Source organism: Euprymna scolopes, chromosome 18 (assembly GCF_053919585.1).
Source record: "Euprymna scolopes isolate OS-2025 chromosome 18, ASM5391958v1, whole genome shotgun sequence".
Lineage (NCBI taxonomy): Eukaryota > Metazoa > Mollusca > Cephalopoda > Sepiida > Sepiolidae > Euprymna > Euprymna scolopes.
Window position 1 is genome coordinate 109,237,767 of NC_136499.1, and position 72,089 is coordinate 109,309,855.

The 72,089-nt window shown below is 32.7% G+C and overlaps 1 protein-coding gene across 3 annotated transcripts; it reads left to right on the forward strand.

Moving 5' to 3' along the window:
• The first annotated feature begins 14,125 nt into the window (after positions 1 to 14,125).
• On the forward strand, positions 14,126 to 46,658 carry LOC145297755 (von Willebrand factor A domain-containing protein 5A-like). 3 transcript variants are annotated; one of them, XM_080143997.1, is made up of 3 exons: positions 14,354 to 14,430; positions 20,401 to 20,436; positions 44,241 to 46,658. In XM_080143997.1, exon 3 carries the CDS (start codon positions 44,268 to 44,270, stop codon positions 46,557 to 46,559), a length of 2,292 nt encoding a protein of 763 aa, XP_080000123.1. In that variant the 5' UTR covers positions 14,354 to 14,430; positions 20,401 to 20,436; positions 44,241 to 44,267; the 3' UTR covers positions 46,560 to 46,658. The 3 variants fall into 3 exon arrangements, with proteins under 3 accessions (XP_080000122.1, XP_080000123.1, XP_080000121.1); XM_080143995.1 differs by lacking the exon at positions 20,401 to 20,436 and adding an exon at positions 41,728 to 41,921 and having other exon boundaries at positions 14,384 to 14,430; XM_080143996.1 differs by lacking the exon at positions 20,401 to 20,436 and having other exon boundaries at positions 14,126 to 14,430.
• Positions 46,659 to 72,089: the final 25,431 nt, after the last annotated feature.

Genomic DNA, 72,089 nt, shown 5'->3' on the forward strand with positions numbered 1-72,089 from the left:
CTTGTTTATTGTTATATAAACATGCTCACATCCCGCTGCTACAAACAGCCACTTGTTTCAATCAAACAACAGATATCATCAGGCAGCGACTTGACTATTCAAATGTTCAATGAATGATCTTAATAAGGTTATTCATTGAACATTTGAATATATAACAATAAACAAGTATTATCAGCTCTTTTTATTGAGCACTATCTAACAACCTCGTTGAATTCACTAGTCCATTACTTTTGAATATAAAAAACCCCTGAGTATATATATATATATATATATATATATATATATATATATATATATATATATATATATATATATATATCCAGGCTTTAGATATTCAAAAGTAGAAACTAATAAACTTAACGAGGTTGTTAGTGCTCGATTAGAAGAGCAAAATATTTTTTTTATCTAGTAGAAGGTAAACAGTTACATTTGGTCGCTACAAACAGCCATCTGTTTCAGACAATGAGACTTCATCTGGCGACTGTAACGCCTCCCTTGAGGAGGTGGTTAGGACTCTTATTTCTCTGGATTCTCGGCACGTGTCGTCTAGACTCCTCTGAGGCTGTTACATAAAATCTGGCATGCTGAAAGTGAATATCGAAACGGCAGGCAGAAAGAAAGACAAACGATTGTAGTCTATCTAAAAAAGCATAATTCTAAAAAAAATCATGTACAAAATGTTTTTACAATTTTCATTCAGATTTTGTAAGTTCTTTTCAAAGTCTCAACTCTCTTCACAGACAGCCACCGACGGATGGATGAGGTGGAGAGGTGTCATGTCTCTGCTCTACTCTGATCTGAAAACTCTCTGCACTCTTCTGATCTGAAACTCTCTCTGCACTCTTCTCTTTACTCGCTCTGGCTAATTTTCACACGGCAGTCGTATATATAGTAAGGTGTGGATGGGGGTGGAAATTCTCCCCAGCCAATAAGATTTCGCCACAAAATCTCCACGAAATCCTAAGTCCCAGATCCCTGGGTAGGCACCGTTCCCACACTGAAATTCTCTCACCATTTTCAAGGACAGATGTCAATTCTGACATCCGACCCTGGGTTCATTTAATGCCAGACAAGGTTCTAAGTGAAATATCCTGTCGTCAACTTTTAGCCGTGCAAATATATTTCTCTGGTTTTCAAACAATATCTATTTTGACATGAAATAAAATATGTATATTTATCTTCTCTATCTTAAATCCTTGGGTTATCTGGCGTCACGCGGGAATACAAAGCTACCTCAGCGTAGTTCTAACGCTCCTCAACGGGGGATTACGTTACATGACCCCGAACCATCTGACACTAAAGGAAAAAGAAAAAGAAAAAGGAAAGAAGAAAAAGCTCACTTTTTTTTATTCATTTTAGTTCAGGTGCGCATTTACCAGAAAAGATATATTCCTCCTGTTATTTGATTAAAAACGAATTACTATTCGTTATTTTTTTTTACTAAAATGTTTCATTAGCTTCCTCACTAAATGAAATAAAATTGTTAATTCTTTTATTTGAATAAAATTCACTGAAAATGAAACCAAATAAAAAACGAAATAAAAAAATGAACACAACACTAAAACAGTAAATAAAATAATAACATATTAAATTGAAATTGATGTGAAATATTTATATGTAGGAATAAACGTTAATATTTATATGCAATGTAAATAATAAAAAATAAATTTCGTGTCATTTCGTTTTCGAGTTCCGATTCGGTGTTGAATTTTGACATAGTCGGACGATATTTTTAGCGATTATTTGGTCAGAGTATTCCGATATAGTCACATTTATCTGAATGAATTATTAAAAAAAAAATTTTTTTATTCTTAAAAAAAAAAAAAAATTTTTTATTCTTAAAAAAAAAAAAAAACACCCCCAAATCATGCGGGCCTCTAAAAATAGAGCTCTACCTCATAGACAGCTTTTAAGCTAGGATCGAATTGCAAAATCCGTTTTGACCCTATTAGTCCAACACCGAGAGCTTTGCTTTAAAACCGTTCAGTGATTTGTTAAGCCTTCACACGCAATTTTCATTTTTCATTACGAATCCCTCGGGGGGGGGGAGCGTACTATAAATTTCACAGTCTATTGTGGCATTTAAATAAGCATTTTTTTACGTCCATTTGATGGATGTTTAAGTCATATTGCGATGCGATTTGCAATAAAATTCTGATTGTCGTTAGGTTTGTGGTCGGTGAAAACGTAGAAAAATATTCTATACCGTAAATCTGAGAATAACCTTTAGCAACAAATCTAGCTGTGTACTGTTCTACGCCCGATGCTGATGCTGTAGTCCTTTTTTTTTGTTTTTTTTTTTGTAGAAATGACATGTTTATCTTTCGGTAGAGGTACTACCGAATAGGTGTTATTTTCTGTTGAAGCATCCATTTCGTTTTTCATTGCTATTTTCCATTGATCACAATCAGTGGCGTAGCATCAGTTTTTGCCGCCCGGGGCGGTCGTAAAATTTGCCCCCTTCCCCGCTGGCATATAATTACCTGTTTTGCTCCCCTCCCTAGCATATAATTACCTGTTTGTCCCCCCCGCTGGCATATATATTGTAAAGCAAACCCTCAAAATAATTAAGATAATAATTAAACACTTTTCAAAGTATTTCCTTATTTAAGAAAATGTTATAGAAAAATGCAAGGAATGGGCAATCTTGACTAAAGTCGTACGCAAGATGACGGCCACGAACGGATGTAAAATATGGAACGAAACCCAAATTTTAATGAAACGAAATTAGCGAGTGGACTGTACAGTATACAGTCTAGCAATATATATATATATATATATATATATATATATATATATATATATATATATATATATATATATAAATATATAACATTAAAAACTCGACTGCGGATAACAAAAACTAATAAGCGTGTTTTAATTTTTAAATACTTGTTTTAACTTGTTATGAATATGCTAATAATGAAATGAATTAACGAAAAATGTTTTTGTTTCAACTAGACTGTAGTTTCACATAATATTTTAATAAACAAAATATACTGCAAAAATTGAATTTCATGGTTTGTTCTCTACATAATTGCCAAAACAAAACAATAAAATGACAAATAAAACAAAAACAATGAAATGAAATCATTAAAAAATAATGTAATTTTCCAGAATATCAAACAAAGCAATTTTAATGTATTTTTTTTTTGTTAAGAATAAAAGTATTCTTAGAAAATGTAAATAAATAAATTTTGTTGTTGTTGTTGGAATTCTTTTAAAAATAGTATTACTGTTTTTTTTTAAAAATAAATGTATTTATGAATTGAAAATAAGGCTATAAATTTATTTTTGCAAGAGAACCATAGCAAGGCATCAAGTCGGTTGAAAATTTACAAACATACTTTTCGCGCTTTTCTTCAGCAAAGTTATCAATGACTCTATCAAAATTCACTCTGTCGACAAGTTCCCTCTGAATGGAGAGGATTGCAATGGCTGTAAGCCTTGTCTGGCTCATTTTTGATCGAAGGTTGTTTTTTATGAGCTTCGATTTCAAGAAAGAACGCGCACAGCTGGCACCGCTAATAGCTCGGATAAGGAAAATGCGCAGCAAGATCACAATATTTAGGACGGAATCCCCTAGTTGGTATCTCTGTATAAAGTTCAAAAGTTCAAGAGGTCTATTGATTTTGTCTTTTCCTGAAGCTTCCACAAAATACGGTAATCTCTTCCTTTCGGCAAAGAATTTATCCTTTTCTATATCTTCGTCAACTTCACCAAGCTGACAATCATAATTATCACTAAGCAGATTTGATGGTGTAAGAAAAGCGTATTTACTTGCAAGATTGTGAACTTGTTGAAATCTGCAAGATATTTATTCAGTCAACATGTCTATGACAGACAGCATTTCCCGTCTCAACTCAGTATCAAACCCTAGTGCTGCATCAGTCAATAGTTCACCATTCGTTTCTTTTTGCTTCGATGCTCCATGCTAATCCCCATTTCAGAGCAGAGTTTTGTTTTTACTCGTCTATTGCAATGTCCACCATCTTTTCTCTATTCTGAAGAAGGCAATCTCTCAACGCCGTCAACCTGACAGAACTTTGTTGCAGATTCATCCTCTTTTCTTGAAGATACTTCTGTGCGTCATTGATTTCTGGAGGAATAGCTTTCCAAAGGCTCAAAAATAAAAGAAACGGAAACGACAATACGGAGTTGAGAATTAAAGATGCATCTGATCTTTTGGTTGCATTTTCTCCTTTTTTCTGTGAGTTGTTCCAGGGCAATGACGACTTCCACTAAGTTTTTTTTACCACATCATCTACAGCACCTGCTCGACTACTGCATCTAGTTTTCACAGCCTGATACTTAGATCGGTCAACTGAATTAAGACGTCCCAGCGGTGTGTAGACGCAGAAAAGAACGAGAATAACCGGCCCAGTATGCAAAAAATGTAACTAAGTGAACCGCTACAGAAGTGGCATGTACACAAGCCAGATTTAATGAATGGTTAGTGCATGGAAAAAACAGAGCTTTTGGTTTGGTTTCGGATATTCGTTTCTGCACAGCCGATTGCTGGCCTGCCATAATAGTAGCATTGTCAAATGCCTGGCCAATACAGTCACCAATCTGAATCCCATCGTTCTCCAATTCTCTCAAAATCAGTTTAGAAATGTCCTCCGCGCTTTTACCATTTGTCTCGATGAAGCGGAGAAACGACTCCCCCACTGTCAATTTATTTTCGTCAATTTTTACGTAGCGCAACACCTCACTCATCTGGTTCTTGTGAGATACATCAGTGTACGGTCTAGCAAGAAAAAAAAATAACATAAAAAACTCGACTGCGGATAACAAAAACTAATAATAAGAGTGTTTCAATTTTTAAATACTTGTTTTTAACTTGTTATGATTATGTTAATACTGAAATGAATTAACAAAGAAATGTTTTTGTTTCAACTAGACTGTAGTTTCACATAACATTTTAATAAACAAAATATACCGCAAAAATTGAATTTCATGGTCGGTTCTCTACACAAATACCAAAACAAAACAATGAAATGAAAAATAAAACAAAATCAATGAAATGAAATAACTAAAAAATAATGTAATCTTCCAGAATACCAAACAAAGCAATTTTGATGCCTTTTTTTTAGTTAAGAATAAAAGTATTCTTAGAAAATGTAAATGAATTAAGGAAAATACAAAAAAAAACTTATCTTGTTAGGTAAAAAAAAAAAAGTATCTTAGTTTGGCTTTAGTAACATTTGTTTTTGTTTATTTCTTGTTTCAGTCATTCTACAAAAATGTTTTAGTTTTTTTCATTTCATTGTTTTGTTTTGGTTCTTATGCAGAAAAAGGACGATGAAATTCAATTTTTACAAATAAAATAAATTTGCATCGTATTTTGATGTTATTATTATTATTATTATTATTATTATTATTATTATTATTATTATTATTATTATTTTAGTTTTAGTGATAATTTAAAAACAATAAATATCTATCATTAGTACCAATAATGAAAAATTAAATTAAAAATTTAAAACAATCGGTTTTGGGATCGTAAATTAGGGACACATTTTTCCGATTCCGATACCTCCAAAAGTTCCGATATTTTAAAACCTTTTCGGTATAAAATTTCAAATTTTTGTTAACTTTTATTTATTTTTTTTATTTTTACGCTCTCAAAATGCCGCCCTCTGAGACGAGCCGCTCATAAAATAGGGACAAATTTTTCCGATTCCGATACCTCCAAAAATTCCGATTTTTAAAAACCTTTTCGGTATAAAATTTCAAATTTTTGTTAACTTTTATTTATTTTTTTTATTTCTACGCTCTCAAAATGCCGCCCCCTGAGACGAGCCGCTCGTAAAATAGGGACACATTTTTCCGATTCCGATACCTCCAAAAGTTCCAATTTTTTAAAAACTTTTCGGCAAAAAATTCCGATTTTTTGTTAGCTTTTATTTAATTTTTTTCTATTTTCTTTTTTATCTCTCTCAAAATGCCGCCCATGACACGAGCCACTCATAAAATAAGGTCACATTTTTCTGATTCCGATATCTTTAAAAGTTCCGATGTTTTACAACCTTTTCGGCATAAAATTTCAGATTTTTTGTTAGCTTTCATTTATTTATATTTATTTTTTTATCCTCTTAAAATGCCTCCCCCTAGCAAGTGTGCCCGGGGCGGACTGCCTCCCCTCCTGCTACGCCACTGATCACAATGTTCTGAATTAATTGCTTCGTTAAAACTTTTTGGCATATTATCCATGGAATAGCAATAGGAGATTTGATAATTTTTCAAATTGTCAACCGTAAAAAATCGGACTGTCTTCTACTTCCGCTGAGGTAACGTTCTTCTTCTTCTTCTTCTTCTTCTTCTTCTTCTTCTTCTTCTTCTTCGTTGTCGTCATCATCATCATCATCATCATCATCATCATCATCATTGATACTCTTGTCCCGTCAACGGCGACTTCGTTGTCATGATTTGTTTTAATAATTTGAGGAAATATAATTTCATCCTCTTCATATGATGGAGTTTCGTCTTCGAAATTAAACGTGTCTTTGAATTTTACACATCGGATTCTTTTTATTTTATTTTTCTCTGAAAAAAAAAAAACTAAATAGGGTGGAGGTTTTTATCGTACTCAAGGAGTATAGCACCGCTACCGGTTTTAATATTTAATTTACTCTTTTTTTTTAATCTATAAACTCAAGGAGTATACCGCTACCGGTTTTAATATTTAATTTGCTCTTTTTTTTTAATCTATAAACTCAAGGAGTATAGCACCGCTACCGGTTTTAATATTTAATTTGCTCTTTTTTTATCTATAAATGCGAAGCAAGTTGAATCAAATACATGCATCCTGCTCCAATTTGTTTTTCTAACGCAGAAAGCTTTATATGGCGTTTTAGATAGTCTTTATTAAAGCACCGGTTGCCAATATATACAGCCGCCATAAGTGAATACGTCCAGAGGTTTTTGGGGAGTTTTGATTCAATGAATAGACATCTTGCCATTTCAAGAAGTGTCGGCCTTGATCTTTCCGCAGTTCCGTTTTGGTGTGGTGATTAGGGGCTGATTTTTCGTGCTTAATACGATGGTTAATTAATAAAAGTTCAATGTCTTTATTAGTGAATTCTGTACCGTTGTCAGAGCGAATACACTTTACTTCACCGTAGGGAGACATGTCGGTTAAATACGTTTTAGTTGCTCGCAGAGTATCAGAGTTGTTCTTTAAGAAATACACCATTATTAAACCAGAATAATCGACTACAAAGTTCAATGCATACCTGAAACTTTTTCTGGCCATCGATTCCACGGAACCGTTCAAGTCACAATGTACCAGTGATAGGATTTTCTTGGCCTTCTTGTCTGGTATCTTGTTTTGATATTTTGTCATTTTTCCCTGTATACAAACTTTGCAGTTTAAGTTTTTTTTATGTTTTTATTTTCATTCCATCAACCACATTCGGCAACTTTTTGATATCTGGAATATTGAAGTCCTCCAGAATTTTATGTCATGTCTGTAAATCACACCACGCGGTTTTTGATAGGACTACGCGTTTTAAATAATGCAGTCTTCCATTTTCTTTAATGTCGAATGCAGTTCCATTCGGGTGCACCAGTTTTGATTTATTGGGGCTAAAGTTTATATTTGCACCTTGTTTAATGGTGGCTTGTTCAGAAAATATATTTTGTTTAAATTTCGGGATTAAAAGAGCGTTTTCTAGAATACAGAAACAAAGCTCATGTTTATTGTTCCTTAGCGAGATTTTAGCATCACCTCTCTTCAAAACGATATCGTTTACTCGACTGCCTTTGACCAATTCTACAAAATTACTCTGAAGCTTAAAGTTGGGATCACAAGTGATAAAATCAGATTCCTTCGTAATTACACGTGCTGTTGCACCACACTCGACAAGAAAATTGTTAGTGTTTGTTGAAGCATCAACCGTACATGAAAATAAAAATGTATGTTCGCTAACGGAGCTCTCCACATTTTTATTGGAGTTTCCTTTGAAATTCTTGTATCGTAATTGGAAAGTCTTCCCACAATTATAGCAAATAATTTTCGTACTTTTCTTATGAGGAAAAATGTTTTTTGAAAAAGTTGCGGTTTTTATTCCAGGCATGGTATAATTAAATTTTGGTGATTCTACGTAGGCATTTTTGAATTTCATTATATTTGTAGATTCCTTTTTTTTCTGTGATCAGTTTCCTCGTAACTCCTGAGCGCCACCTTGAATTGCTTAAAAGTCATGGGTTTTTCTTTCTGAGTTATCACGGTGGTAAATGGCTTGAAATCACTCGTTAACCCTTTAAGGACCATGGAGATTAACAGACTGTTTCTAATAATTTCGCCAGACATTTTTAAAGAATTTGCGGTGATTTCGACCCTCATAATACAATCTGTAATCGTCTCGGCTTCGATACGTTTTAGAGATGTCAGCTCAGTATATAAAGAGATAATTTTGGATTTTCCTTTCGATAAATAATCCTCTCTTAATATGTTCAATGCTTTGCAGCCATCGTCCAGGGCTTTTCCCATTCCCAGTGATAGACTTCGGTCATCTAAACACTGTATTAATTCCGAAAAGACAGTTTCATTCTTTTCAATAAAGTCGGGTTCGTTTTTGTTGTCAGGTTGTGCCTGAATTACTTTGTGTATCTTTTGGATTCGTTACTTGCCACAATTAGAATTTTGATTCTGATCCATCGAAATAAAGTCCCACACTGGGCCCATAACCTCTTGAGTTGGAAGCCATATTTAGTTTCAGAAGAGTTTCCGATGGTTAGTGTTTCTATACAAGTCCTGAAGATGACAAGTTCTCAGTAGACAACAGTTCTGCACAGGTTCCGGACTTTATAATTTTGTAGCGAAAGAGCAAAAGATTCTTCCCGTGTTGACACGAAGAAAAAATATGCATAATTCAGGTTTAATAATGGTTTAATTTTAAAGAACAAATCTGATACCCTGCTAGTAAGTAAAAAAATATTTAGCTGACATGGCTCCCTATGGTGAAGTCAAGTGTATTCGCTCTGAAAACGGTACGGAATTCACCAATAAAGACTTTGAACTTTTACTAATTAACCATCATATCAAGCATGAAAAATCAGCTCCTAGATCGCCACACCAAAACGCGAATGCTGAAAGAGCGTGATGGACATTTTTTGAAATGGCAAGATGCCTACTCATTGAATCAAGACTCCCCAAAAAACTCTGGACATACGCACTTAGGGCGGCAGCCTATATATGCAACAGGTGTTTTAACAAAGCACTATCTAAAACCCCATATGAATCTTTCTGTGGTAAAAAAACAAATTTAAGCAGAATGCATATATTTGGTTCAACTTGCTTCGCATATATAGATAAAAAGAGTAAATTGAATATTAAAGCCGACAGACGTATATTTCTTGGATACGATAAAAACAGCCCAGCCAATTTAATATTTTTTCCCGAAAAAAATAAAATAAAAAGAATCCGGTGTATAAAATTCACAGACACGTTTAATTTTAAAGACGAAAACCCGTCATATGAAGATGAAATTATATTTCCTCAAATTATTAAAACAAACGAAGGCAATAAAAATGACGGAGACAAGAGTATCCATGATGATGATGATAAAGTCGAAAGATATCCCCCCAAAAATTGAAGGCAACCCGATTTTTTTTTTGTGGTCGACAATATAAAAGATTATCAAATCGACTATTGCTATTCAATGGAAAATGCGCCAAAAAGCTTTAATGAAGCAATTAATTCAGAACATTGTGATGAATGGAAAATTGCCATGAAAAAAGAAATAGATGCCTTAATTGAAAATGATACCTATACGGTAGTACCTCTCCCAAAAAACAAACATGTTATTTCTACCAGATGGGTCTTTACAAAAAAAGACTACTGCCTCAGGCGTAGGACAGTACAAAGCTAGATTTGTTGCTAAAGGGTATTCTCAGATTTACGGTATAGAATATTTTTCTACATTTTCACTGACCACAAACCTAACGGCAATCAGAATTATGCGCTGTAGACCCCTGTTTATATACCCAACACAAAGACGATAAACTACTGATTTTGGTTTTGTGGGTCGATGATATTTTAATCGCATCAAATTGTGACATAATGTTAACCGATGTGAAGAACAAATTAAGTAAAAGATTCAAAATGACCGATCTTGGCAAAATATCCTAGTTTCTGGGGATAGAATTTACTCAAAGTAAAGGACTTGTTACGATGAATCAATCTAGATACATCAACAAAATACTATTAAAATTTGGAATGGGAGAGTGCAAGAAATGCTCTACACCGGTCGAAAATAATATTAATAAAAATATACACACAGAATCTGAAATAATAAATGATAAACTATACCGCGAAATTATAGGTAGTCTTATATATTTAATGACTGCGACCAGACTCGACATATGCTATACAGTAACAAAACTGTCACAAAAATTATCTCGACCGACAATGAAGGATTTAAACAGAGCTAAACAAGTCCTGCGTTATTTAAACTAAAGAGCAGAAGTTAGTATTTAGAAAATCAAAAATCCCCTAAAATTAGAAGGATTTTCGGATTCAGATTGGGGAAACGACGAAGATCGAAAAAGTATATCTGGATATTGTTTCAGACTCTCAGAAAATGGACCTATTATTTCATGGAAATCTAAAAAAAACAAAAAAAAACAACAGATTGTATTTCTCTCTACGTGTGAAGCAGAATTTATCGCGATCACACACACGATCCAGGAAGCACTTTACCTTAAAAATATCTTAAAGACTATTTTAGAGCCAGAATTAACTAAAAGCCCCGTAGTAATTAATTGTGATAATCAAGCCAGTATAGTCTTAGCACAGAACACGATAATCAACCAAAGATCTAAGCATATAGATATAAAATACCATTTCATAAAAAACGAGGTGAAAAAGGAATCCATTATTTTGAATTACATATCATCAGAACAAAATGATGTATTCACGAAACCCGCAACAAGAATAAAGCTAAAGCGTTTTACTTCAAAACTTGTTGGAGAATTCGACTGAATAATTTTTTTTCACGGGCCTGTATGTATATAAATTTCTATATATTTAAAAAAAATGGGCCTGGGCAAGACGTTAAACTGCATCCATTTTGTTTGTATTAACACGTTAACCTACTAATGCGTAACTAATACTTTTAAAATAAAAAAGACGTGAAAAAAGTCACTTTTTTTAAAACCTTTTCTTTGTAAATTTCCTTTTTGACAAATAATTTTTTTTACATCATTTTTTGGCAAACATTTTCTGTGGGAATTTTTTTTCAACAAATACTTTTCTTTTTGCATGCTTATTTTAAGGCCCGCATAAATTACAACTGACTTTTATTTTTGTGCACATTAGTTTTCTTTCTTATTTATAAAAAAGATGTCCTTTTCTTTCTTTGCATTGTTTTAATTAACAAAAAAAAAAAGAAATCTTTTTTTTAAACGGGTACATATTGCATGTAAGTTTATATATATATATATATATATATATATATATATATATATATATATATTTATTTATTTATTTATTTATATGTATATATGTATGCATTTTTTTAACAAAACAGCATAATCAAATTTTAAAATGGCTTTTTCATATACCCACCCCTTTTTTAAGGTAAAAATACCTTCCATTTCTTTTATTTCTCTTCTCTGTACACATATCTGTTTTGACATTTGAACACAATTAAAAATGGCGTCTTTTTTACATGCTAAAATTTTAAGATCCAAATGATTTCTAATTTTGTTATGTATAATTGAATATGAAAATATATATTTATTTTTGAGCAGAATGAACACAAAGGACTTCCCCCATTATAAAAAATAGGGAGGATGTTACAATATTTTTGGTGTATGACGAGGTATGATCCCGCATAGTCGGGAGATTCTATTTATAAACGACGAATCGCGTGGAGATTCATCAACACACACTTTGTCTGTACTGCCTTGATCGAATGTGTATGCAAGTTGATGGAAATGGTGGCCTCTGGAAGGAAGACGCCCAGAGAGCCTTGCCGACGTTGAGAAGTGTGCACTCGAGTGAGGAGGAGGCATACAGATTACCGCGATGTGAATGTTCCTTCTATCGAGAGTGTCGCCATGCTTTGAAGCTCCTTCTAAGAGTAAAAGAACACCTTTTTGACACCCTGCTGTTGTCTTGAAAGGCATTATATCAAGTATTAATAAGAGAATTCGTTGGGGAGGATACAATTGAGGGGCTCAGTTTGATGAGGGGACAGCGTAGCTCGATCTGGCCTTGGGCGCCTGGGTTAGGGTGTCTTATTAACGACGAGGCATCTTTGGCTTGGCTGGTAATTCGAAATGCTTTCTGGGTCAGTAAGAGACTTCACTCAGCTGGCTTGGCAAGTTCGCCTATTTGTAAACGGTGATGAGGATGATACTTTAAATGATGCCTTCTGCTATTGTTGCATCATTGTGCTGCTGAGTGAGTTTGTGGCTGGGCTCATGGTTTGCATCCTGGACGTACCGTCTTTCAACCTGGAACCTATTAATGTTTGTAGCAACTGGGTTCCGACAACTGATTGGCTTAGAAGACAAGTATGTCTGACCTTGCTAGTAGTAATGAGAGGTGTGATATGGAGGACTCGCATGAAAGTGGTTTATGGAGCTGAGGTCTTCGCTCCTCTCGACCGTGTTCGAATTTTTCGTTTTATTTGAAGGTTCGTTTAAGGGCCGAAAGGGTTAGACTCTCTTCATCAGACTTTGCTGAAAGGTGGATGTTTGTTGCGCATGTCTGTCACATAAGGGATGCAAGACTTGAGTGGTATTTGGACGTGCCTTAGGCTTGAGGATTTTGGGTCCCAAAAACAAACGTCGATCTTGACTCCGTTCTCAAAGTCAAACATAGTTTAGCTTAAGTTCTATTTTTAGACACTACAAGTTCATAATTTAGCTAGTGTGTGAGAGGTTATCTTTATGCCCTCCCTCTTTTCTTTTCTTTTTTTTTTTTCAGACCCCAAGTAGGTGACAGATCATGCGATTTGCCAGAGATGCGGGTTCCCTTGCGATATTTTTTGTAAGAGGTGTTAGTAATAAAGCGATCGGACCCGCATCACCTTTTTTGACTGGCAAATCCATGCATCTGCCACAGTTTCATAGGGGGGGGGGTCTTAATACTAACACCGTTTCCGTTCTTTTCATTGTAAATATAACTTTTAATTTCTTTATTCACCTCCAGCTCCCCTTTTTATATATTGTATTACATTGGGGTTAAGTAGGTTAGTCATAGTATGAGTTTTTGGTGATTAAAGAAGGATGTATACGTTGATGGATGTATAGTATAAATGAGGTATTGTGGTGAGAGTAGCGTGAAAGTAGGATATAGCTAAGTCAGCTTAGGCAACATTAGTTAGTCATGACCGATCTTTCCCCCATTCCCCAATTTTTCGGCCTTGTGCCAATTTTTTCTTGAAAAATCTTGCATTTTTATTGGAAATAAATAACCATATGTTTTTTCCGTCTCAACACGGGAAGAATCTTTTGCTCTGTGTGGCTTCCAACTCGAAAACTGTCTACTGCAAATCAGTCAACTCCCAGGACTTGTGTAGAACAACGAACCATCGGAAACTGTTCTGAAACTAAACATGGCTTACACTTCTAAAAACAGTTTTTCTCCCAGTAATATAATCACATTAATTTCAAGCCACGTGTGACATTCTGTTCATAAAAGTCAGTAATCTCAAACTTCATGCTGTTCTCACGAAATCCTCATTTAGCTAATCCTGCTAATGAACAATCATTACAAGAAAACACTTACGTTGGAACGATTTAAACTAATATCCCTAACACGTAAATAAATGTTGTTTATTTCATGTTAATACAGTAATTTTGAGTTCTTTGTCAAGTGTCGTTATTTTCCGGAGTTATTTATATATTTTTATTTCATGTATGTGAAGATGTGATCTAGGTACATCTTTCTATTAATCGGTGATCTGGTTAAATTTACCTTTAACGGTCCCACGGATACGCTACTACTTTCGACTTCAATAGATTCCTGCACCTGCCACCTCAGTCCTAAAAATTAATAGATCCCAATTATGATTTGGTGGACGCCGCCTGGCGCCTCACACACTTGCATCCTTATTAATTGGTGATTCCACGGCCAGGACCTATAATTGGTTACCCCACTCCTCACCGCACTAGTCGCCATAATGTATCCACCGTATTAATTCGTTGTTTGGTTTCTGTAGCTTTCTTCCTTTGAAAGTCATGTAGTCCAAAAACGTTTCTTCTACGTTTCAGTTTAACTAAAACGTAGAAGAAACTTTTTTTTTTTAATTTTTAAATAAAGATATAAAAAAGAAAGAAAAGAAAAACTCGTGGTGTCACGTGGTAAAACCATGTGACCTAAACTGCGGTATAAAAACTTTGCCTCGTTTGTTTTTGTTATTAGTTGTACGGAGTTCGCACAGCTTTACACTTGTTCACAAGGAAAATAAGGTATGTTGATCAATGCTCCTTCTCTCTCTCTCTCTCTCTCTCTCTCTCTCTCTCTCTCTCTCTCTCTCTCTCACACACACACACACACACACTCTCTCTCACTCTCCCTCTCTCTCTTTCTCTCTCAGCACACACACACACACACACACACACACACACACACACACACATATATATATGTTTTTTTTTTTTTTTTAAAGATTATTGTTTTCGCTATACTTCCGGTTTTCCCTTTGATTTAATTGATTTTTACGGTATCTCTTGTTTATTAAATTGTTCGATGAAAATACAGAATAAGTAAACGAAGCCCCACCCTCCCATATTAAGAAGGAATTTTCTCAGTAATAACGTTATCACTTAGACAACCTATTCTTAACACATGAATCGGCAACCGGAAATAAATTGGAAACATTAATCGTAAAGATAACCGGGTTTGTATTACTGTACACATAGATTCGAAAAAGTTGTCAAAAAACAAATATAGAACAAATAAATGTTATCAAAGGCAAGATAAGTTACTTTTCTACCTAACTGGATATATTTTTTGTGTTTTTATTCAGTGTAACAGTAACATGTTTATTCAGCTCGAAAAACATGAAGTGTTTACCGATGTATTGGAAAATTCAAAATGGCAGCCGACTCTCTCTCGAAGATGGTACGTTTGGGAAAAGGTATTATAAATAATAAACTAGACAAAATACTGTTAGAAATTCGCTCAATATATGTTACCGTGACATAAGTTGACATGTATTCGGTTGTTTTCTAACAGTATTTTGTCTAGTTTATTATTTATAATACCTTTTCCCAAACGTACCCTATCCGAGAGAGAGTCGGCTGCCATTTTGAATTTTCCAATACATCGGTAAACACTGCATGTTTTTCGAGCTGAATAAACATGTTACACTGAATAAAGACACAAAAAATATATCCAGTTAGGTAGAAAAGTAACTTATCTTGCCTTTGATAACATTTATTTGTTCTATATTTGTTTTTTGACAACTTTTTCGAATCTATGTGTACAGTAATACAAACCCAGATAACCTAAAAAAAAATGATGAGGCTAAAAAACTTGTGTATTTTGTTTGTTTCTTTTATATTTTGTCATCCTTGTAATAAAACGTGGTACTGGTACAATAATTGCTTATTTTCTCGCCGTAAAATATAATCGGATCTTTTTATTCGATTCTTAACCCAGGGTGTGGCCCAATAAATATTTCGGAAGCTGGTGCATTTAGTAAAGTACATTTTGTTTGTCTTTATGGTCCCTATTTGTTTACATACACCCTCCCTTCCACGAGTGGTGTAAGAAATGACCGGATGATGGGAAGGGAATACGGCTAAAAAAAAAAAATAAATAAATAAATAAAAATAAATAAAAATAAATAAATAAAAAGAAGGGAGGGTCACTTTGAATTAGGATAAAAAATACCAGCATCTGGTAAGAGCGATAAACCCCACCTTTAAACATTTTGTTATTTTATGAAAACATTTTTAAATCGGAAGTATTAAATAGATTATATAAAATATTTGGTGCGTGCTCATAATATAATAAAATTATATATATATATATATATATATATATATATATATATATATATATATATATATATATATATATATTGTATCGGTAGTAATTATGTGTTTGTTTAAAACAAAATATATAAGTGTGTCAATGTTTAGACAGAGCCAAAATAAGTGAATTTAGTTTACAAACAAATGGATACACATAAGCATACATGTTTCAGCGAAAACCCAGTAAGGGAATCGCTTCGTCAGGCCAAGGACAACTCTGAATGTTTCAACTCAAACATTGCCTATTTATAACTAGGACTACATCATATTTAAGTGTAAAAAGGGGGAGACAGGACCTAAAGAGAAAGTATATACATTAAAATGTGATCATCCATTATGTTAATTATATTAAGTAATTAATTAAATTTTTTTTTATTATTTTCTTTAATTTATAGTGCGTCAAGTGTTTCAAGTAGAGTTTCAATATTATCAGTAAATTCCTAGTTCAGTAGGTAAGTTGTGTATAATAGGAACCCAACTTTTAAAAAAAGGGAACGGCTGTATTCAACTGTAATATGTACATCATAAGTATACTTATATATTAACATTAATATTAATCAGTTAAAATATATAGTTATGTGAATAATTCATTAGGCCACTAACGTTTAAAATAAATAGTTTACGTTTCTTGAAAAAAGTTTACGATGTAATGAATAATTAACGAAATAATGTCAGTTATATTATTCATTGTAAATGCTAACGTTTTAAAAAAAAAACCCACAAAAACTTACGTATAAAATAAATGGTTAACGTGTAAATAAATTAGTGTCCGTATAATATTACTTTTGTAAATTCTAACGTTTCAAAAATTACGTATAAAAATAGGTGATTAAAGTATAAGAATAAAATAAATTAGGCTCGATGAGGTGACCATTAAAACCTACGTTAAACGATTATTAAAAGTATAATTATGGTAAGATAACTACATTACGATTAAAGGCAAATAAAAAATAAAAAATATCTTTAGTTAAAAATTTAACTTATTAGGTATAGGGTATGATTATTTGATGTTAAAATACAAATGTTTAAAATAATTAACGTTTAGAATAGTTTCAGTATAGAATAAAATTAATTATGGGAAAAGGATAAAAGGGGCGGGGGAAACTGGAAAAACTATAAAAATATTATTTACAAACTTAGGCGTTTTATAATTTTTAAAGCGTATGTATCTGAAAATGCTTGCAGGAGATGGCCGATTCTTGTTTTATATTTAAAAGTTTGTCACTATTGAGTATATATATAGTCATCCACATACATTACTGTTTCGCTGTTTCACAGCTTATCAGTGCGGGTAAACAGGCAATTCAAGCCAGGATATATATATATATATATATATATATATATATATATATATATATACGTGTATATATATATATATACGTGTATATATATATATACGTGTATATATATATATACGTGTATATATATATATACGTGTATATATATATATATACGTGTATATATATATATACGTGTATATATATATATACGTGTATATATATATATACGTGTATATATATATATACGTGTATATATATATATATACGTGTATATATATATACGTGTATATATATATATACGTGTATATATATATACGTGTATATATATATATACGTGTATATATATATATATACGTGTATATATATACACGTGTATATATATATATACGTATATATATATATATATATATATATATATATATATATATATATATATATATATATATATATATGTATCCTGGCTTGAATTGCCTGTGTACCCGCACTGATAAGCTGTGAAACAGCGAAACAGTAATGTATGTGGATGACTATATATATACTCAATAGTGACAAACTTTTAAATATAAAACAAGAATCGGCCATCTCCTGCAAGCATTTTCAGATACATATATATATATATATATATATATATATATATATATATATATATATATATATATATATATATATAGTGTTATAATGGAATAAATCCAGAGGAAATCCGGGGATGAAAGCTCAATGTGGTAAACAGAGCAATAACATAAAATTATAACACGGAAATTACATAATTGTCGATGCAATAATTTATTTCAACCTTATGGTATTTTCAAGCATCTAAACTAGACAATTACATTTTTATACTGAAAGAAAGAAAGAAAAAGAATCGGGTCTCGACCGTCAAAAAACCAGAGGGGGTGGTAGTAGCAATCCACTTAATACATTTTATAGAGAGGGTGGGAGGGATTTTTTAAAAGAAAACAACAACAACAAAAAAAGCAACAAAAATATTATGACACTTATAAACGGCAGCTCGATGTAGCCACAGATACACACACACACACACACACACACGCAACACACATACACACACCCACACACACACACATACACACACACACGCCCCTAAATATGCACGTTCTTACACGTAAATGCCTTGACACACGTTTACTAACCTAGGAAGAAGGGGGAGAAATATACGGATATAGAGAGAAGGAAATAGAATAAACAGCGCGTAATAGAAAAAGAAGAAGAAAAAAAGAAGAGAGTGACCAACCGCTGCCATGGTATCGAAAATACATAAAATTTAGTAAGAGCCTTCAAATACCCTGGATTTAAAATAGATATAACCCCAAATTGTAAAGAAGTTAATTATCTAGATATAACTCTAGACTTAAGAAAGGGGATATACAAGCCGTTCAATAAAAATAATAACACACCATCTTATATTAATACTAGATCTAACCATCCAAGTTGCATAATTAAACAAATACCTAAAACGATTAACACTAGGATTAATAAACTTTCGGCTAATAAAGAAATTTTTGAAGCAAACAAAAAATTATACAATAGAGCACTAGAGATAAGCGGATACAGTGAAAAACTCACATATATTAAGAAGGAAAATAAGAATAAAAATAAATCTAAGAACAGAGGCCGGAAAATAATATGGTTTAATCCCCCTTACTGTCAACTATCCAACATAAACATAGGGAAAGTATTTTTGAACCTAATAGATAAGCATTTTACCATAAATAATCCACTTAGGAAGATATTTAATAGAAAAACCATTAAAATAAGTTACTCGTGCACTAAAAACATGGACAGAATAATTAGCACTCATAATAGTAAAATATTAAACAACTCTAATAGAAATAAGGTTACAGTAGACAAATGTAACTGCCAAGTGAAAAATAACTGCCCACTGGACGGTAATTGTAAAGTTGAATGCGTAGTTTATAAGGCCACGATCTACCCAGAAGATAATAACAGGGACAAAAAAGTTTACTTCGGTATCTCCGCCGGAAACTGCAAACAGCGTTTTTATGACCATAAACATTCTTTCAATAGCCCAGAACTTAAGAACAAAACTGAGTTAGATAAACAATGGTGGTTATTAAAAAATGAGAATCGATTCCCAGTGATTTCATGGTCAATCCTATGTTATTCGGATGTTCCAAACGACTTTAGGCAGAGATGCAGTTTATGCCTCGAGGAAAAAATAAGAATCCTGAAGTACGAACACAATAATCTCCTAAACAAACGAGATGAACTGATGGCCAGATGTAGACATAAATGTAAATTTAAAATAACCAATAACTCCAGATCCGACGAACAGATAATTCTTTAACGGTAAAGACACCGAATTTAACACCACTAGATTATTTACGATAAACCCTCCCACCTCACCCCACTGGCAATTATAGTGCTGTCCGGTATATACTCGATAATAACTACTTGATGATTTGTTGTCCGAAATCTAAGTTGGGTGTACTTATTCCCGAAGTACCTGTTTATCCAAATTACTTATAAATAAATGAGATAGCTTTAAGAAAATAATTTTTCTCTGCAGATAATACATTAGTTATTAAACTGATATAAGTCAAAAAGATCAAATACTACCACTAGACATTATTAGATTTAATATAAATCAACACAAAACTGTAAAATAATAACTATTTTATTTATTTCTTTATGCGTGCATGAAAGTACTTTTGTGTACGGAATGAATAAAAGTATATATTAACCGAAACTATATACGTCCTATCGAATTGGGGGCGACTAATATTGCAATTTTCTGCATCTTAATCAATTAAGAAGTGAAATATTAGTGAGCAAAATTACAACGACCGCTATAATCACCAATAAAATTAATTACATAAAAATATATAAAATATTAACTACATAAGACTCAATTTTTTGAATTCATAGTAATATATTACAACTACAATATTAAAATGTATTATAAGATAATATTTATTTCTAACTAATTTTAACATGATAACATACAGATAGTTTTAAAACTTTGTATATAAATTTTTTTTATTTTTTTTATTTATATTTTAATAAACTTACTTTCCATGACTCAATTAACTATAAGACGCGAGTATAATCTCCATTTTCTTTCCCTTATCTTTTTCAGAGATTCTAGACTAATGAAACCATATGACAGGCAGTGGTTGGTCACTCTCTCCTTTTTTTCTTCTTCTTTTTCTATTACGCGCTGTTTATTCTATTTCCTTCTCTCTATATCCGTATATTTCCCCCCCTTCTTCCTAGGTTAGTAAACGTGTGTCAAGGCATTTACGTGTAAGAACGTGCATATTTAGGGGCGTGTGTGTGTGTATGTGTGTTGCGTGTGTGTGTGTGTGTATCTGTGGCTACATCGAGCTGCCGTTTATAAGTGCCATAATATTTTTGTTGCTTTTTTTGTTGTTGTTGTTTTCTTTTAAAAAATCCCTCCCACCCTCTCTATAAAATGTATTAAGTGGATTGCTACTACCACCCCCTCTGGTTTTTTGACGGTCGAGACCCGATTCTTTTTCTTTCTTTCAGTATCAAAAATGTAATTGTCTAGTTTAGATGCTTGAAAATACCATAAGGTTGAAATAAATTATTGCATCGACAATTATGTAATTTCCGTGTTATATTTTTATATATATATATATATGATGATTGCAACGTCTTGTCAGACGAGTGCCACTCCCTCAGACATTTAAAATCCATAAGCTCAAATGCCCGAGGGAATATCTATACACAGATGATGTTACAGAGTCTTAGCTTTGTACGACAGCTAAGTCTCTCTCTCGGTTCAAAATGTTGAGATCCAGCAACAAGCAAGAGCAAGATAGCCAGCAACAAATTAAACTGCAGACCAGCTTAATGTTGGTAATGGTCTTCCGCTTTATGGTTTTTTAAATCAGAGATTTGATTCTTCTAGAAAGGTTGCCTTCACCACGGCTTACGGGAGCCCTCTCCACCCCAATACACATATACACATACACAAATATACACGGTGCTAGTTGGCCGTTGACCCAGAAAAAGAGTTCATTCGCCCTTTATATATATATATATATATATATATATATATATATATATATATATATATATATATATATAAACAGAGATGTGTGTGCCACAGACGGTTTCTGATTGGTTAATCCAATAATCACATCTCCTAAAAAACTATGGTTCCTACGTTCTTAACTTTACCATAAAATATTATGTCCTTATTTATTGTCCATCTTGGGAGGGTCTGTTTTTTCCCTAACTTGCTATTTACAAATTACAAAATTACGAAACTTACACCAGCCATCACAATCCAACCTCCGACACCACGTCCGCCATTACACCTACACCATCCTCATTATTAGTACTACTACTATTCCCAGCACACGCACACACACACACACACACACACACGCATACACACACACTCTGGCGCTAGCCGCACACACGTACACACAACACGAAAACAAACGCTGTCCTCCAAAGGACAGACTATTAGTATTACTACTATTCCCAGCACACGCGCACACACGCACACACACACACGTTCACTACCGTCCTTATGTACGTCACGTTGTTATGGCAACCAAGCCCGCTGACTTTCACACCATAAACACACACAGTAAATCTGATTTTCTTCATTTTCTCATTTTATTACTTTGGTATGTTCCCGTTTATAACACAACTTACTATTAGACAAACCCTACTGGAAACCACAATAATAAACTTTGACCAGCTTAAATTACACCAATATAATTGCCGACTGTCCACCCAACACCACTACTAAACAACACGTTCTTTTACAATCACATACACCTTTTTTATTATACTTTTTTAAACTTACTTTTTCACTTAGCACATTATCTTTAAATTTCAAACAATAACATCATCTTTCCTAGCAAAACTCCTTCTTTTTTTCAATTTTTAATACTTTTCGACTGCTTGCTATTTACAACAAAAACATTACCACTATTTTTGTACAGTACAAAATGATTTGCCAATGCTGCCAAACCATCATTCCCCTCCCCTTTACTTTTTTTTCACGGTTTCTTATTTCTATTAATTCCCTGGATAACCACTGATTGGGTACTAATTAACTATTTCATGTAGAACGCGCCCTGCAAATTTTGGCTACAACTGGTGTTCTTTTTTTATGTTTTTTTTTTGCGTTGTTCTGTTTGGTTGGCTGCATACGGGTAATGTCCAAGATCAGTACTCGGAAAATTCAAACTACCTGAAGAGGATACGGTTGGTTATAGAACGGAGTCATGGAATCAAGGCACGAAAAAATACTTTTTTTTTTTTACACTTGTATTACGAAACAAAGAAATTACTTTTAAACAAAAATTGATCCGTGTTGAAATAATAACGTTATTATTTAAAAAGCCATTCTTAACATGGGGAGGGGGTGTTTTGTACCTACTCTGTACTTTAACCTTACAATTGAATAAAAAAAAACTTTAATTAAACTTGGAAATACGATTTAAAAAAAATAGCGCGGATTAGTAAGTGCATTCGCATAAAAAAAACGCTTCTTGTATTAAAACAAATTTTATTCAAAAAAATAATTTTAACGCTTTACGACGAAAGAAATTATTTAATATAAATTATATATAAAATTTTATTTAATTATATATGTATTTAGTCTCTTAATATTTTTTGTTTCGGGGGGGGGGGGGAAGTGTTCAAACTAAATTTCGGAAATCGTAATACTGAATTTCACATGATAATGGTATCTACGTATTCCTCGTGTTTTAAGATGATTATATCCAAAAATTACGAAAATCGATAAGGTAGAAAATTTATGAAAGAAAATGAATTTGATGAAAACGATCGTAAGATACGGTTCAAAAGGGAGGTAATTTTCGATTTCAACAAGATTGCCGAAATTTTTCACCCGATTAAAGTTGTTTTTTTTTGGGGGGGGTAATAATTCGGTAATATTCAGGTAATTCCGACTACATAATTTGGAAGTTACCATTGTAAATTATTAGAATTGACCAAAAACAGTAGTAATTATTGTTTTATCTGAAAACTTTATCCACTACAAAATTTCGTTCCAATAGTGTAAAAGCACCAAATATTTGTTTTATTTGATATTATGAGTTTTTTGGGTTTTTTTTTTTATAACACAAGCGGTATTAAAATTAAAGCAATTTTTTTTTTTTTTCGTATCTTGACTCCGTTCAGTTCCGTATCCACTTCCGGTAGCTTGATTTTTTTTCCGAGCACTGATCTTGGACATTACCAGCATACGAATACAAAAGTAGGTGATTGGTTGTTATGGTTTTAAAAACTACCCCCCCCCCCTCCATCACATACGCAAAAAAGTAAAGTTGAAAAGACGTCCTTAAAATATAAATGGATTCATTTGTTGATCTGTGACGAAAATTATGTACCTATGCAGAATATGGACCATGTTGCAATGCTAACGTTATTTAGGGTGCTTCTACACTTTATCGCCGAAACTGGAGACGCTATTTTATTTCGAGCACCTGCCGATTAGAATGGTCGAAGTTAGAAATAGCAAAAAAATTAAACTAGATATTAATTACTTCTGGAAAGAACTATGAAAAAAAAAGGTAAATAACGTGAAAGAGAACATATATCGATAATTGTTTAATTTGAAATGTTTCGATTTAATGAAAACGGGAAAGTTTTTCATTTAATTTTAGGTTAATTGCTTCTTTCCGGAAGCAATCGTTCTCCAGTTTAATTTTTTTGTTATTTATTTTATGCTTCGGCCATAGTTTAAAATACTGATTTCTCCCTTGGATTTTAACGGCAGGTGCACGAAATAAAATGGTGTCTCCAGTTTCGGCGATAAAGTGTACAAGTACTTTATTAAGAAACCCAATCTTATGATGGGGGGGGGTAACTATTCTGTACTTTCACCTAACAATAAACGAAAGAGACCCTAAAAATTTAACTTAAGCCCTATCCAAAAACAGCATGGTCTGTATTCTGCACAAGTACCGAAAATAATAAAACCAATTAACACGGGGAGGGGTAATTGACCCTAACCTTAATCACATTTGTTGAATCTAATGTCTGTACTTCAGCTGGGCCATTTCCGCTCTATTATGTAAATGGCAATCATTCAGGTCAATACGAGTCCTAATCTGTAGTATTAACATTATATATATCTATATGTATATCTAGAAAAGTGACATTTTGTGTGCATCTGTGTGTGTTCCCTACTAAACTACTGTCAATTTTCGGTCTAGAAACTCGAGAGTTGATATAAGGGATATTGAGATTTGGCAAAATCTTTTTAATCGGTTTTCAGACAGAAATTTGGCTGTCAAAGTTCAACGATTTGACCTTTGAAAACTCTAATACTCCTCCGCCAATTTTGGGTCTAAACACTTTGAAATTTTAGATGTAGATTACCTGGACATGAGTCAAACTTATATATATATATATATATATATATATATATATATATATGTATATATATATATATGCACATAAAGTTATAAACAGAACATAGGTCCCGAGCAAAGCCGGGTTTAAGTGCTAGTATATATATATATATATATATATATATATATATATATATATATATATATATATATATATATAACTGTATATATATATATAACTGTATATATATATATATATATATATATAACTGTATATATATATATAACTGTATATATATATATATATATATATAACTGTATATATATATATAACTGTATATATATATATATATAACTGTATATATATATATATATAACTGTATATATATATATATATAACTGTATATATATATATATATATATAACTGTATATATATATATATATATATATATATAACTGTATATATATATATATATATATAACTGTATATATATATATATATATATAACTGTATATATATATATATATATAACTGTATATATATATGTATATATATATAGATATATAACTGTATATATATATATATATATATATATAACTGTATATATATATATATATATATAACTGTATATATATATATATATATATATATAACTGTATATATATATGTATATACATATACATATGTATAGTATATATATATATATATATATATATATATATGTATATGTGTAGGTATATGGTGACTGCCACTTCTTTACAGAAGACGGCCAACCCTCACGATACGATGGCGTGTGACTGAGTCCGCATATGATTCCACATAGCCCCACCCGGCCTGCACAGTTTGCCGCATATTCTGCAGGATAACCTTGTTGGTGACCGCCCTCCTCCCTCCCGTGCTCCCAGTTCATGTCCCGCGTGCGTAGTTCCGTGACTCTTGAGGCCTGCCTTTGACAGGCATACCCTGCCGCATATCCCGCACGAGTACGCGGGGTCGAGATCAAAGTCCTCTGTATCCTCTCGCTTTCGTAAGGCTCAAAACCTCAAAATTCTCACATCCCGCGTAGACGTAGCGCCTCCAACTTTCCCGGTCTTGAGCTATCTCTTCCCACCTTGTTATTTCTATGCCAAGTGCCCGCAGGTTTCCCTTAACTACATCTTTGTACTTTTCCGAGGTTTGTGATTGGGTCGTTTTCCACATTCAAGCTCCCCATAGAACAATTGCTTAGGTATCCTATAATCCTCCATTCTCACTACGTGACCCACCCATCGAGTCTGGTTTCGAAGGACTCGAGCCTCTATGCTGAATGTGCTCGCCTTCTTGAGCACCTCTTCATCGGACAAGAGAGCTTGTTTGGTGACATTAAATATCCTGCGTAGGCATGTCTGGTGGAATCTTTCCAGAGCCTTGATATGACAGCGATATGTCGTCCATGTTTCCGAGGCATATAGGAGGACAGGTAGTACACAAGTCTCGTATACTTTATCTTTGTTTTGAAGGTCAGGGCTCTGTCTGCCCACACTCGTTTTTCGAGATTACCAAAGGCCTTACTTGCCTTATTGATCCTTCCTAAGATTTCCTTATCGAGGGTTCCGTCGCTCGATATAGTACTGCCAAGATATACAAAGTCATCAACGGTGCCCAGTTTTGTTCCATTTACACAGATGACCGGTTCCTCGTAGCGGCTGTTTGGAGCTAGGGTGAACATTACCTTGGTTTTCTCCAGGCTAATTGTGAGGCCAAAGGCAGTGCACGCCCTGGAGAAGCGGTCCATGATGCCCTGCATATCTTCTGCCATGTTTGCGACGAAGTCTACATCGTCAGCAGACAGCAGCTCCCTGACAAGTGAGTGAAATGTTTTCGATCTGGCCCTGAAACGAGTAAGGTTGAATAACTTGCCCGTTGTCCGAAATCGAAAGAGCACTCCCGTAGGAGTAGGTATATATATGTATGTGTAGGTATATATATGTATGTATATGTGTATGTATATGCATATAGATATGTATATGTATGTATATGTGTATGTATATGTATATAGATATGTATATGTATATACATGTATGTATGTATATAGATATGTATATGTATATGTATATACATGTATGTATGTATATATATATATATGTATATATATATATATGTATGTATATATATGTATTTCTGTATGTATATGTATATATATATATGCATGTATATGTATATATATGTATGTGTATGTATATGTATGTATATGTGTATGTATACGCATGTATATGTATATATATGTGTATGTATATGTATATATATATGTGTATGCATATGGATATATATATATGTTTGTGTATGGATATATATATATATGCATATATATATGTGTATATATATATCTTTATATATATGCATATATTTTATATGTGTGTGTGTGTGTGTGTGTGCATATTGGATTTTGTTCTCGTCTGACTCCTACGTCCATTTCTTTATAAAGTTGCACAAACTCTTCAACGAGTGACTGTCTCTTCTACAAATTGTTCGTTTTGAATTTTTTTATTATTATTCATGTCAAACTCATTCTGATCATTGAGGACATATGACTTTTGGAACGCTCCTTCATGTGTATTTTACATGTATGTGCATGTGTACGTGTGTCTACGCATATGTAAGTACATGCTTATATGTGTACCTTTATGTGTGTATGTTTTCATATTTGTGTACATGCATATGTATGTTTGCATGCATTCTGTGTGTATGCATGTATGTGTGCATGCATTTGTTTTTTTCCATGTGTATGTGGGGTAGAGATGGCAACCCCTCTAGGAGAAACAAATATCTGATTAAAAAACATAAAGCGGGAAACCAGTACCTGCATTAAGCTGGTCTGCAGTTTAACTTGTTGCTGGCTATCTTGCTCTTGCTTGTTGCTGGATCTCAACATTTTGAACCGAGGGAGAGATTAAGCTGCCGTAAAAAGCTAAACCTCTGTAACATCATCTTTGCATAGATATTCCCTCAGGCATTTGTCGATTAAAATAGTCCTGTGGCCATGGAAAAGTTGTGAGGCGTGTAGGTTTTAAATGCTGGAAGCATGTAATAATTGATCTGCCATCATTATATGTATCTGTGTGTGTGTGTGTATGTATGTATATATGTATGTATATGTGTATGTATGTTTATATATGTACATGTGTATGTATATGTATATATCTATCTATGTGTATATGTATGTATATGTATGTGTGTATATATGTTTATGTGTGTTTGTATGTATATATGTATATATATATGTTTGTGTGTGTATGTATATATATGTATGTGCATATATGCATATGTGTATGTTTGTGTATAAATGCATATATATGTATGCATATGTATATGTAGTTAAATGTATATGTATGTATATGTGCTTATATGTGTACGTATTTGTAATTGTATATGTATGTGTATGTGTCTTTGTATTAGTATATGTGTTGTATATAAATGTATGTATACGTGTATGTATCCATGTGTGTATGTATATGTATTATGTGTACTATGTATTGTGTATGTATGTATATATGCATATATGTGTGTATGTTTATAGACATATGTGTGTGTATTGTTTGTGTATGTGTATGTATGTGTGCGTATATATATATATATATATATATAAAAATTATAACACGGAAATTACATAATTGTCGATGCAATAATTTATTTCAACCTTATGGTATTTTCAAGCATCTAAATCAGACAATTACATTTTTGATACTCATTGATTTAGATGCTTGAAAATACCATAAGGTTGAAATAAATTATTGCATCGACAATTATGTAATTTCCGTGTTATAATTTTTATCTTATTGCTCTGTTTACCACATTGAGCTCTCATACCCGGATTTCCTCTGGATTTATTCCATTATAACAATATAATTGGCTCCACACCGTGTTGAGCTCTCCCAGGATTTCTAGTATCGGAATTACCTCAATTTTGAACTGAAGATGGAAAAATTCACACCATCGTATTCGCTGAAAAATATACCTTTTCCCAGCTTACACAGCTTCACTTTCTCTCTGATGGACAGAATAACGGATTTTACCAATAGAATGAGATGGAAAGCGTATTTCTATTTAAGAAATGAGGATTACAACTCCAAGAGTATCAAAAATGTAATTGTCTGATTTAGATGCTTGAAAATACCATAAGGTTGAAATAAATTATTGCATCGACAATTATGTAATTTCCGTGTTATAATTTTTATCTTATTGCTCTGTTTACCACATTGAGCTCTCATACCCGGATTTCCTCTGGATTTATTCCATTATAACAATATATATATATATATATATATATACGTATTGCAATGACCGTCTTCAGTGACATGTTTGTGTGAGCGGGTAAATTCGTTAGTAGGACTAAAAAAGTCATTTTTGGGTTCATAGACTTTAAGTGTCTGAGGGAGTTGCACTCGTCATATGTATATATATATGTAGATATGTATATGCATATGTATTCATGTATATGTATATGTATGTGTATAATGTATACATATGTATGTATATGTATGTATATGTATATATATATATGTAAGTGTATATGTATATACATATGTATGTATATGTATATGCATATATGTATATATAGTATACACTATACAGTACAGATGTATGTAGGCATATATATAGAGAGAGTAAGCAGTATAAATACACACACACACACACACACACACACACACACACACACACACACACACATATATATATATATATATATATATATATATATATGCATAAGTATATTGGTTTAACAAAAACCAAGACATCTAAGAATGGGTTGATGGAAACAATTAGTGTATTTCATCGTTAGTTACAATTTCTTGAAGACTATTCGGACAAATTCAAACATTATGTCGTTTGAAAATTTGAACAAGAACAGCCTTTCTTCAGACTTATTGAATAAAAAACCACTTAAAAAACATTATGGAAACCATTTCCCTTATAAGGAAAAGAAAACAAGCGAAATAATTTTACATATATATCATCTTCCAATATATATATATATATATATATATATATATATATATATATATATATATATATATATATATATTACAGTATAGTGTATATATATTGTGTACAGTATATATAGTGTCTACAGTATGCACATATAATATACAGTATATATAGTATACAACATATATATATAGTATACAGTATATATATATAATATACATTATATATATATATATATAATCAGTCACATACAGTACTGTTTCGCTGTTTCACAGCTCATCAGTGCGGCTAGACAGGTAACTACCTTAAGCCAGGATTGAAACCCGACCGTCTATACAACACTTAAGGGTCCTAACCACTACGCTATTGGCGGCTGTTGCGTTAGTCACGAGTTTAACGATGTTTTTGACATCGACCAAACTACCTCTGCTCGATTTGTTTACACAAAGAGCATCGCGTATACGCTAATTGTAATTTGTGTATTACTTCTCAATATGCTCAACTCAAGATAAGGAGCATTATAGTCATCCACATACAGTACTGTTTCGCTGTTTCACAGCTCATCAGTGCGGCTAGACATATATATGTATATAGTATACAGTATATATATATATATATATATATATATATATATATATATATATATATATAATGTAAACATTTAGGAACAAGTAGTTTATAAAATACGTTAAAAAACACTTCGAAAAAGAGTTGAAAACATATTTAATTTTAAAAGTGAAGCACAAAATAAATGGATAGTCCTTAATCCGTGGTGTTTCGAAGAAATACTTTCCTCCTCATCAGACAGTAAGAATTAGCAAAATACGGGATCGGATTTTGCTTGCAAAAGCATTTAATGAAACTATAAGTAATGTATACTACTTTTATTTAATTTTTGGTAGCTGGTCTGTTATAGTACTCTTTTCAGAACTATTCAAACCACCTTAACGACCCATTTTATTCACGAAATATATAAATTACAACAAGTTTACCAAGGTAATCAAATTTAAAATATATTATAAATATTAAAGAGTTAATATTTACAAGTAAAGTAATCTCAACCAGATGTAAAAGCTCAATAAAACGGAAAGGGAAATAGAGCTTATAATATGAACAAATGATTAATAAAACATGTTAAAAAATATTTTGAAAAAGAGTTAAAAACATATTTAATTTTAAAAAGGAAGCACAAGATAAGTGGATAGTCCTTAATCCGCGGAGTTTCGAAGAAATACTTTCCTTCTCATCAGAGGGCAGGAATTAGCAAAATGCGGGATCGGATTATGCATGTAAAAGTATTTAATGAAACCACAAGTAAGTCACAGATCTTACTTGGTTAAAAAAAAGGGTGAGGTAAGGGGAATAGGAGGTAAAAGAAAAATGATAAAAAGATTTCACATGAATGGATAGTCCGGTGAATTCATTCATTCATGTGAAATCTTTTTATCATTTTTTCTTTTACCTCCTATTCCCCTTACCTCCCCCTTTTTTAAATGAATATATATGAACTAAAAAGTATACATATATTTTAATTTTATTTTTTAATTACCGTTTTATCTGTTTGGCTACATATGTTTTAGATGTTGGACCATGTTTATGATCCAGCAGCCTCGTCAGGCCTCGCAGAAGTGGTTTTTAGTTATTGGAAGTAAATGTTTTAAAGAAATACGAAAGGAAGAAAAAGTTGGGGGGGGACGGGTGTTGACAATATTTCAGTTTTGAAGGTTAAAGATACATTTGATTGTATTGTGAGTGTGTGGGGGGGTTTAGCAGATTCAGGTAGGTGTGGGTAGAGATATATGGATATAGGGAGGGGGAGAGAGGATAATAAAGAGAAAAGTGAGGGGGGAAAAGGGGGAGGGAGGAATTTTCAATATTTTGGTTTTAAATTTTAACTGGCTTTTGGTTTTCGAGCAAGGTATATTAAATAGATGAGAGAGAGAGAGTGAGGGAAAACGAGAGGGAAAGAGAGGGAGAGCGAGACGGAAAGAGAGGGAGAGAAAGAGAGAGAGGGAAAGGGTTTAGTGCAGATGTCACTTTTTATTTTACACTTACGTTTAGATGTTATGCGTCGGCTTGTTCGTTGGCGTTTATAACGGGTTTCCCCGTTCTTTTTCACTTCTTTTTCTCCTATTTTTTCCTTTTTTCAAAAAATACATACGTTAACGCACGCGTACATTCTCATGTATACATATACATACATATGCATAACTCTAAGCATCCATATACTGACACACACGTGCACACACACACACACACACCCATAAAACAAAGTATATGTAGACATATATGGGTTCATAAGCAGATATACACAGACATATACATAGCTCCTCCTCTCTTTCCCTCTCCCTCTCCCTCTCCCTATTTCATATACCTTGCTCGAAAACCGAAAGCCAGTTAAAATTTAAAACCAAAATATTGAAATTCCCCTCCTCCCTTTACCCCCCTCACTTTTCTCTTTATCATCCTCTCTCAAACCTCCCCCTCCCTATATCCATATATCTCCACTCCCGCCTACCTGAATCTGCTATCCCCACACACAAAATACAATCAAATGTATCTTTAACCTTCAAAACTGTATTTTCAACACCCGTTTTTTTTTGTTTTTCCCCCTTTTTTTCCTTTCGTATTTCTTTAAAACATTTTCTTCCAATAATTAAAAACCACTTCTGCGATGCCTGACAAGGCTGCTGGATCATAAACATACGTACATACATACATACATACATACATACATACATACATACATACATACATACACACGCATCCACCCCTATACACATAAAAACTATTACATAAATATAGATATTAATAAAAATATAAAAATACAGACATACATAGACATATACATACATATGTATATATTTATACTAAGTAAACAAGGTGAAGTTAGGATAAATAAATAATAATAAATAAATATAAATAAATAAGTACATGGGTGTAGTTAATGATGCGAGGTTAGGTAGATGCGTCGTGAAGTTCTCATATATATGAGGTGGGCTTCTAACATGGTGCTATGTGCATATATATACAGACATGTATATATTTATACCAAGTAAATAAAGTAAAGTTAGCATAAATAAATAATACACACACATATATAGACATTAACAGCCAGATGTATGCAAACACATACATGTGCACATAGATATGGTTATAACAATACCCACACATGCATATACACACGATTCATGAGCACATGCATTCATACTTTGGGGACCAGGCGCGAACGCAGACCCCACAATTTTAATGAACCACCGTTCTGCCAGATCAAACATACCCATTCCTGATCCTCGATAAATCTTCTATCATTATATGCAATCAGTTTGTTAAAATAGTCAATCATATAGGAGCCTACTCGTGACAAGACACACACACACACACACACACACACACACAGACGTTCAGCTTACTATTATAGATATATAGTACTATTATAGATATATAGTGTATATATATATATATAGTAAAGCGTATAAATATAGTATGAGGTATATATATGGTATACATTATATATATAGTATACATTATATATATATAGTATACAGTATATATATAGTATACAGTATATATATAGTACACAGTAAATATATAGTATACAATATATATAGATATATAGTATACAGTATATATATACAGTATACAGTATATATTTATAGTGTACAGTATATATATAGTATACAGTATAAATAGTATAGAATATATATATATAGTATACTATATATATAAATCTATGTATATGGATATGTATACATATATATAGCATATAGTATATATACATAGTATGCAGTATATATTTAGTATACACTCTATATATAATATATATATATACAGTATACTGTACATATATATATAATGTAAAAAGAAAATAAAGTGTATATATATGTATATATATACAGTATACAGTATATACATAGTATACAGTATATATATAGTATACAGTATATATATAGTATACAGTTTATATATAGTATGCAGTATATGTATACTATCAGTATATATATACATATATATATATGTATATATATGTATATATATAGTTTATATATATTTATATATATATATAGTATGAAGTGTATATATATATATTATACCTTGTATATATATATATATATATGTATGTAAATATAACTACTTCATTTACTCACATAAATTTATATACGAGAGTATAAATTTATGCATGAACTTTAAGTATTTACTTCAAAAGTGCTCAATACGTAGGTAGAGCTAGTTAGTAAGTTATAAAATACATATGGCGATTCAGCTACACTGAATATTCCGCGAATTTTGTGGTTTTCTGTTGTTTTTATATACGCACCTTCTATTGAGATTTTAGTCAGCCAATCAGCTTTCTAGTATCCACCGCGCCCTTCCTATCAGCCAATGGGCATGCACATAGGACAAAGGCCCATTTGACCTCTGGTTTACCTGATTCTTTGTGTGTGCTCTATTTAGCCTGGATATCTAGTTTCTTGACCTGTTTTAAATCTAGGTTAGAGTTTAAAAAAAAATTAATTTTTATGTTAGTTTATATATAAATATATATGTGTACATATATATATATATATATATATATTAAGTAATGTGATTTATAATTTAAAAATTTAAAAAATTTTTAAAATTTAAAAATCAAAATTTAATTAAATTAAAAATCAGTTTCATAAGAAGGAACAACAACAAAGTCAATTATCTGTACGATCGTTTCGGAAATTCGTGCTTTTTATTTGTGGTATACATGAAGTCACGTAGAACAATTATACATAGTTTTTTTGGTAAGCACGGTCTCCTCATCAGCAAATTTAGGAGGATTTCTATTGAATTGAAAAGACACCAAAAATAAACCTAGCATTAAAAGTAAGGCAGATGAATCTTTTGGTTTTTCTTTTTTTGAAATCAGGAACTGTATTTAAAGTAGTCATTTAGATGTTTGCTATAGTATATATAATGTATACGATGTATATATATATATATATATATATATATATATATATATATATATATATATATATATATATACATACATATATATACATATATACATATATATATATATATATATACAGAAAAATCTTTATTATGTACGTGTAATTTGATCAAGTTTTGCTTGTTTACTAAGAAAAATAAATTTTATGAAGAAACGAGAACGTTGTCTTATCATTCGCTATGTTTAATAAATAAAGCGGGACAAATCAGTTCGAACAACCGAGATCAAAATCAGCCTTGTAATGACTACGATTTACTAATAAAATTGCTAAAAATAAAAATAAGTTTATATATATGATTTTTGGAATATAACATTTTCATTCCCTGACGGTTACATCATGAAGATTTTTGGTGCTTTTTTACAATAACGCGTCATTCTCAGGGTTACTAGCTTATAATCATTTTTTTTTTAGAGAAAAAAGCCCAAAAAGACCAAATTGAAACTTGAAGCCATATTTTTAGAAACAAAAAAGGCTAAATGGAAAATTTTCTGTATTAATGCTATATCCTGGCAGGGCTATACATCGACAGAAAAGATCTTCGTCCTCAGAAACATATATTGAAAACAGGAGCAGCCATTAGAGTAGACAATGACATCAGTCGATAGACCAATCTGCAGGGGTGTGAGGCAGGGCTGTGTGTTTTTACCTGATGTATTTAATGTATATAGTGAAATAATTCTATGAAATATTGAGAATCATAAGGAAATTATTATTGTATTATATATATATATATATATATATATATATATATATATATATATATATATATATATATATAATACAATAAAAATTACAATTAAATTTACCAAAATGATCCAAGATGGTAAAACTAAAGTATATTATAAATATTAAAGAATTAATATTTATAAAGTAATCTCAACCAGATGATAAGCTTGATAAAACCAAATAGGAAATAGAGCTTATAATAAGAACAAATAGTTATATGTATATATATATATATATATATATATATATATATATATATATATATATATATATAATACAATAAAAATTACAATTAAATTTACCAAAATGATCCAAGATGGTAAAACTAAAGTATATTATAAATATTAAAGAATTAATATTTATAAAGTAATCTCAACCAGATGATAAGCTTGATAAAACCAAATAGGAAATAGAGCTTATAATAAGAACAAATAGTTATATGTATATATATATATATATATATATATATATATACATATACATATATATATATATATATATATATATATATATGTATATGTATATATATATATATATATATATATATATATATATATACATATACATATATATATATATATATATATATATATATATATATATATATATATATATATATATATATATATATATATATATGTATATATTATTCTCTTCTTGATTTCTATGTCACACTTGCCATCCATGGTGATTGTACAACCAAGGTATTGAAAGGTGTTTACTTGTCTGATTCTGTCTCCCTTAAAAGCTATGTTGCATTAGAGTAGACAATGACATCAGTCGATAGACCAATCTGCAGGGGTGTGAGGCAGGGCTGCGTGTTTTCACCTGATGTATTTAACGTATATAGTGAAATAATTCTATGAAATATTGAGAATCACGAGGAAATTATTGTAGGTGGTCACAACATCAACAACCTGAGATATGCAGATGACACAGTTCTTATCGCCGATTCTGAAGAACAACTGTAAAAGACTTTAACAGTAACAGACAAGTAAACACCTTTCAATATCTTGGATGGAAAGTGTGGCACAGGAATCAAGAAGAGAATTGGACAATTTAAGACAACTTTTAACAGCATAAAATATGCGGAAACAAAATAGGAGGAAAACAACTCACAAAATTCACAGACAGTTTAAACAAACTTGCAATGACTAAACATGGCACCAACAATCACCTTATGAGAAAGACCGAGAACAAAGAAGAATGGAGAACCGTGATCGTCGATGTCTGCAAGACCAGACCAGACACTTGAAGAAGAAGAATGCCATATGAAGAAAAAATGTTTAAATGGTCTTCAAAATATTGAAGATGTTAACTGGGTTATATTGAAGATGTTAGCTTTCAAATATTTATATATTTTTTTTTTAAATTCATTTTCTATTGTTTTTATAGTAGTGAATTTAAGACGTTTCTATGAAATTGAATCATCGTTTTTATATATGCTTTTGGGGTAAATTATTTTTTTTTTTTAGATAAATGCATTCGTGCTAAGAAACATTAATATATTCTACAGTTTGCATTTTTTAAAACGTATTTGAAAATTTTAAAGAATATTTGATTTTGAAAGTGTTATATTTAAATAATTGTTGATAAATTTGTACACAAGTATTCTAAATAATGAGTACCCTCAAAAATAAGATTCTTCTTTTTTAGACAATTACATGTTGGAAAAAAAAAACATCATTTCAGAATTTAGAGTTGGAAATTGGTTTTGCATATAAACCTAATGCAAATTTATAACAGAATTCGGACTAATAGCTTTTTAAGAGTATATAACCCGATATTTTTTTTTTTTAACTAAGTGAGATAAATTGTGTGTGTGGTTTCTGGGAGAGAGAGATTGAAAAAAATTTATTAGCTCTACCACAAACCCTTAGTCCATGTGGCAACAATTCATCCAAATCCCTCCCTAAATTTTATCATTAATTTTAAGTTCACGTGCCCCCTTCCAAAAGAACTAGAACGATTAGATGTCATTCAAATGTTATCTATTGAACTATTTTTCATAAGTTTTTGAATTTATACTAATTTCGGCATAACAAGTAAGTATGTAATAATGTTTTTCTATTGTCATCATAAGAAAAACAATACATACACGTATTTTAACAATTGAAATGTTAAATTCGGCTTTTTTGTTTGTGAAAATTTACCCACAATTATCAATTTGGCTTTTTTGGGGGGCCTTTTCTTTCTGAAAGATTTGGCTTCAAATATTTTTATGGTCTGGTAACCCTGAGGTCGACACGCTATTGTAAAGAAGCACCAGATTTTTAAAAATCAAGCTTAATTCTGGATTTGCCCTGGAAGATTTATAGTTGTACTCAAACTGATGACAAAACAGATACTACGCTTTGAAAGAAAAAATTAAGGGGACCAATAAACCTCTCTCTTGCAGTTAAGTCGAGTTGACACCACATTGCCCCATTCAACTCCTGCAACCTCCAACAACTCCAGTGTTCCCATCACACTCCTGCAGCCTCCAGCGACTCCAGCGGCCTCATCCCACTCTTGCAGCCACCAGCGACAGCAGCCACCGCATCCTACTCCTACAACCTCCAGTGACTTCAGCAGTCCCATCCTAGTTCTGTAGATTTTAGGGTCGCCATCCCATTCCGGCAGACCTCAGCAGCCCTGTAAAACTCCTGTAATCTTCTCTGACTCAAACAGCCATATCCTACTCCTGCAGTCTTTAGCGACTCCAGCAGCCCCATCCGACTCCTGCAGCCTCCAGCGACTCTAGCGACATCATCCCACTACTGCAATCTCTCACGACTAGAGCAACCCTATTTCACTACTACAATCTTAACGACTCAAGCGGCCCCATCCCTCTTCTGCAGCCTCCAGCAACTCCTAAAGCCCTATATCACTTCTGCAGCCTTTTACAAATCTAGCAACACCATTCTACTCTTCCAGCGACTCCAGCAGCTTCATTCCACTCCTACAACCTCCAGTGACTCCAATGACCCCCATCCCACTCCTGCAACCACTATCAGCTCACTTATGCAGTTTCCAGTGATTTCGGCTAACTTCTTCAGTTCCAGTGAACAGCTTCTGCGGTTATTAATGTCTAGCTATCATCTTCAAGTGCCCACTGATGTACGACTATCAATTCCAATGCCTACTAATGTGTGTGTGTGTGTGTGTGTGTGTGTGTTAGGCACTAATGTAATTTTATTTGTTTTGTTTTATTTGCTGTTAATGAAATATTGAAATAAAAAATTGCAATAGTGTAAAATAAAATAAAGTTTTAGAACTCATATTTGAAAAAATAAATATAATCATTACAAAATTAAATCCAGAATGCATTTCGGTTTCTAAAATGCTCACCTCATCTATGTCGAAACCCAATACACATTTCCTCTCTACATATGTTAGGTAAATCTGAACTCCAATCTGAAGTCATATGTGCATATATGTGTACATGCATATGTAGATGTGTGTGTGTATGTGTGTGTGTGTGTGTGTGTGTGTGTGACCTTTCGACAACTAAATATTTTCATTTACTAGCCAAATAGAAACCCACATGATTTTTGGAGTACGACATCTTTGTTCCATGAGGAAGATGTCATACTCCCAAAAACACGTTGGTTAGATCAATAAAGATTTTTATGTATTATTTTTAATAAGTGTAATCTAATATATAAATGGCTTTTGGTCTGTCGGTCTGTCGCCATATTTTCAAACTCTATCTGCTCCAAAACTAAAAGTCGCAGAGTCAAAATTGAAAAAATCGTTAAACATTTTGTACATTCATTTTAGTTTATTTTTAATTTTTAATTTTTACTCGGCTGATATGCGTGTCACATTAGTGCAGTGGTAACGTCACCAGTTCAAGTTCAATTCTAATTGATGGCACCTAAATACTTTTTCTTTTACTTTTGAAATCACAATTATAATAATATATACAATATATATAAAAATATATATATTGAAATCACAATTATAATAATATATACACTATATATAAAAATATATATATTGAAATCACAATTATAATAATATATACAATATATATAAAAATATATATATTGAAATCACAATTATAATAATATATACAATATATATAAAAAATATATATTGAAATCACAATTATAATAATACATACAATATATATAAAAATATATATATTGAAATCACAATTATAATAATATATACAATATATATAAAAAAATATATATTGAAATCACAATTATAATAATATATACAATATATATAAAAAATATATATTGAAATCACAATTATAATAATATATACAATATATATAAAAATATATATATTGAAATCACAATTATAATAATATATACAATATATATAAAAAAAATATATATTGAAATCACAATTATAATAATATATACAATATATATAAAAATATATATTGAAATCACAATTATAATAATATATACAATATATATAAAAATATATATTGAAATCACAATCATAATAATATATACAATATATATAAAAATATATATTGAAATCACAATTATAATAATATATACAATATATATAAAAAAATATATTGAAATCACAATTATAATAATATATACAATATATATAAAAATATATATATTGAAATCACAATTATAATAATATATACAATATATATAAAAATATATATTGAAATCACAATTATAATAATATATACAATATATATAAAAATATATATTGAAATAACAATTATAATAATATATACAATATATATAAAAAAATATATATTGAAATCACAATTATAATAATATATACAATATATATAAAAAATATATATTGAAATCACAATTATAATAATATATACAATATATATAAAAAATATATATTGAAATCACAATTATAATAATACATACAATATATATAAAAAATATATATTGAAATCACAATTATAATAATATATACAATATATATAAAAATATATATATTGAAATCACAATTATAATAATATATACAATATATATAAAAATATATATATTGAAATCACAATTATAATAATATATACAATATATATAAAAAATATATATTGAAATCACAATTATAATAATATATACAATATATATAAAAAATATATATTGAAATCACAATTATAATAATATATACAATATATATAAAAAATATATATTGAAATCACAATCATAATAATATATACAATATATATAAAAATATATATATTGAAATCACAATTATAATAATATATACAATATATATAAAAAATATATATTGAAATCACAATCATAATAATATATACAATATATATAAAAATATATATATTGAAATCACAATTATAATAATATATACAATATATATAAAAAATATATATTGAAATCACAATTATAATAATATATACAATATATATAAAAATATATATATTGAAACCACAATTATAATAATATATACAATATATATAAAAAATATATATTGAAATCACAATTATAATAATATATACAATATATATAAAAATATATATATTGAAATCACAATTATAATAATATATACAATATATATAAAAATATATATATATTGAAATCACAATTATAATAATATATACAATATATATAAAAATATATATATTGAAATCACAATTATAATAATATATACAATATATATAAAAATATATATATTGAAATCACGGCTCTATAATAATATATACGAAATCTGGACAAATCAAAATATCATATTTACGTGTATTTTACGCTCGGGCTAATCCCCGTATGCAGTTCTATATATGCACCAAATTTTATATTGAGAATTGAAGATATAGACATTCGAATTTCTTCAGCTGATTTTTTTTTTAAACAGCATTTGTTAAAAGAAGAGTACATTGTTCTATTAAACCTTTTATTATTTAAGGTCCTGGATATGATCTTAAACTATATCACATGGTGAGGCCTCAGCTTTGGGGTTTGGGGAGTGTGGAACCACCCTTAAATTGTCATTGCTCCCAGGTCCACTCTGACCTGGAGTAGTAGTACCTGTTAGGGTCCCAATTATGGGTTAAATAGAAACAGACTTGAAAAATAACCATATATATATACTATTAAAAAATTGTTCTTCAAAATCACTGGATTCGGCATTAAATAGTCTGAAAAGGGTTGATATGCCATAAAACAAAAACAACCAACCAAAGTTATCATTGAAATGATTTGTTCGTTTCATTTAAAAATAAATAATTGTTGAAAAGACATTTTTTATTCAGTAAAGAGCTATGGAAGATCGTTGGTGAAAAAAAAAAAAACAATCTACAAAAGATAAGCGTTTTATTATTTCTAGCCACCACTTGGAAAAATCACTCGCCCTGGTACATACGTTATTGTGCTTTGTTCTGAAAAATTACGTTCATATACCTATATAAACGTAAAGGGCTACAATATACCTTGTTTGGATGAAAAATAATGCATTTATTTTTTTCTTTAATATTCACTTCTAGGCAATTTCAACATCTACGTGGGATAACATGATAGCGCTGCTCTGCATTAAATTAGTGTGGCATGGAGAGAATGAATAGCAATGGCTTCAACTTTCTCCATCTTTGTACTGAATTTGGTTATGTTATTTGCAACACCTTCTCACATCAGAAAATTGCCCTTAAGTCAACCTGAATCCACCCATCATCAAATATATGTATGTAGACTTCAAGACTTTAATGCATGCGGGTTCTCTCCAGAATGTGCTGCTGTCATTGTGCACAGAAATCACTTTTTCCATTGCTTTCAATACATTAGATGTACTGAGACTGAAGCCACTTTCAGGATTGCCAGCAACCATTGTAAAAGAGTAATTAAGAATGCGAAAGAGTTGTATGCTCAGTTCGTTAAGTCCAAAGTAGCTGAGCAGCAGCTTGGTTCCCACAAATTTTTAGCAAATAGCTAGGGTCCTGAATAGAAGTTTTTGCTCTATCCCAACCATTATCAATGGACCTGAGGTAATCTCATTAGCATCTGACAAAGCCAAACTCTTTGCCAAGAACTTTGCAGATAATTCCTGCATTTGAAAACATACTATGCAACATACACATATCTGTACATGATGTTGCCAAGCTAATCGAAAACCTTGATTCCAGTAAAGCAACTGGTACTGACAGCATTCCAATTATAGTGCTGAAAAAGTTTCAATAAGAACTAGCTCCTATACTTACAAAACTGTTTAAGCGTGGTCTAAAGAAGAATTGCTTCCCAACACCCTGGAAACCCTCATCAGTATGCCCCATGTTTAAGAATTGAGGTGATCATTCATCTCCCTCTCAGTACAGACCAATAAGTCTTCTGTGCATTATAAGTTGTTAGAATCTGTGTTAAATAGAGAAGTAGTCACCCACCACAGTAAAAATAACCTCCTTAGTGACATGCAATATGGTTTCCGTTCTGCTAAATCTCCAGCAGATGTGCTAACGGTTATATCTCATAGGATTAGCAAATCTCTCGACAGTGGCTTCCTTTCTAGGACAATTGCTCTTAACTTATTAAAGGCCTTTGATAGGGTGTGGCATAAAGGTCTACTCCACAAAGTCTCCAACTACGGTAAAGCTGGAAATGTCTTTTTAATTATTAAATCATTTCTCTTTGATAGGTTTATAAGAGTAGTGGTTGATGGACAGAAATCAGAAGCTCTTAGTATTAATGCTGGAGTCCCTCAGGGGTACATCCTGTGCCCAACTATCTTTCTGATCTACATTAAGGATCTTCCAAATAACATCTTAAGATTATTTGTAGACATTAATGCGGACGACACTACCATCTATTACAGTGCTTCAAAGGCCGTAAATGACCAAGTTCTCCTTAATTCTCTCTTCTCTGATCTTGAGCACATTGTGCAATGCGGAAAGAGGTGGCTGGTTAATTTTAATGTATCTAAAACCAGGCTTCTATCTTTACATCATCAATGCTCTGATCCCCATCTGGCATCAATTGAAATGAATGGCTCTCACCTTTGGAAGGCTCCATGTTTAACAAGCTTCTAGGTCTGATCTCCTGATCTGAAATGTAACACGTGCATCAAATCCGTTGCCAAGGCTGCTGGAAAAATGGTAGGATTATTCTACAGCTCCAGAAGATATCTCACTGCTGATGCAATTCTCTATCTATATAAGAACCAAGGATGGAGTACTGTTGCTATATCTGGGCAAGAGCTGTTAGAAAGCCTTATCCTGCCTTGACAGAATTCAAAATAGACTTCGTAACCTAATGGGGATGCCCTTTTCTCTTCCCTACAACCTCTTTCCCACAGAAGAGACATTGCAAACTTGTCTTTGCTTTTTCGTTATTTTCATGGCAAGTGCTCGTCTGAGCTCCAATCTATGGTCCCTGCTCGTCAAATTTTTACAAAAAACACTCATCAAGCTGAAACCACTATCAATAATTTCCCCCACTCTTTACCTGTGCCTAAACCTAAATGTACATTCCATGAACAAAAGTCCTTTCTTAGAATTGCATGCCTGTGCAACTCTCTTTCATTTCCCTGCTTTTCAGCTGACTACAATATGGTCGTCTTCAAGACCAATGTAAAGAACTTCTTGATGACCCATCCCCTTAAGTAATCCAATTTATACAATTTCCACTACTTATGATTACTACAACATTATCCCATTGACTAATATACACTCATTAATTCTTATCCTCGAATGGCCTCAGAGACTTGATAAGTGTTGACTCCTTTGTAAAAAAAATGAAGAACGATCCTCTCACCATTCCTTTCTTAATATAAGTATAAAATCTATTATCTTCAACTGAAATACTTTGGTCGGAAATGTAATTCGTTTAAACCAAGTATATATTGATATATATATTGAATGTTTTTTGTTATATATAATATATATATATATATATATATATATATATATATATATATATATATATATGTATATATATATATATATTTTTTTTTTTTTTGATGTATTTATTTTTGATTGATTTATGTATTTTTCTTTTTTTTTCTGTTTTTTAGATTTCACAGTCAACAAAAATCGTGAAAATGGCACAGAAAATTATTTTCGGAATAATCTGTGAAAAATCCGAATTTCTCTTAACTTACTCCACTTACACGGCAACCCTAAACGGCTTTGTGGCGCAGGTAAAGATTGAAGTTCAATATCGAAATCAGAGCAGTGTAGCTGATGAGGCCCGCTTTGTGTTTCCTGTTGAAGAAGACAGCGCCGTTTACAGTTTCGAGGCAGATATTGGCGATAGACACTTGGTTGCGAAATGCAAAGATAAAGAAGTTGCACACAAAGAATATGAAAAGGCACGTGAAGCTGGCAAGCTGGCCATCCTGATGTCGGAAACAAGTACTTCAGGTGACATTTTTGAGTACCGGCTTGGTAATATCCCCGCCAAGGAAACTGTGACCATCCGTATCTCAATGTTTTCAGAACTCTCCTGCGAAGTTGATGGAGCGTTGAGGTTCCATCTTCCATTTGTGTTAAATCAGCGTTACGGAGATGTGCCAAATGACGAGGAGTACAAAAATGAGCCAAAGTCAAAGGAGTTCAGCTTTAACGCTGTCGTTAATTGGCCGGCGGGGATCGAAAACATAAAGGCTGAAGAAGCCAGTCAGAAAATCAAGGTGGAATTTGAAGATGACAGACGAAAGGCATTGGTCAGTTTGATGGGAAAATTCGATTTTGAAAAAGATATGCTTTTTTACGTTTACTACAAGAATGTGCGGAAGCCACACGCGATTATGGAAAAGGCGGAGAAGAATGGAAAAGATGTATTTGGAAAAGATACGATGATGGTCAACTTTTTTCCTCAGCTGCCCGATTACGAGAAACAGGTCAGTCAAGAATACATTTTTATTGTCGACCGTTCCGGCAGTATGGAAGGCGAAAGGATCGAATCAGCCAAGCAGACTCTGCTTTTCTTCCTTAAAAGTTTACCCGTGGAATGTGCCTTCAATGTTATCAGTTTCAGTAATAGCTACGAGTTCCTATTTCCTGATGGCAGTCAGCAATACAGCCAAGAGTCGATGGCTGCTGCCCTTAAATTCCACAAGGAATTGTTTGCCTCTGGAGGAACTGAGCTCCTTCACGCTATGAATTCTTTGTCCTCCATAAAACCATACAAGGGTTACTTCCGCCAGGTATTTCTTATGACGGACGGTGAGGTCTATGATACAAAGAATGTAATTGCTGCTATTAAATCGCAGGCGAAAGAAGCACGTTTTTTTGCTGTTGGAATTGGATCTGGGTCTTCTACAGAATTGGTCAAGGGTATTGCTCGTGCCGGCAATGGTAAAGCAGTGTTTGTGATGGAGAACGACAATTTAAATAAGAAGGTTATGTCACTGTTGAAGCTGTCGATGCAGCCAGTTGCAAACAACGTGTCTCTTGTTGCCAAAGACGCATCTGACAAATTCTTGTTCACAACCGTTCCAAAAAACATCCCAAGCATCTTTTCCGAAGAACGGTTCATTCTCTATCTTGTTATTGACAAACTTGACAAAGATCTGAAATCCATCACCCTGACGCTGTCCGGAAAACTTGGTGACTCCAAATTTGAAGAAAATTTTACAGTTGGATTTTTTGGTGAAGAAATCCCTGACATGTACGTGCATCGCCTTTGTAGCCGCAAACTGATCCAGCAATTGGAGGAAGATGATCTTGATGACTCGAACGGCAAGGAGAAGGCGAAAATAATTTCTTTGGCAACAACAGCCAACTTGACTTCAAAATATACTGCTTTTCAAGCAGAATCCAATATAACTGAGGTAGAATGTAAAATGGCAAGGCTAATGTGTTCTTTAAGTAGTCTAAGTCAATGTAACTATGCAGAATCTGACATCTCCAAGGGAGTTTATCGTAGAAGAAAGACGTGTTCTTTAGTTGGTTCGATTCTAAGTAAGTTTAAGAAAAAGAAAAAATGTTCTAATGGAAGCTTTAATGCATTGTCCAGCCATACTATAGACAGCGTCGATGAGCATCTCGATGATGGTAAAGAAGAAATCAAAGCATCTGTTCCAAAGAACACCCTAACGTTTTTAATTTCATTGCAAAATTTCACAGGAAGCTGGGAACTCAATGAAAACCTTGCACAATTCTTTCACGTATCTGTTGCCGAACTTCAAAAGAAGAAACCGGCCATAGACGATGAAACCTGGGCAACGGCATTAGCCGTAACACTTATAAGGCATAAGTTCTTGCAACAAAAGTATGAATGGGAATTGTTGGTTGACAAGGCTTTACGGTGGCTCAAATCTCAGTCCTTGGGGAAAATGAGTGTCGATGATGTTTGTGTAGCCGCCAAGAAATTGATACCTAATGCCTAAACATTCCCCCCCACCCATTAAAAACTAAGTATTATTAAAAATTTTGCAAAATAGATCACCGCTTATTTTAAAATAAAATTTTTAAATTCTTAATTAAAAGTTTCTTTTTCCTCTTTATTCTTTGAAAAAATAAATGCTGAAAAAAAAATTTTTTTTAAAAGAAACAAAAAGAATTCTCAGTCATAATGAAGATTCAAGTATTTCATGGTGAGAAGAGGACAAAAACGATGAAGTGTAGTTTACCCTTTGTTTTTCTCTCTCTATCTCTTTCTATCATCCTCTCCATCTCTCTTTCAGCCCCTTTCTCTCTCCCACTTACTCTATATCTCTCTCGCCTTCTCCATCTTTCCCTCTTTTCCTCTGTCTCTCTCCCTCTCTGTTTCTAACCCTTCTTTCTTTCTCTTTGAGTCTTTCTCTGTCTCTATCTCTCAATCACTCTCTTTCTCTATTTCCCTCTCTCTTTCTCTATTTTCCTCCCTCTTTCTCTAGTTCTCTTTCTCTCTTTCTCTATTTCTTTCTTTTTCTATCTCTCTCAATCTTCCTCTCTATCTATCCCTCTCTAATTCCTCATCCTTTTTGCCGCCTTAATTACTTACAGTGAAAAAGGTATTGTCAAAACATAAACAAATCCTATTTTAGTCACTTTAATTACTTACAGTGAGAATAGAAAGTTATTTGAAAATTATTGCTAATTAGAACAGCACCAGGAGCAACTAGTCAAACCTTTCTAACTAAATTGATTTTGTCAGCCATTCAATCACAAAATGACATAGCCTTAGCTCTTGCTCCATGTGGAATAGTTGCGACCTTATTACCAGGAAGAACTACTCATTTTGCTTTGAAATTACTATTAAACATTCAATTTTTCAAAACTCCCATGTTCAATATCTCCAAAACATCCAGCATGGGAAAAATATTGCAGAACTGCAAACTTATTGTTTGAGATGAATGCACAATGGCACACAAAAATCACTTGAGGCTCATGGTCGATCCGTTTTGGAAATGCAGTAATATGGCTTGCATGAGATTTCAGACAAACGTTACCTGTAATTCCTCAATCAACATCAGCAAATGAAATAAATGTTTGCTTCCAATACTCTACTTTTTGGCGCTATGTGAAAACATTAAATTTAACTCAAAATATGCATGTCCAGTTACAGAAAAATTGATCTGCAGAGAATTTTTTTTTTTTTTTTACATCGGCATCACCACTTATCAAGGCCAAGAGGCCCCTCGAGGAAAAGGGTTAAAGAGTGTACAGTAGAAAATGGACAAAATAGTAATCGTTAGTGATGGAAATTTGTTAACAAGTGGAAGGCTCATCAAGAACTTGTTTACATTAGACTTGAAGACAACCATATTGTAGTCAGCTGGAAAGCAGGTAAACGGAAGACAATTCCACAGGCGTTTGGGGGGGGGGGAATTATTGATAGTGTTTTCAGCTAGACGAGTGTTTCTTGTGAAAGTTTGGCGAGGAGGCAGGACCATAGATTGAAGCTCAGTCGAACACTTTCCATGAAAATAATGATACAGCAGAGACAAACTCGCAACATCTCTTCTGTAAGATAGAGGTTGCAGGGAAGAGAAAAGGACATCTCCTACGAGGCTACGAAGTCTATTTTGAACTCTATCAAGGCAGGACAAGTCCTTTCTAGCAGCTCCTGTCCAGATGTGGTAAGAGTATTCCATTCTTGGACGTACCTGGCTCTTATATAGATAGAGAATTGCATCAGCAGTGAGATATCTACTGGATCGATAGAAGGATCCCACCATTTTTCCAGCGGCCTTAGAAACAGATTGGATGTATGTGTTCCATTTAAGATCAGGAGTAAAGGTCAAGCCCAGAAGCTTGTCAAAACTTGAAGCCTCCTCAAGACGAGAGCCATTCATTTCAGTTGATGTCAGATGTGGATCAGAATGTTGATGATGTAAAGAGAGAAGCTTGGTTTTAGATGCATTAAAAGTAACCAGCCACTCCTTTCCCCATTGTACCACGTGCTCAAGATGAAACGAGAGAGAATTGGAGAGAACTTGGTCATTTACTGTCTTAACCCTAAGCTTAATCCTAACTTTAACCTAACTATAACCGTAACCGTTACCTTGTCCCTAACCCTTACTCTAACCCTAACCCTAACACTAACCCTAACCCTAACCTCTAACCTAAGCTCAATCCTAACACTAATCCTAACTCTAGCTCTAACCCTAACCCTTACTCTAAACCTAATTGTAACGCTAACCCTATCCCTAACTCTAACATTAGCTCTAACCGTAAATCTAACCCTTACTCTAACCCTAACCCTACTGTAACCCTTACTCTAAACCTAACTCTAACCCTAACCCTAACCGTAACTCTAGCCCTAACCCTAAATCTAACCCTAACCCTCACACCAACCCTTATTCTAACCCTAACTCTAATCGTAACCCTAATCCTACCCTTAACCCTAACCCTAACTCTAACCCTAACCCTAACTAACACTAACCCTTCCCCTAAATCTAACCCTAACTCTAAGCCTAACCATTACTCTTACCCTAACCCTTACTCTTACCCTAACCCTAGCTCTAACCCTTACTCTAGCCCTCTGCCCAACTCTAACCCTAACACTAACCCTAACTCTCACCCTAACTCTAACTCTAACTCTAACACTAACCCTAATGCTAACCCGACACTAATCCTATCTCTAACCCTAACCCTTAACATAACCCCAGCCTTGACTCTAACCCTATCACTAACCCTTATTCTAACCCTAACAGTAACCCTAACACTAACCCTGATCTTCACCCTAAACCTAAACTTAACTCTTACTCTAACCCTAACCCTAACACTTACTCTAACCCTAACCCTAACCCTGACTCTAACCCCAACACTAACCCTAAACCATACTCTAATCCTAACCCTAACTCTAACCCTTACTCTAACTCTAACATTAACCCCAACACTTACACTAACTCTAACTGTAACCCTAACACTAACTCTAACCCTTACTCTTACTCTAACCCTAACCTTAACCTAACCCTAACCCTTACGCTAACCTAATCCTAACACTAACTTTAACCCTAACTCTTACCCTTTTGCCATATTTAATTAGAGGCCCCGTTGGTCTCACTACAAATCTTTACGATATCTTGTCTGATGGTTTTTCTGATTCTCTCTCCCATGTTTGTCATAACTCTTAGACCCCTGTCGCAATATTTTTGATATAATAAGAGGGTATGATCACTGAAAGTTGGAAGGTTCTACTTATAGACACTAGCGATAGGAGCTGTCCAATCAAATGGAGCCAGGTTCAGTTTTCAACCAATCAGAAACCAGAATTACTCCATAAAAATATTGAATCTTTTAGCATTCCAGCAAATAATCTTTTTGCATCAACACAAAATATCTTTTGCTCTTTGCCTGCAAAAGTTTAGAGTCCGAGAATTATACAGAACAGTACCTACTGAAAACTTTTTGTCACCAGGACTTGTACAGAGTAGCTACCCATTAAAAACTCTTCTGAAATTATATATGGCTTTCAATTCAAGAGCCGTAGCCATTAATCTCATCAACCACTATAGATTCATTCATACTCATTACATTTTGGAAATCAAAACAAAAAATCCCTACTTACAATATTTTCAGTGGTCAGTCCCCAACTACACACGGCATCTGTTCTATTGTACTGATTCACATGGACTTCCAAGCTCTGGACCCCCAACAAACCTGGCTCAGACCCTCGGACAAACGTTGCACATTTCCTAACAAAAACCTTAACTTTGGTGGTCGATATAAGCCCTATTTGCACCAGACAAAGAAGTGCTAACAATTGTTTCGCGATGGTTTGTGTGATTTTTCCAAATATCACCACCGGAGTGTTCCAGAATGCAATACTAGGGTCATCCCACATGCATACAAAACTAGGGTCATCCCAAATGTATACAAAACTAGGATCATCTCACATGTATACAAAACTAGGGTCATCCCACACGTATACAAAACTAGGATCATCCCACACATATACAAAACTAGTGTCATCCCACACATATACAAAACTAGTGTCATCCCACACGTATACAAAACTAGTGTCATCCCACACGTATACAAAACTAGGGTCATCTCACATGTATACAAAACCTGGTTGTTTGGTTGGTTGTTTTTGTTTTATGGCATATCAACCCTTTTCAAGTTATTTAATGCAGAATCTAGTGATTGTGAAGAAAATGTTTTTAATAGAATATGCATATATTCTTTTCCAGTCAGTTTCTATTTAACCCATAGTTGGGATCCTAACAGGTACTACCACACAGGGTCAGAGTGGACCTGGGAGCAATGGCAATTAAGGGATGCCTCCACTCTCCCACAAGCCCGCAAGCTGGGGCCTCACCATCGGATATAGTTTAAGGTCATATCTGGGACCTACAAAACCTTGATCATCCCACATGTATACACATACAGAATGACTTAATATGGAACCTTGTCATCCAAGCTACTAAGGTTAGTTCACCCTCATGTGGACAATTTACTCTATAATTCATGTTCGGAACCACATTTTGTTTATTAAATTTATTAAGTATTAGTGACATTCTTATTTTATCGTCACCATTATTGCATTGAACTTCGTTTAGCTGTATTAGGTTCAAATTCCCTGTGGTAAGAGCACACAATAGTTGTATATATTTAATATCTCATTTCACATCATTGGTCCATTGCTTTTCAGTTGTTGTCAGATCCTACAAGTGGTGAATCATCGAAATGTACTTTTCCACTAAAGAGATTATCGTGCTCAGTCTCCGCCTTATGAACATCTTGCTTACCATAAACTGGGGTGACACTGGCCACCCTGGGTGACTTTGACCCTTTAAAATAAATATAAATTAAAATAATAATGAGTAAGTAATATATGATCTCTCAATTTTAAATATAATTTCCAGGTCCTATACGATTTCATAATTTTACAGACGCGTAGTGGCGCAGCAGCAAATATTTGCGGCAGAGTTATTTACACATTTATTTATTTTTTTATTTTATTTTAATGGCTCAAAGTCACCCCATCTTATGGTACGGACTTGGTGCTTAATGGAGATTTTTCGTGAGGGCATTTGTGTGTGTGTGTATATGTATGTCAGGGGTAAGTTCCATTATAGAAGTGTAAATTTAATTTGAATAACATTTTTGTGTGTGTGTATATATATATATATATATATATATATATATATATATATGTATATAGATATATAGATATATAGATATATATATTTATCAACAAGTTTAGCCATACTGAAGACAAGTGATACTTAGAAACATGCATGTCTACTGATAACTTATTTTTATGCACATAAAAAATATTTAAAATAATATATTAATAATAACAAATAATTCGTCCCAAATGGAGGCCGACTAGAATGTAAACAAAGGGCAGATAACTTCTCTCTTAAAAAACGTCCAGGGGCGAAAAGAAAAAAATACCATAGAATAGCTATTGAAAAATAAACTTTATGTTTACATATATATATATATCTATATATCTATATATATATCTATATATATATATATATATATATATATATATATATATATATATATATATATATATATATACGTTTTATTTTTTATTACCGTATTTTTCTGTTAAGTTACATTATTGTTTCGGCTACACGACCGTTTTTTGGCTGCCGTGTAGCTTCCTCAGACTTTTACAGAAATGTTCATTTATGGTGGAATGAAAGAGTGAATGGTGTCAAATATATTTCGAAGTCAAACTCCATCCTCAGGATCTTGTTGGTTTCTTTTTTCTTCTTCTTTCTTGCCATGTTGTAAAGTTCCAGGTGACTAGAATGTAAACAGAGGGCAGATAACATCTCTTTTAAAAATCGCTCAGGGAGCGAAAAGAAAAAAATACTATAGAATCGCTATATATATATGTATATATATATATATACATATATATATGTTTATATATATATATATATATATATATATATATATATATATATATATATATTATTCTTTCTTTTCTGTAAATACAGTCATATCTTGCTATGATGTGCAGCCCATCTCAATCATATTTGATTTCATCAGGCAGAAAAATTAAATAAAATATGAGTGAAACGGTCTGCACATCGTAGCAAGATATAACTATATTTACATAAAGAATAATAAAAAAATATAATTTGCTCTATTTGATTGAGCACTATCAACAACCCTTGTTGAAATATCTTTCTACCTGGAATATATATATATATATATATATATATATGGATGCCCGGCGTGCCCGGGTATTTGGAGATGTATGTTGAGCAAAAAAAAAAAAAAAAGTAGTCAATTTTTTTAACTTTGACACCTATTATGACTCCTTAACAGTTATTGTTTTGGGCTCAAATTAAGTTAAGTTAGATCCATGTCCAAGGAACCTATATCTAAAATTTCAAGTGTTTCGACCGAAAATTGTCGGAGTAGTTTGGTAGAGTTCTCAAATGTCAAATCGTTGAACTTTAACCCGTTAACAGCCAAATTTCTGGGCGAAAACGGATTACAAAGATTTTCCCAAATCTCAGTACCCTGTATATCAAATTTCGAGTCTGTAGACTTAAAATTGACAGAGTTATTGCATAGGGAAATGTACAAAGACACACACACACACACACACTTTCAGTTTTATAGATATACTAGCATGGGTGCCCGGCGTTGCCCGGGTATTTGGAGGTGAATTTTGAGAAAAAAAAAAGCGGTCAACTTTTTTAAAATTTGACCCCTATTATGACCCCTTAACAGTTATTGTTTTGGCTTCAAATCAAGTTATTAAGTTAGATCCATATCCAAGGAACCTATATCTAAAATTTCAAGTGTTTAGACCTAAAATTTTCGGAGAAGTTTGGTAGAGTTCTCAAAGGTCAAATCGTTGAACTTTGACTCCTTAATCGCAAAATATCTGTTCAAAAACCGATCACATCGATTTTCCCAAATCTCAGTACCCTGTATATCAAATTTCGAGTCTGTAGACTAAAAATTGACAGAGTTATTGCGTAGGGAAATGTACACACACAGACACACAGATACACAAACACACAGACAGACGCTTTCATTTTTATAGATATATAGAAAGATAGATAGATTTTCAGAAAATATTGATCCAACCAAACCTGGTGATCACATTACCAAATCGTTCTCAAGAAAAGTTCTCAGATTGTTCAAGAATAAAGGTATCAACGTAGAACTAATGCAGACCACATAGCTTTTCCAAGATGTTGTTCCTCAAATTGGAAAAGTTCATACTTCAATTAACTCTCCAATACTGTTTCCTTAATTTAATTTACTGTGTTGCAACTTTGAGAAAAATAAAAAGAAAGATACAACACATTCTAATACATGTACGGATGTCCAAATAAATGTTACATGTGTTGAACAAAATACGCGTTGAACCTAATCTAATGCATAAATATTCAGACATGCAGCAAGCTTTTCGATCAGTTTGGGGCGAAAATTTGGATTTCAAGAGGTCAAAGCCCAAAAGATTTGACCTTTGCGGTCTCTAGAAAACTATTCAACCAATTTTCCATCTAAACATGTAAAATTTTACAAAAAGGGTATTCAGACATGAAGCAAGCTTTTTAATCAATTTTTGGGTGAAACTTTGCTGCAAAGAGGTCAAAGTTCAAAAGATTTGACCTCTACGGTCTCTAGCAAACTATTCAGCCAATTTTGCATCTAAACATTTAAAATTTTATATAAAGGGTATTCAGACGATGTTACATGAGTTAAACAAAATACGTGTTGAACCTAATCTAATGCATGGGTATTCAGACATGCAGCAGCCTTTCAAATCAGTTTTTGGGTGAAAATTTTGCTGCCAAGAGGTCAAAGTTCAAAAGATTTGACTTCTACGGTCTCTAGCAAACTATTCAGCCAATTTTCCATCGAAACATTTAAAACTTTACATAAAGATTATTAAAACATGCTACAAACCTTTTAGTAAGGTTTTGGGTGAATATTTGGCTGCCAAGAGGTCAAAGTTCCAAAGATTTTACCTTTGCCGTTCCTAGCAAACTATTCAGCCAATTTTGCATCTAAACATTTAAAATTTTACATAAAGGGTATTCAGAGATGCACAACGCTTTTTAATCAGTTTTTGGGTGAAAGTTTGGCTGCGAAGAGGTCAAAGCCCAAGAGATAATAAGTTACCAGACATTTTCTGTATAGGCATTTAAAATTGTCATAGACTCCTGAAAGTTCAGTATGTTTTTGCTATACGTCTTTTGAGAAGAGTACTCAATCACTCATGGCGAAATCACCCAACTTTAGAAATGATATATGGACACTTACCGAAAGTATCAGCCTCAGTTTGCAAGAGACGTGTTCAGTTGTCTGGGCATTGTACACATTCCACAGATGAATTTGGTTTTTCATTTGTACTCACAATCGATCACGAAAGTTAACTTTTACAGCTTGGATACAACAGGATACATTTATCTCCAAGGAAGATCTTTTAGTTGCGAGCAAACTAGTAAGCCAATTTTCCATCTAAACATTCAAAATCTTACATAGAGGATATTCAGACATGCAGCAAGCTTTTAAATCAGTTTATGCATGAAAATTTTTGCTGCCCAGAGGTCAAAGCCCAAAAGATTTGACCTTTGCGGGCTCTAGCAAACTATTCAGCCAATTTTGCATCTAAACATTTAAAATTTTACATAAAGGGTATTCAGACATACAGCAAGCTTTTTAATAAGTTTTTGGGCGAAACTTTTGCTGCCAAGATGTCAAAGTTCAAAAGGTTTGATCTTTGCAGCCTCTAGCAAACTATTCAGCTAATTTTGAGTATAAACATAAAAATTTTATATAAAGATTATTCAGACATATAGCAAGCTTTTAAATCAGTTTTTGGGTGAAATTTTGCTGCCAAGAGGTCAAAGTCCAAAGGATTTGACCTTTGTGATTTCTAGCAAACTATTCAGCCAATTTTGCATCTAAACATTTAAAATTTTACATAAAGGGTATTTAGACATGCAGTAAGCTTTTTAATCAATTTTTGGGTGAAAACTTTGTTGTAAAGAGGTAAAAGTTCAAAAGATTTGACCTTTGCGGTCTCTAGAAAACTATTCAGCCAATTTTTTTTCTGAACATTAAAAATTGTACATAAAGTGTATTCAGACATGCAGCAAGCTTTTTAATCAATTTTTGGGTGAAAAATTTGTTGTAAAGAAGTCAAAGTTCAAAAGATTTTACCTTTGCAGACTCTACCAAACTTCTCTGCCAATTTTGGTTTTGAACACTTTGAATTTTAGATTTAGGTTACCTGAACATGAGCGCACATTAGTTCAAGTTAAATCTTCCAATTTTATTGGCATGCTTATGATAAACTGGTACTAGACTCCCTGATTTTACTTACATACTTCGAAGTGAACATATATGAGACACCGTCAATAAGTTTCCAGACATTTTCTGTATAGGCATTTAAAATTGTCATAGACTCTTGAAAGTTCAGTATGTTTTTGCTATACGTCTGTTGAGAAGAGTACTCAAGCACTCATGGCGAAATCACCTAACTTTAGAAATGATATATGGACACTTACCGAAAGTATCATCCTCAGTTTGCAAGAGACGTGTTCAGTTGTCTGGGTATTGTGCACATGCCACAGATAAATTTGTTTTTTCATTTGTACTGTGGAGGTATCCATCATCTCACAATCGATCACGAAAGTTAACTTTTCCAGCTTGGATACAACGGGATACATTTATCTCCAAGGAAGATCTTTTGGGTGCTATGACAGATAGGGAATACTGGAAGGGTGTAGTGAGTTCAATCTCGGCTGAGGCCGCAGGATGATGATGATGATGATGATGATATAACTTACCATTATTTTATGATTTCAGGTTCAAATGAACAGCTTCAGCAGGAATTGGAATACACCCTACTAAAGCCTGATTGTCACAATTGGTTGATTTCAAAAATGCAATCTGGACGTGACAACATTTTAGAATAACTATATGCAATAAAATTCTGTTTTAAACTTGGAAAACATGTCATACAAAACGTGTAGAATGCTTTAGACTGCTTTTGGACCATCTTGCATGAATTGAGAATCAGTTTCTGAGTGGCATAAGAGATTCAATGAAGGCAGGGAGTCTGTTAGGGATGATGAAAAGTGTGAGAGGAGTAAGGAAGTCATAACAACAACTAATAAAGATAAGGATAATAGTCCGCAATAAATGAATTAATTTTGGGTCACTTTTGAATGCACACAACAAAACGAAAAGGTGGTAAAAACACAATAAATATTGTAAAAATGTTTTTGATTACTGGTGAGGGTATGATTCCATTGATTTTGACGATCGTTTTTATAACCACGGTTATAATAATCAACCATTCAGAAGCTTCAAATGCTATTATAAAAGATGTCGAATTTTGGATTCAGCTGAGTTCGCTGTTGGCCTCTGTCTCGAAACGACTCAAGATCGGGACTACATTGAGTCTTCGCCGCCATCTTTGTTAATAAGAATTACTCAACACTCGAAATCATGACTGTATTGATTCTTCGCTGACTTGATTTACTGCTGCCATTTTTGTCCAACATAATGTCTCAACACTTAAAAAATATATAACAAACAAATGTTGGCAAAGGCAAGATAAGTTACTCTTCTACCTAGCTGAATAAGTTTAAATTTTTATTTTTTTTTATTACATTTTCACCTCAAACAAGGCACATCGCAACTTTGATGTAGGGGATTACTATCAGGGACCTAAGCTACAGGAATACTATGTAGGGAGTTGGGCAGCAAGATATCAGTTCATTTTACACTTGAACTGCTGCATGTCAGTACAGTTGGGGAAGCAGGGACCGGGAAGGGAATTCGAAAGTTTAGCAGTTCTGGGGAAGAAACTACTGAAGTAGAAAGCTCTCTTACATCTAGGGATATCTACTGTGTATGGGGTGGGATTTAGCTGTTTATTGTGTTTGTCAGGGGTATTTACGTCGAGGAGGTACAAGTATCTGCAGTTCGTCGGAGCATTCACCATTAAAATACTTGTAGAACAGGCAGAGGGATGTAACATTTCATCGATGGGACAGAGGCTGAAGCTTAGATGACAGTTCAGGACCTATCAGGTTGGTGACTCTCTTTTGAACCTTGTCTAGGGGCGAGAGACTAGTAGCAGATGCACCAGCCCAAATGTGACAACAATACTCCATACATGGGAGAATGGTGGCCTTATAGAGGTACAGTATACTTTCGGGTGTTAGTAGCTTTCTAGCACGGTAGAGAGAGCCTACCTTTTTCGCAGCGGTCCTGGCAATGCTCTCAATGTAATTGTTACAACTCACGTTTCCTATGAACTTTAAGAAAAAAAATTATAAATGCTGCCATGATATGTATTAGGTTAGTTTCTACATGCATTTGGTTTGATTTTTTTTATTTTTGAATGATTATCCAGATTACAAACATGAAACCCTCCCGTGTCGGCTATTTTTACTTATTCTCAACACTTGACACAATGCTTTCAACTCAGTAAACGCTTTAAAATAAGATAAAATACAAAAAAACTTAGATAGGTAGTAGAGTAACTTATCTTGTCTTTGATGACATTTTTGTTTCCATATACATAGGCATCACCACTTATCAAGGCCCAGAGGCCACTCGAGGAATAGGGTCCAAGAGTGTATAGTAGTCAATTGGACAATACAGTAATCGTTAGTAATGGAAATTTGGTAAATTTGTTAACTTAGGTGGAACAGCTCATCAAGAACTTGTTTACGTTGGACTTGAAGACGATTATATTGTAGTCAGTTGGAAAGCAGGAAAACGGAAGACAGTTCTACAGGCGTGCAGTTCCAAGAAAGAAGCTTTGTTCATGGAATCTATGTTTCGGTTTAGGAACAGATAAAGTGTGGGGGAAATTATTGATAGTGTTTTCAGCTAGACGAGTGTTTTTCGCAAAAGTTTGGGAAGGGCGACCATAGGTTGGAGCTCAGACAAGCACTTGTCATGGAAATAATGATAAAGCAGAGACAGACTCGCAACATCTTTTCTGTGAGAAAGTGGTTGCAAGGAAGAAAAAGGACATCCCCTATGAGGCTACAAAGTCTATTTTGAACTCTATCAAGGCAGGATAAGTTCTTTCTAGAAGCTCCTGCCCAGATGTGGCAGCAGTAATCCATCCTTGGATTTACCTGGTTCTTATATAGGTAGAAAATTGCATCAGCAGTGAGATATCTACTGGATCGATAGAATGATCCCACTATTTTTCCAGCGACCTTGGCAACGGATTTGATGTATATGTTCCGTTTCAGGTCAGGAGTAAAGGTCAAGCCCAGAAGCTTGTCAAAACATGAAACCTCTCCAAGACGAGAGCCATTCATTTCAATTGATGCCAGATGGTGATCAGAAAGTTGATGATGTAAAGATAGAAGCTTGGTTTTAGATGCATTAAAAGTAACCAGCTACGCCTTTCCCACTGTACCACGCGTTCAAAATCAGAGGAGAGAGAATCAGAGAGAACTTTTTTTTTTTTTTTATTTTATTTTTTTTTTCTTCCTTTGGAGATTGTAATGCCGGGTATGGGGCAGCCAAACCAACTGCCAACATTGCCCCGCTTTTTTATTGAAACCAACCGAGAGCTCTTTTTAGTATCCTCGCTGTTCCCTTAAGTGCAATTGTCTGAATCTCTTTTGCACTTGGTTCACCAGGAATATTAGTTAGGTAGGACTTCAGGTTCTTCTTCATAAGTCCTGTGGCACCTATGATAACTGGTATGATCGATATCCCCTTTAGGTTCCAGTTTCTTTTCATATCATACATGAGACCTTGGTATTTGGTCTGTTTCTCTCTTTCAGCTCTGTTAAGATCGCCATCATTAGGAACACTCACTTCAATCAAGGTTGCAACTCTCTCTGACTTATTCCATATAACTATGTCAGGTTTCACAGCAGCATTTTCAAGGTAGGTGGCTGTAGGGATTACATGGTCGTAATGTATGGTATATAAATCATTTCCAACTGTTTTTTCAGGTTGATGTTCCCAGGACTTGCTGCTACACTGGATGTTTAATTTTTTACAGATGATCCAGTGGAGGTACTTGCATACTCCATCATGTCTCGCTGTATAGTAGCCGTCCCCTAGAAGAACTTTGTAACTTGATATCAGATGACCAACACTTTCCAATTCTGTGTGGCAGAATCTGCATTTATTGTCATTACTGATCCCTGCCATCTTCTTGAATGCATTGGTCATCAATCCCTGGTCTTGGGCAGCCATTATGACCCTTTCCTGATCATGGTGGAGGGATCCTCTTTTGAGCCAGTCCAAAGAACCTTCTTTATCTATGTATTCCCGAGAAAGTTCCCCCAGAAAATACTTTGCACGCTGATGTTGTTCCCATTCTTTAAGGTTCATCTGTTGAAAGGTCTCGGTATATTTCTGCCGGCTCTTTCTTGCTATTTCTGTGGCACACTTGTTTGGTGTTTCGTCCTCATCTGAGAGACAACTCTGACCAAAATGTTTGGCCAGCTGGGTGACTGATGTTGTTCTGCTGGCTCTTGTCTCTTGATGTTCATATACTATTGAGAGGGTGTCATTCTGGGAGCTTCTCAGATACTGACCGGTGCTCACAATAGTTGCCCTATGTTGATGATTAATCTCTGAGAGTCCCAGACCTCCTTCTCCCCTGGGCACATACAGCCTTGGTAGACACTGATTTCTATATATTATTTTATGAAGCGTTAGTAGCTTCCGTGTCTTTACATCTAGCCGGTTGATGTATTTTTGTGGCCAGTCAATGATACCAAAGCTGTATGTTATTACTGGCATAGCAAACTGGTTTATGGCAGTAATTTTATTTTTATTGGTGAGCTGGGTTTTGCATATTTTCCTCACCCGGCGTACATATTCTTTACTAATCTTCTCCCTCATCTTGGCATGTTGTATGTTCTCGTTTTCCTCAATGCCAAGGTACTTGTAAGGCTCATGCTCTTCTAGATCCCTGATGTCGATGTTTTCATTAAGCTGCATATTTTCTGTGTGGGTCTTCTTCCCAGCTCTGAGTATACATTTGGCACATTTGTCCAGGCCAAACTTCATTCCGATGTCGCTGGAGAATGTGTGTACTACCTGCAGAAGGTGGTGCAGATCGGTGTCAGAGCTAGCATACAGCTTAAGGTCATCCATGAAGAGCAGATGGTTTATTCTCTTGCTTGGATCTCGATGGCGTCCCTGACTCAAATTGTAGGCGCTCTGATTTTTATTCAGGAGCTTGCTTAGTGGGTCTATTGCCATACAGAAGAGTAAGGGAGATAAGCTATCACCTTGGAATATTCCCCTTTTGATTTTTACTTCAGGGATGATGGTTTTTCCTCCATTGTGATTTAATGATATTGTAGTTTTCCACATCTGAAGGTGAGCAGCCATTGTTTTTCTAATTACCGGGTGGACTTTGTATAACTCAAGGCACCGAAGTAGCCATGAGTGTGGCACACTGTCAAATGCCTTCTGGTAATCAATCCATGCCATGCTCAGGTTTTTGTGTCTCTTCCTACAGTCTTCTAGGACGGTCTTGTTGATTAATAGCTGGTCTTTGGTACCGAGGCATTTTCTTCTGCACCCTGTCTGCTCTTTTTCAAGGTAGGCCCCAGAAGATAGATGGTCATATATACCATCGGCTATCAGACCAGTGAAAAGCTTGTAGGTAGTTGTAAGGCAGCATATTGGCCTGTATTTATTTGGCCGTTGTGTCTCCTTGGTCTTGGGCATGAGGCTGGTGTCCCCCTCTGTCAGCCAGGGTGGTGTTGCTTCTTCATCTCTTAGCATCCTGCTGAAGCAATCACTGTAGTGGGGGTGGAGTGCAGTCAATTGCTTCAGCCAAAAGTTTTGGACATTGTCGATGCCAGGTGCTTTGTGGTTGGATAATTGTGCCAGTTTTCTTGTTATCATACCAGGAGTTATGACTGGTTCTGGCATCTGAGGCTTGGTTTCATTGAGCCTAATAATATCTTCAATCCACTGGGCCTCTTGATTATATTTACCTTCTGTTTCAAATAGAGGTCTCCAGTAGTTTTCCAGGGCTTCCTCTGCAGGTGGACTATCTACAGTAATGGTGTCCCTTATCAGCTGCCTGTAAAAAGTCCTTTGGTTTGTTTTAAACTGCCTATTTTGAATCTGGGAGTTGATCTTGTTCTCCTGGTTTTTAATTCTCTGGGAAAGTGATGGTATTTTTCCTTCCAACTCCCTAGCTGTATTATGTAATCCCTCAATTTTCTCATGGTGGTATTTGGTACAGAGTTTTTTGATGGTGGTCTTAAGTCGACCCTGTATCGAGGGATTTGCAAGGAACTGTTTTATTTGGCTTAGTTCTTTCCTGCAGAGGTTCAGTTGTTTTTGCAGCTTGGTCTTCCAGTGAGCTGTTTGTCTAGAGACTCTGGGCCCTATTCGATGATTGTGATTGAATGTTCGAAGGTTAATTTTTCTGTCAATATAGAGGCCAGCTGCATATGTGATATGGTTGAGTTCTGTGAGCATTACTGTTGTTGGAATTAACCTCTTGTCATTTATGGCCTTAGATGTGTTGACATAGATGGTTGTGTCATCAGCATAAATGTCAACGAATGTTTTAAGTATGTGTTTTGGGAGATCATTGATGTAGATCAGGAAGTGAGTTGGGCCCAGGATGTATAATATAATTTATGTATAATAGCAAATATTATAGTCAGGAGTTGATTTAATAATTTTTAGATGCATTAAAAGTTACCAGCTACGTCTTTCCCCATTGTAGCATGTGATCAAGATCAGAGGAGAGAGAATCAGAGAGAACTTAGTCATTTACGGTCTGAGATGTGCTAGATCATTAATGTAGATCAGGAAGAGAGTTGGTGACATTTATTATATACATTTTTTGTTTTGTTGTTTATAGTAAAAAATGCTCCAACCTTTTTATAACAAGAAAAAAAAAGAAGAAGAGAAATACGACAAAATACATTTTTGGTGCAAGAATCAAATATTTATTTCCAATTTGTCTATTTCAAAATTACACTTAATTATTTAAAATTTCATACAAGTAAATAAAAAAAAAAAAATATGGGACTAGGATCTTTTTGAAATAGTTATATTTTTTTTCGTATTTTTTTTTTTGTTTCTTGGTCCAAGAGCTTTTACAAAGGGGGAGAAAGGGTCATCGATCAAGTGAATTGAATGCTGTGGTTGTTTTGAAGGGGGTCAAAGGTATTAATTGAAATATAAAAGCATAAATTTGAGTTAAGTATTTTTTTAGTTTTAAAGACGAGAAAAGTTTAAAACGGAAAGAGATAAAATTTCGTGAGCCCCTGTACAGTAGAAAAGACGGCACTTTATATGCATGCACACACACCCACGCATCCCCTCCCCCCGCAGACACAAACACGCACACATACATACATATATGCATACATGCATACATTAAAATATAATTTATACATACATTTTGTAATCTATAAATGTATATATACGTATATATATAGCCGTATGCATTTACAATATGTAAATACCTACACATATCTATACAATACAAATTATATATACATACATACATGCATACATACATACATGCATACATACATATATATATATATATATATATTTACATACATTTATATGTTTTTGTGTATATATGTAAGTATATATCTATATATCTATATATTTATTTATTTACATATATATATATATATATTTATATATGTAAGTATATATGTAAGTATATATATATATATATATATATATATATATATATATATATATATATATATATATATAAAGTAATGATTACTATATGGAATGGGTCGATAAGAATGTAAACAAACTAGTTTCCTCTTTATGAAGATGTCCAAAGCTCTTTTTCCAGTTTGAAGATTTATACATACAAATCAAAATATCAGAAATCATCAACATTTTATAAATGTTTTCTTTTTTTGTATCAATATTGTTAATTAGATTGTTTTTTCATTTATCAACTCATTCCATATTTTAACCATTTCATGTTCGTGGGAAATTTAATCCTCTTTATTGTTTTGAAACTTATATATATATATATATATATATATATATATATATATATATATATATATATATATATATAATGCGCGTATATATATATATATATATATATATATATATATATATATAATGCGTATAATATATGTGTGTATAATATATATATATATATATACATGTATATATGTTTAATATATACATGCATATATTATGAACATATATATATATATATATATATATATATATATATATATATATATATATATATATATAACTAGTGAATTTAAGTGTATTACAAGAATAAAGAATAGTAATTGATTTTGTTTTGGTGCTTAAGAATTTCTTGATTGCAATAAAAAATTGTTTAAAATTTAGAATCAATTTAATAGGTAAGTTCCTACTATATATATATATATATATATATATATATATATATATATATATATATATATGTATATATATATATATATATGTATATTTATATATATTTATATATGTATATTTATATATATTTATATATGTATATTTATATATATTTATATATGTATAGTTATATATATTTATATATGTATATTTATATATATATTTATATATATATAGTTATATATATATATTTATATATATATATATATATTTATATATATATATTTATATATATATATATTTATATATTTTTATATATATATATATATATATATATATATATATATATATATATATATATATATATAGATATATATATATATATATATATATATATATGCATATATATAAGATTAACAAATGATCTGCAGCGGTAATTTTTAAAAAAAAATTATTTTTTTAAAATTCTGTATAAACAATTTCTGGTGCTAGAATAATTTTCTTTTTTAAAATATGAAGAAACAAACTTGTTTTCACACGTAGTTGTTGACTTAAAAATGTTCAATTCTAAAAATGGCTATGAAAAATTGACGATAAAAAAAATTAAGTTTTAGTTTTTCTACTTTTATTTACATTGTTATTAGGATTAATTAATTAGAAAATCTTAAAAAAACTTTGGTTTGATTGATAAAATAAAATAATAAAAAACATCATAAAACATTTTGTTAGCAGCTCTTGGTGATAAGGATGTTGTCTTTAAAATCGATAATATTAAATTTAATTAGGGAAAGGCAGGTATCTTTTTGTCCTTTTGAAAAAAGGCTTCACATTTAAACCAATACATTCCCATGTATATATATATCTATCAAGTATAGTATACATTAATTTATAGTTGGTAATTTTATTGACATTAGAATTTATTTATCTCCTCTTCAGGAGATTGGACAGAAATTCAGGTGAAGTTTTGAAAAGCTAGTTCACTAGAAGAACATTCTAGCCTGAAGAAAATGTCTGAGCAACCCCAATAATGGCATCTCAGCCGATTAGCAATAAACAACTCCCGTCTGGGAGCGTAGACCACCTAGGATTGAACAAAAAAACAACTCAGCCTGACAGAAACAAGGTCACTATCGGACTGATTGTCAAGGACATATCCTTGATCGGTACAAACGACACCTGGCACGGCTATAATCTATATGTTTGGCATGACGAGTTTATTATTACAATTATTTTAATTTGTATAAATATTATTAGCATAATAAATGAAATTAACTAGTTGTAAACATAATTAATTAATTAAAATAATTAGTATTTATCATAACGAATTAAATTCTCTTCAGTTTATTTATGTGAATTTTAAGTACACAATATTTTTTTATGATTTAATTAAAAATATGTTTCAATTAATTTGGTTTTTGTTGCGTATTTAAATTATTTTCTTCGCTTTTGATTGGATGATTAAATGTGAAAAATATAATTTCCCACAATGCTTTGTGATATTTGCTGCTATTTTTTTTTTTTTAATTCCAATTAATTTGTTTCATTAAACTTTACCCACAGTAAAATATTTCTTTCTTTTGTGTATTCACATTTATTTTTTTTTTAATCGGGATTATTTTATGTTTAACGATTGTTTTTGTGGGTTCTGGGGGTCAATACCATTTTTCATCCGTATTAATTGCTGTTAGAACAATAGTATTAATAGCATATATTTTTTTAAATTTTGTTATTTTTTTTCTCCTTTACGTTGGACCTTTATCATTCTCTTCTTTTTAGAATAATAATAATAATAAAAAAAAACAACAAAAAAAAACAGTTTAGCAGTAGATCCCAGGAAGGTAGATAATTTATTACTTAGAAAAGTAGGCAGCAAGGCTGAGAAATAGGTATTCACAGAAGGTTAAAGGCATTATGTTTAATTATTTCCTTTTTTCAATGACCTTAAACCATACCTTTGATAGGTGTGAAAAAACCGTATGTAGTTGCAACAATCTATGACCACATACAAATAGAACAAGCACAATTATTTTGTGGGGTGGGGCTCTTATACATATGTAGATGTATATATATATATCTCATAAATATGCATTTATATATATATATATATATACATATATATATCAGGGTTAGGGTTAGGGTTAGCATACATAGTAGCAATACTTGAAGACTGTCTTATAAAATCATAGGATGTTATGGCGTCAATGATGTTTTGCAATTTAAAAAAATATCCTTATTGGAATTATTCAATTTGTTTTTATTTTGTATAATTGTTTTTGTTGTCTATTCAAATTATTATTTTCTTCCTTCTGATTAGAAACTTTAATGTGAAGAATAAAATTTCCCACAATACTTTGAGATATTTGTTGTTTTTCTCTGTTTTGATTGGATGTTAAGAATCAACGATGATGTCATAGTAATTCAAATAGTGCTTTACAAATAAATCCATATTAAAAAAGGATTTCATAACGTACCTCTGTAACTGTATATTATACTTTAAGCTGTCTTCCCATTCATTATTTTATAGCATGTTTTTAATAAGTTTAATAATTTCTATCGTTTGCTATATATATATAACTTGCGGGGATGCCCGACGTTGCCCGGGCGTTTGGAGCAAAAAAAAAAAATGTGGTAGTAGGCAGGCAGGCTCGAACCTGCGACGCAAAGGCAGAAAAGAAAGTAATAGGAAACCTGACATCTTACCACTATGCTATGACACGACAGGAAGTGTAAAGCATTCAAATTTAGCGATGTCAACCATAACGCCATAGCGGATAAGAATCATGCACTTAACTCTGGCTGTAGGCCAGTTAAGCTTCCAGCTTTCTCTGCCGTATTTGTTTCCCAATGATGTTGGGGAAAACCAGCTCCCCCAAAAGGGGGGAACTTTGGCAGTGTCCAAATGAATAGCAATTGTCTCATATGAAGAGTAGCTAATTGCCTTTCTGGACGTCCCGGCCGGGAAGCCAGGAGAATGCCTTCGCTTTGATTAGTTTCACTTTTATACAAATAAGACAAACGAACACTGGAAAGGGCGGGAAGGAGGCAATTTTTTTAAAACTCAATTAAAATAAAGATAGAGACGACGCCCGTTCGCAAATCAGAGCTATTATAATCTAGGGAGTATAACGAAAGTTCTCCAAAATAGTAAACTTGTTGAGAAGCCGTGTGAAAAAGGCCTTTCTTGGACATACAAAAATGCTCGTGGATGTTTTACCTCATATATATATATATATATATATATATATATATATATATATATATATATATATATATGTGTGTGTGTGTGTTTATTTTATATTATTTTTAAACGTTTCCTTCGTTAGTTGTAGGATATGCATTAACATGGTTGAGTGTCCTATGATATTGGCTCTAGTGGTTAAGATTAGTAGGGGTTAGGGTTAGGGTCAAGATTAGTAGGGGTTAGGGTTAGGGTCAAGATTAGTAGGGGCAGGGTTAGGGTTAGGGTTAGGGTTAAGATTAGTAGGGGTTAGGGTTAGGGTTAAGATTAGTAGGGGTTAGGGTTAGGGTCAAGATTAGTAGGGGTATTGCCTCAAAAAAAAGTTTATCCATTATTTGGTATTTATGCACTCATTGTACTGGGCTGAAATTGTAGTAGACAATGTTTACACATCGACCTACCAAATCAAAATGCATAAACTTGTCGTAGTGTGTATTTACTATGCCGGCCATTTGTAAACAATCTCATATACACCGTCTAGCGGCAGACAACCGGCATTACTGCAGTGTGCTAAAAATAGCAACAACCCTTCTCTTGTTCTAACGGAAAAGAAAAACACACAAATTCAATCTGTTCTCTATGAAACAAAAAGAAAAGACGTTAATTCCGAACTGAAATGATTATCAATAACAATAACTAACACCCAGTACACTGTTGACTATTATTAACACCAGCTTAAATTAATTTTAGTCATGTATTTGTGTATTGGGTGCACTGCTGTTAGTAGATGTATTATTAGAAATAAATGTATTCCTTGACTATAATTTGTATGTTGGTCCTCTGTCAATGTATGGGAAATACTGCCAGAGTGCTCACTACCCCCTCCGCCTTGTGCGGCACGGGCGACAAGATCAAAGTGTAGTATCTGTTCCAACAGATACTGCAAGCTATGACTAGCTATGACTAGCAAAGACCAGATGTGGGGGCAACCCCACATGCCTGACCTTTAACCAGCTCCCATTTCCCACCTCTCGGGAGCTGGTCCCCTTTTTCCCTTCCCCCTCCCTTCACTCCTCACATTAAAAATCGGCCTTGTGCCTGATTTGCTCGGTGGGGGAGCAAATAAATACAAGCTATGACTAGCAAAGACCAGATGTGGGGGCAACCCCACATGCCTGACCTTTAACCAGCTCCCATTTCCCACCTCTCGGGAGCTGGTCCCCTTTTTCCCTTCCCCCTCCCTTCACTCCTCACATTAAAAATCGGCCTTGTGCCTAATTTGCTTGGTGGGGGAGCAAATGAATACCATCTGTTCCAACAGATACTGCAAGCTATGACTAGCAAAAACCATATGTGAGGATAACCCCACATATCTGACCTTGGTCATTGAAGGGGCAACCCTTCATACCAACAGTTTCTAATCCAGCTCCCACTTCCCACCTCTCGGGAGCTGGATCCCCCTTTCCCTCCCCCCTCACCCTATCTCCACATTAAAAAACGGCCTCCTGCCTAATTTGCTCATTGGGGAAGCAAATAAATATCTACTGCAAGCAAAGACCATATGTGGGGGTAACCCCACATATCAGACCTTGGTTAATGTTACTATCCAGCTCCCATTTCCCACCTCTCGGGAGCTGGTCCCCCTTTTCCCTCCCCCCTCCCTCTCTCTCCACATTAAAAAACGGCCTTGTGCCTAATTTGCTCAGTGGGGAAGCAAATAAATACATACTACCAGAGTGCTCCCTTGTTTTAGGGTAACTGCCCCCCCCCATTAATAACGACCTTGTGTCTAATTTGCTTTCGGAGGGGAGCAAATAAATACCTAAAACTTACAATGTTGCTTATGTATTTGGTTTAGAATTATTTATAGAATATCAAAACAATGAAACGCCATAACATAGAATGATGTTCGAATTGACAGCAAGATTTAATTTTTTTTTTTTAATCATCAATTGTGAATAACTTTTTTGTTCATAAAAATTTCTTCATAATCATTTTTTGATTAACATTAATTTTAGGAAAATCCTAAAAAAAAAATACTGTCGGCAATATATGTCAAAAGAACTTAGTGTATAAAACCATCATATTTAATTCTTTTTAATTCCAGTTGTAAACAAAAAAACAAAAACAAAAAAAAAACAACAAGAATAAAATCAGAATTTTCGTACAAACGAAATGCTAAAAAACATGTAATGTTGAGTTTAAAATGGCCGTCGAATAATCGAATATATAATTAAATCAAACAAGATTTAAAGAGGAATAACTCTGTGCGTACGATTACGCAAGGGAGATTACTCCCATTCGTCTAATATTTCTTATAAATAAATAAATAAATAAATAAATAAATAAACGTGATTTTCTTTTTTGTTATTATTACGCTTTCGCCCTTGTTGCATAATACAAACAGATTTATTTCCCTTCTACAATTTCTTGAATTTATTTATATATCGGCGATTAAAGTTTTAAAGTGTTCATTTTTTTAGCACTTAACGTATATGATAGGATTTACTATAATTTACATTTCAAAAAATGAATATTATAGTTTCATGTAATAAAATAAGTTATTTTGATATAGCGTCAGATGCCATTTTTTTAAGGATATCCCTAAAAGTTTATGTTAAACCATTAATATTTTTTATTTTGGAGAGATGTTTTTTTTTTTTTTTTAGATATTTTTATTGCAAGAGCAACACTCAAGGGGGATAACAAAAGCGATTATTTATCATTTTTGTTTATTTCGGTTTTATTTCAAAAGCACGTAAAAAACATCATCATTTGCGTGTCCTCATCAAAACTGACATGACGTCATACTAATTAATTAATTTAATCTTATTTTATTTGACGAAAAGCATTTTCAAGTTTCTTTACAGATTAAACAGTTTTAAACGGTGTAGTAATAATTCCATGCTATTGAAAGACAATAGCTAATCGGGGGAAAAAAAAGAAAAGGAAAGAAATTTGGGTCCTTCACGGGGAACGTGGACCCTGCGGAAACGGTGTGTTTATCTAATGATTGCTCCCTCAATGCGTTTTCTTTCACTTTCTTCGTATATATCTCAGACTTTATTTTTAATCGCGCGTGTTATTTAAATTCTTTTTTTCTTTGGGTAAATTTGATTCATACTTATATTTCGTGCTTGTTTTTATTTTATTTTTATTTCATTTAAAAAAAAAAAAATTGTTCAATTATTTTCTCCACTAAATATTATTCTTTGTTCAATTATTTTTTCATACATATTCAAATAATGCTTTTTCACCCCTTCTTTTAGGGCCTCAAATAGTACCTTCAAAAAGTTTTCGTGATTAAATAAACTAAAAAAAAAAAGAAAAAAAAAAAAATCATTTGCGCATGCGCTTTGAGGGACCAATCATAAATAAAAACATCGTTTACGCAGGCCCTCGTTCCCCACGAAGTACCTAAATTTGATTTAATATGTAAAGTAATCTTTCAGGATTTTCAAAGTCGGACCTGAATAGCATTGTACCTGACGCATTCAATTATAATTCTGTTTAGCTGAATTTTATTTGTTATTGTTATAACTTATTATAGGAACTTTAATAGCATAGTTCTTTATCAAAAATAAATATCCATTCTCGCTGCGTAACATACTTCACCGCATATATAAAAAAAATGATGTAATCCTGTCCGGAAAACTAATAATATAGACACATTGTTCAATTATGACATTAAAAAAAAAAAATCAAAATCGGCAAGGGGAATAACTTAAATTTCACTGTAGTTTATTTAATAATGTAATCCGGACAACTGATAACATGAAAATTCTTTTAAAAAATTACGACAGAAAAATATAAAATCGACAAGGAAGATAACTCACATTTTTTATTGGAGAATATAAAAAAAGAGTTGTCTCCCTCAAAAAAATCAAATTTAATTCCCTTAAGTTTAAAAATTGTGAAAATGAGTAAAAATTAGAAATTTGTAAGGGGGATAACTCACATTTTAATTGGAGTATGTAAAAAGAGTTATCTCCCTTTTCAAAAATGAGATTTTTTCTTATTTAATGTGTAAATTTTAAAACTGTGCAGGCGAATAATAATAATAATAATAATAATAATAATAATAATAATAATAATAATAATAATAATAATAATAAAAACAACAAAAAATACAAACAAACTAAAATGATTTAATTGCCTCCCGGGTAACACAGGGTAGGTTGAGCTCGTTACGCATGTATATTTAAAAATATAACCTTACAATTAAGAAAGCAAAAAAAAAAAAAAAAAGAAAAAAAAAAGATTTTGAAAGATAAATATCAGTTTTCTTAAATGGTTCAATAAATTATTTAGTAAATAAACCTTTTCGTAATGTTGCATTGTTGCACTTTCCTCACTTAAAAAAAAGGAAGAAGGAAATGAAGGTGCAGTCATAATGCTAACCATTAATTCAACAGAATCTATTTCGTCTTTTCGCTCGATTACATCTTCTTTTTTTATTGTTTTAATTCGACTGTTTTAAACAAATGAACACATTCATTTCTATCAATTTGTCATTCGTGCTCATCCAGAGATTTGAAAGTGCCTGGAATTATTGAAGAAAACAAACCAAAAAAAAAAAAAAAAAAAAAAAAAAAAGAGGGGGGGGGGTGACGCATGAGAAAATTCGTGAAGTCATTTTGCTCGAGCCACAGAAATTAACCATGATACTTGACGTTTTCCTTTAAGCTTTAATTCAAGCTGCAAAATTTAAAGGCTGCAAAATTACTATTGAATTTCAAAATATCGTAAATATATTGTTAATCCATGCTGGACGTTTTCCTTATCTATTAATAAAGTTTTTTTTTTGTCTGATTTTCAAAGTCAGACTCAAATAGCATTTAATCTGATGAATCACGCGTTGCTTCTGACGAAGGAATTTGCATTTGTTATGGTACTAGGACAAGGAAATAATAAGGATGGATTTGGAAGAAAGAGGAACAAATAAAGACCTGGTCTGAGATAGATTAACTTGGAAGTCAATTTTATAAAAGACGTCCAACATATG

Excerpts from the sequence above, each read along its gene's own strand:
- LOC145297755 (XM_080143995.1), top strand. The coding sequence starts at position 41,808 with ATGGCTTCAACTTTCTCCATCTTTGTACTGAATTTGGTTATGTTATTT. Across the intron at positions 41,922-44,240 it reads CCACCCATCATCAAATATAT|ATTTCACAGTCAACAAAAAT; the intron begins GTATGTAGACTT and ends TCTGTTTTTTAG.